The 72,089-nt window shown below is 38.7% G+C and overlaps 1 protein-coding gene across 1 annotated transcript; it reads left to right on the top strand.

The window, feature by feature from the left end:
- The first annotated feature begins 20,489 nt into the window (after window positions 1-20,489).
- CARD10 (caspase recruitment domain family member 10) lies at window positions 20,490-67,409 on the top strand. The gene is made up of 22 exons (XM_032220704.1): window positions 20,490-20,663; window positions 23,393-23,526; window positions 28,490-28,708; window positions 29,657-29,794; window positions 30,972-31,297; window positions 37,210-37,389; window positions 41,394-41,549; window positions 42,164-42,289; window positions 42,957-43,154; window positions 44,232-44,369; window positions 45,965-46,080; window positions 47,427-47,467; window positions 48,744-48,867; window positions 50,123-50,303; window positions 55,110-55,233; window positions 55,462-55,702; window positions 56,909-56,966; window positions 58,117-58,198; window positions 59,750-59,902; window positions 62,312-62,433; window positions 63,697-63,812; window positions 67,012-67,409. Exons 2-22 carry the CDS (start codon window positions 23,472-23,474, stop codon window positions 67,217-67,219), a joined length of 3,102 nt encoding a protein of 1,033 aa, XP_032076595.1. The 5' UTR covers window positions 20,490-20,663; window positions 23,393-23,471; the 3' UTR covers window positions 67,220-67,409.
- The last annotated feature ends 4,680 nt before the right edge of the window (window positions 67,410-72,089 follow it).

Here is a 72,089-nt window from a genome sequence, read left to right as displayed (position 1 = left end):
TTGGTATACAGATGACTTAATCTCTGGAAACAAATACTGTGGGGGTAAGACACCACTAAAACCCCACTGGGTGTGTGTTCTGTTAAGATACAGCCTGTTGTGCCTTAAAATGTCCTCTACTGTGCTGGCGTAAAATGGTTTCTACTGTGCAGCACAATGAAGATGCCATGGTAATGGTTTCACAGTACTCTACAAGGGGTCTCCCTCTGGTAAGGGGGAAAATTCAACATTAAAAATTATGTTTGGTCTGGACATTTCCCCCCCTACAAATAAATACCTGGGCAATGCTGGGTTATTGGCTAGTTAAAAATAAAAGTAGACATAGTGTAGGCTTCCCAGAAAGCTGATACTGATAGTTGAACATATAAGGATTAGAAAGGATTACTTGCTCTTCAAAGCCTTTTCTTTAAATTTTGTAACTTTCTATTGTCACTTCCTATAGGGCAGAGAGGCATGAAGGTAAAACCAGAACACCTGTTCTTATCTTTGTGGAAGTCACTGGAGAAAGGGTTGAAAGCACTCTAGCTGAAAATCTACTTGGCATCTTTGAAAAGACAAGTAGAAATCCAACAGATTAATATATTTTATTGACCTTAATGATTGTTTGGGATACAGTTGTTAAAAAGCCCATCATGAATAAGTATGAAAGAGTGTGGCATATGGAGAGATATAGAAGTCAACCCTCATTTGATTATAGAGTTCTGCAGATCTGTCACAAACTCTTAACCAAAGTTTTGTAAAAAACAGGCCCTTTTGTGCAGTGCCTTGAGATCCCCAAGGAAAGTTATGAAAACATTAAAAGGGTAAAGGTTCCCCTCGCACATATGTGCTAGTCATTCCCGACTCTAGGGGGCAGGGCTCATAGTTTCAAAGCCAAAGAACCAGCACTGTTCGAAGACGTCGACGCGTTCCTGTGGCTGGCATGACTAAAAGCCGAAGGCACATGGAATGCTGTTACTTTCCCACCAAGGGTGGTTCCTATTTTTGTACTTGCATTTTTTACATGCTTTTAAACTGCTAGGTTGGCAAAGCTGGGACAAGTAATGGGAGCTAATTCCATTACGTGGTGCTAGGGATTTGAATTGCCAAACTGCCGACCTTTCTGATCTACAAGCTCAGTGTCTTAGCCACTGAGCCACTGTGTCCCTATGGAAACATTACAATATTAAAGTAAATGAATAAAAAGGAAATGAGCAACATCAATAATTCAAACCAGTATCATGTACTTCTCTATCCACAACGTTTTCTCCGGTCTTTATCTTTTGCTGGAGCCCGAGACTGTCATTTTAAAACTTTGTCAGGAAAATAGAATTAAGGTAAACAAAGTAAAAATGGGGGAGTAGTTGAGTTTACATTTAATTACTATTTAAATGGAGAAAAAAAATCAATCCACCTGCAAAGGTTTCAGGCTGTATTTTTGTGTCTTTGAAGCCACTCCCAAAGGCTGGGAACAAACAGTTTTGATGCAGATGATGTTTTCCCACCCCCTCATGGCTAAATGTGATGTGCAAATTTAGCCATTTTGGCTTATAAACTAGGCTTGAATTGTCTGGTACATGAACTTTATCAACTGGGGATTAATCAAACTACAGTATGCCATATTATGATAAGAGAATCCAGGTGTAACTCTAAAGGACTCACCAGAGAACTAAGCCCAGCTAGATGGAACACTGATCAAACTAGTTTGATGTTTCTTTTTTTGAAGTTTAATTGCAAGGTTTTTCCCTTTGGAAATAGGAAACAGAATCCCATTGGAAACATAGTAAAAAAATATGTAAGTTTTGAGTTCTCTACTATTCCTCCTCAAGCAAAAAGGTGAGCTTTTTAATGATAATTTATAAACGATTTAAGGCTAATTAAAAGTAAGAAGAGAAGGAGAAAACAAAAGTGCTTGACACTGAAACATAGAGTGGGTAGTCATATTCCATTGGCTATATGCAGCTCTTGAGCTCTACCCGTCTATCTCACTATCACAATGACAAAATTCCGTAGTGAAATGGCCAATTTTCCATGTTCTATTTTTTCTAGAAATTAAAAGGGCAAGGAGGCTTCTAGAAGGAAGAGTAACTCAATTTCTACCCTTAAGAACTTGGACAAATTGTCAAAAAAAAAAAATAAAGATGGACTACCAAAATTTAGTAATTTTACCAATGATTCTGAGCTGCATAATTTGTAGCCAAGGACCTTTGGAAGGTTAAGATTGAAAATGAGTGAATTTGCTTTCCAGAGATTTCTACTTCTATTTCCTCTTGAAAAAGGGGGACAACCCCAAAGGGCCAAAAGCTCACTCACACAGTACAGTACTCCTTGGCTATGCAATGGGAAGTGCTTTTGAGCTCTAGGAAAATAGGATACAAATATTCTAATTAAGCATAACCAGGGCTGACATGTTTTTTGTTGATGAAATCTTTCCTTGTATGACACAATGAATAATAGAACCATAGAATTTGTTAAGTTGGGAGTTGAATGAAGAGGCAGGACAAGCATAGGGATTTCAGCTCTTTATTGAGTAGATCGGCTCTCCGACAGCTCCCTCTTTCAAAGGGAGCTCTCAGGCCAGCCACTGAGGTTTCTTCATTTTCCCGCCGATCAGTTTGATCAATGGGCTCACAGTACATTAATTTCTCTTTAAGAGCCGGATCGGAGTGAAGCCTCTGCCCAAGGCTTCACACTCTTTATTTACACATGTAACAGAATTATTTACCTAAGTCCAATCCATTGCTCCATTTAGGAATTCAGATTTTAACATCCATGACGGATGACAGTCAAAATTGCATGTAAACATGCTTAATCAAAGGCAACCTTTTTGCTGGTGATCGTTGAACTCCCAGGAATGTTCTCTAACAACAGAGAAAACCTATAGCTAAAATTTGTTATTTGTTCTGCCTTCTGAAATTATAGAGTACACACAGTTGCCTTTTTTCAGTGTGACACCCTTTTTGATATTTGAAGAGCACTATCATATTCTTCTGTCAGTCTTCTCATGGTTAACATCTTTTAGTCTCTGTTTCAGTTACTAATGAAAAGTTTTTCCCAATAACTTTTTACAGGTACCATTGTCAAGCCAGGTGTCCCTTTTCCTATAGCCCTACATTTTTACTTCTGTTTCCTAATTGATGAACTTAGCATTTTTTCATTGTTAAAATTCATTCTTGTTTTTCCTCCACCCATGTTTCATAACATTTTTGGGTTGCTTTTTGCATTTATCACAAGCCTTGAGAGCCAGTTTGGTCTACTGGTTAAGGCGCCAGCCAGAAACCAGTTACTGTCTCTCAGCCCATGAAATCAGGTTCAGCTGATTGGTCAATTCCCCTGTCCCAATGAAATGGATCAACACTTGGTTGATCCAGAGGAGGAAGGGAAGCAGACCTGGTTCTTGCAGGAAAAAGGTAAATAAAAAAAAATTGGAAACCTCACTTCATCCTAAGTCTTACATTCCTGACTTCATACTTGCAGATTTAGGCTGTTTCCTCATATATTTTTTCTGTTACAGTAAATAAGCCTCTTTCCAGTTTTTAAACTTGTCCTTGACAAATGGTAATGTGGGCCAAAGAATCCTCCAGAAGTGCTCTGTTTTAATCAACTTCTGGAAGTGAAAAGGCCAGTCCTATTACCAGAAGGAAATTATTCCATAGTGTTACTGACATAAATAAAAAATAAAGTGATTTTCTTTTCTCAGACTCCTCACTTTATAACAAAGTTGGACATCACCAGCACATGGAGGATTGACTTAAACAAATTGAGACTGATTGGAGAAGGTAGTCCTGTGAGAAGTCAGTGCCAGCCCTACAGGACTTTGCTAAGCAAAACTACCACTTTGAATTGCACCTGGAAATCTATTGGCATCCACCAGGCTCCTTGTGACGAATGCCACACAAGAAGCAGGCGGCTGCATTTTGGATAACTTGCGGTTTCCAGATAGACTTCAAATGGGGCTCCTTGATCCTCGTAGAAGACCAAAAGAGTGGTATTAAGAGCATGAGTCCTGGTAGTCAGTTCTTCCCACTCAAGGTAGAGCCTTGAGGAATCCACCACAACCTGGTGATGGACAAGGAGCTTGGGAAGTAAGTTTTGCTGGGCACAATGGTTGTACATCGGCAAAACTATCGATTGTCCTTGACAGTCAATTTCATATATAGGGCAACACATTTAGCCACCATCAAATTATCATAGATTGTCGCATGCACTATTTCTTCCTATAAGAAACCATAGTTCTAGTCATGCCTTAATCACACAGCCAGCCGGGTAGGTGGTTTGGGCCAGTCATTCTGTATCTCTTAGCCGTAAGAAGAAGGCAATGACAAACACGTGCAAAATGCTGCCAAGAAAACTGCATGGATGTGTCCATATCATCACTAGAAGTTGAGAATGGCTTGAAGGCATAAAAAGAAAAAAAAAACACTTCTCCTGCCCTAACCTGCTCTGCAAACTTGATGTCAAAGCTGTAAACCACCTGTCACAAATTGGGCAAATCTTGGACAGAGAAACAGTCCATCTTTGTTCAGCGAGGTTTTGTTGCCAAGTGCCAGGCCTGTTACCTTCTCCAGTATTAAGTCACAGAGGATCAGGATCTTATTACAGATAGAGTTGGGATTTGGTAGAACCACCATAAGTCAAAGATCTTGAATGATCTGGCATTCATAACCCTGTCAGAGACTGAAGGACTGGCAGAGGGAATTGGGATCAAATTTCCCATCTCCCTTTTCCTATACAGACTTGTTCCCTGCACCCCATCATATTTTCCTCAGCTCTTTGCTATTGCAATCCATCCCCTCCCTCCCCAACTCTCTAGCTTCCTGTCAGTCTCTATGACTCCCATGTCCATTTTTGGTACTCATCAGGATAGTCTACAGAGCACTCTCCAGCCTTCCTCCCAGTAGCCCTCCTTTCCCATTCCTTCTCCAGTTATTGGACTCTTCAGGATTTTCAGCCCCCTTGCTGACTTCTGACCTCCTGCTTCTATGTTGTGTCATACCACTAACTTGATTCTATATTTTCATCTCCACCTATAGTCTCGGGGATTCTTCTCAGGCTATAAGCTTCATTTTTCCTGGAATTGGTCCTTCATCTCATCTGCCTAAACTATTTCCAACCAAACAACCCAAGGAAGCACCATCTCCTCCTTATCAGACCCCTTCCTCTCTGTACCCTTCTCAGCATACTCTAGCTCACTGAAACTGCCAATGTAGTGCACAAAAATAAAATTGACTACGTTATTGGTGCAAGGAAGTGTTGTTGTAACAGCAAAGTTATAGTCAGGATCTGATTGTGGAACAGATCAAAAACTACTCATGAATTTCCAAATCAAGCTACAGCAAAAGACCAAAAGACCACTATACGATCTTGTGTATATACTCACCATTTTCAAGAAGAACAAGAATTGTTTTGAAGTTGTGAGCCTTATTGATATGGAACCAGGAGAAAGAAATTCAAGATGTTTCTGGGTTTAGAAAAGGGTTTAGAAAAAGGCCAAAGAATAATATACATTATTGCTGCTGCTTTGTTGTTGTGCTTTATTGAGGGCAGAAAGGTGTTTATTGTGTTGGCCTTGTGAGGCTGTAGAATGCCTTTAGGAAAATAGTGATCCAAAAATGTCTTGCTGTTCTGAGGCATAAATTATATAAGACAGAATATGGTCAAACAATTGGCTCTAGTTCAACAAAGAAGTAATATAAGGCTATATAATTCTTATTTATTAAAGTCAAATGCTAAATACAAATTAAAGGAGGCTGCATTAAAAGGTAAATGTGGTTTTAAAATTGAGTGTGGAAGATACATAAATAACCTGCAATGCGCCCGTGATATGATTCTTGATAGCTGAAAATGTTACATGACCTGCAAGCTCTAATGATGAAAGAAGCACAATGAAAAAAAACCCTGTAAAATATAAAGATCTAAGCAATGACAGCAGGTACTTATTGCTAGCTTTAGAACTGACAAGGAAGATGTTGAAGTTGTGTCTGTCTTTTAGAATTGACTATCAACAATAAAACAACCAGCAGTCAAGGAATACACCACAGATTAGCAGTTGGTAAGGTAGCAATGAAGGCTTTGAAGAAGATATCCAGGTGCTATGACATATCTACTGTGTACCTACAAAAGTCAGAATCCTGCATGAAGTAGTTGTATTTGTGACAGCCGATGGAGACGAAAATAGTCTTTGAAGAAATGGGACAGAAATAGTAGTAATGAACCTTGGTGTTGGAAAAGATTCCTGAGAATACTATGAATAGGCAAGAAGAAAACAAAACAAATGGATCACAAAATAAATCAGTTCGGAATTCATTATATTATCAAATTTTAGAGAAGTTCATAATACTGGGAAGGAAAGAGAAGAAGAAAATGATTAGTAGCAAGGTGGACAAATTCAATCTTGCAATGATATGTGCAGAGAAATTTAACCATCAGAGTGGGGGAAGTTCAATCTGGAGAAGGTCTATTATGTGGTTGCAAAGAATGTACAGTGACTTCATGGCAGAAATCAATTGATATGTAGGAAGAAAAATTCCAGTTCCAGTTCCAAGCCAGGAATAAAATGGAGGCTGATTGGAAAGAAAGTTGATTTATAGATAAAGCAGAACCCTAGCAGCCTGTGGTTCTGGGACAGCTGACAACATGGAGTTGGGAGTGGGTGGGTTTTTATACCTTCTTTGGGCTTTGTCTTTGAGTTTCGTGTTCCTATGCAAGAGCATGTGCTTTAATATTCTGTTGTCAGATTCTTATGGGGTCATGGCTGGCTCTATTGGCAGAAGGAGAAATGCAAATCCTAGGTGTTTGTCTGAGAATCTTGTCAATTGCTAATTGCTTATCTGGAGTTTTTGTCTGGCCCAGTCCTTCTGAATGGATTACCAAATCTGCATTTCTAAAAGATGGCCTCATTAGTTTCTACTTGGAGCAGGGACACTGGTGCAAGTTTCTGCCTCCCTTAAGATTTTTTTTCATTTCTCCCTTAGGGGAAATATTCTATCCTGCCTTTTTAATATTCCCTAATATTTCATTCTCTACGAGATGGGTGGATGCTGACTTTCTACAGATAAAAGCCACTTCTTTTTTCTTCTTCAATGCAATCTCTTTCCGCATCCATTTGGCAGTGCAGGAAGTAATTGTGTATGCAGATCTCCTGTCCAGGCAAGTGAGGCCAGGGGTGAAATCCACTTACCTTTGCTACCAGTTTGGTAGCAATGTAAGAGAAGGGGTGAAATCCAGCAGGTTCTGACAGGTTCTGGAGGACCAGTAGTAGAAATTTTCAGTAGTTCAGAGAACTGCCAAATGCCACCTCTGGTTGGCCCCCGATTGGGGTTGAAATGGAGATTTTTTTTTTTTTTTTTAACAGAACTTTTTTATTTTTCTTTAAAAAAAAACACAAATATGTCATCATTTGTCAATCATTAAGACATTGAAGTACAATTTTTTTTGTTGTGTGTACCCCTCCCTCCCTCCACCCCCCCCTCCTCCTTCCCCCCCCCGACTTCCCAGAACCCGTACACGGTATGGATTTTTAACTAACACAGTCTAAAATCTATTGAGAAAAAAGAAATAAAGAAATTAATGACATTCTAGATTGACCTTAGCTTCTTCTTACTGAACTGACTTTTAACAGTTTAAATCATTTCTGATCTTAAGCATAGGCTAACTGGAATTTCTTAGTCCCATATTTATTTTGTATATAGTCAATCCATTTTTTCCAGTCTCGTTTATATCTCTCATTTGAATGATCTTTGAGATATGCCGATATTTTAGCCATTTCAGCTAAGTTTGTTACTTTCAATGTCCATTCTTGAATTGTAGGCAAGTCTTCCTTCTTCCAATATTGCGCCACCAACAGTCTTGCTGCAGTTATCAGGTGCAGAGTCAAATTGGTCTCTACCACTGTAAAGTCAGTACATATACCTAGTAAAAATAACTGAGGACTAAACTTTATCCTTCTTTTAAAAACATTTTGCATGACCCACCATATTTTTTATCCAAATGCCTTAACCTTTTGGCAGGTCCACCATATATGATAATATGTAGCATCGAGAGAACCACACCTCCAACATTTAGGCTGTACATTCGGATACATAGAAGCCAACTTTTTAGGATCTAAATGCCATCTATAGAACATCTTGTAAAAATTTTCTCTCAGATTTTGAGCTTGTGTAAATTTCACATTTCTTACCCAGATTCTTTCCCATGTATCCAACATTATTGGTTCCTCAATATTTTGAGCCCATTTTATCATACAATCTTTAACTAATTCTGTTTCCGAATCCATCTGTATTAATACATTATATATCCTCTTTATATGCATTAAGCTTTGATCTCTTATTTGTTTAAACAGATTATCCTCAACTTGAATAAAACCAATTTTTTGATCTATTTTCCACCTAGCCTGTAATTGCCCATACTGGAACCATGTTTGAACTACCTTCTCCTCTTTTAATACCTCTAAAGATTTTAATTGTAATACCCCCCTTTCCGAGGTAAGAAGCTGTCTGTAGGTAATTCTGTCCTGTTTTTGTGCTGTATTCATATTTTCAATTGCGTGTCTAGGAATTGCCCACATGGGTATCTTGTCATTTAATTTATATTGGTATTTCTTCCAGACCCGCAATAAAGCATTTCTTAAAATATGACTTTTAAAGTTCTTATCCAATTTTTTGTTGAATAACAGGTAAGCATGCCAACCAAATACCAGATCGTGTCCCTCAATGTTCAATATTCTATCATTGGTTAAGTGAATCCAATCACTAATTACAGATAATGCCACTGCATCATAATATATTTTTAAATTAGGTAGTTTCAATCCTCCTCTCTCACGTACATCTTGCATTATTTTCATCTTTACCCTCGGCTTCTTTCCTGCCCACACAAATTTGTTGATACCCTTCTGCCATTCTAAAAGGTTCGCATCTTTTTTAAGTATAGGTAAAATTTGGAAGAGAAATAAAAATTTTGGTAAAATGTTCATTTTCACTGCCGCTATCCTACCCAGCAAAGATAAGTGCAATTTCTCCCATTTTTTCATCTCTGTCTGTATGCTATGCCAAAGTGGTTCATAATTATGCTTATATAATTTCCCATTTGAAGTTAAAATGTTAACTCCAAGATATTTGACTTTTTTAACTACCTCACATCCTAGCATCACTCCTAATTCTTCCTTTTGTTTAATATTCATATTTATAGCTAATATTTTGGTTTTTCCTAAGTTTATTTTAAAGCCCGACACTTGACCATATTGATTAATCATATTCATTAAAACCATACTAGATTCCTGCGGTTGTTCCAATATTATGACCAAATCATCCGCAAAAGCACGGACTCTATATTCTTGCTGCCTAATCTTGATCCCTTTTAAACCATCCAAGCCCCGTATTTTATTCAACAATACTTCCAAAGTTATAATAAACAATAATGGGGACAAAGGACAGCCCTGTCTTGTACCTTTTCCAATTTGAAAAGAGTCTGTTAGACTTCCATTGACTATGATTTGTGCTGTTTGCTGTTGGTATATTGCTTTAATTGACTGTAAAAAATTATCTCCTATCTGCATTTTTTGCAGTATCTTCAACAGAAATTGCCAGTTAAACTCGATCAAAGGCCTTCTCAGCATCCAAAAATATAAACGCAGCAGGGATCTGGTTGTTCTTTCCCAAATATTCTAATGCATTAATAATTAATCTAACATTACTTTTCATCTGTCTCCCTTGTATAAAACCTGTTTGGTCCGTATGTATCAATTGTTGAGTGACCAACATTAACCTATTTGCTAATATTTTAGTAAAAATTTTATAATCTACATTCAGTAATGAAATAGGTCTATAATTTTTGGGTTGAGTAGTATCTTGATCTTCTTTGGGTATCAAAGATATAAACGCTGTCTTCCAAGATGGAGGGACTTTACCTTCCGTTTGAATCATATTAAATAATTCTCTAAGAGGTTCTACCATTTCTAACTGTAAGTTTTTATAGTAAACCGCTGTCAAGCCATCTGTACCTGGTGCTTTCCCTGACTTTAATTGCTTAATTACCTGCAGGATTTCCCCCGAGGTTATTGGTTGATTCAATTTTTGCCTGTGTTCTTCTCTAACTGAAGGTATTTTCTCTTTGTCTAAATATTTGTCTATGTCTAAACCATTAATTTTATCCCCTTTATACAGTTCTGTAAAAAATTCCCAGAAAGCCTTTGAATCTCTTCCTGTTGAAACACCTCCTTCCCTCTGTAAATCAGTTTAGATATATTTCGAGTTTTCCTTTTTTTCCTAATCTGATAAGCTAACCATCTGCCAGGTTTGTTTGCATTACAAAAGTATTGTGTTTTGCATATAATAGATTAGTAGCTACCTGGTCAGAGATCAACATGTCAAATTGAGATTTTAATATGTTAATAGCTTCCTTAACCTTTGTATCGTCTGGGTTCATTGTTAACTCCAGCTCTTTTCTCTTAATTTCCTCTTCCAGTTCTGTTCGTTTTAACCCTTGCTTATTTCTATGTGTTTTATTTATATTCATCAAAACTCCTCTCATGTACGCTTTGCTTGCGTCCCATACAAATTCCATAGATGTACCCTTATTCATATTCAAAACAAAATATTCAGATAGTAATTTTTTACAATCATTAATATACTTTTCATATCTAAATAAGTTTTCATTCAATCTCCAAGACCTTCTTGCCTGCACTACCCTTCCCAACTCCATCCAAACTGGGTTATGGTCCGAAAGGATCCTAGCTGCAATCTTTGTTTTCTTGACCCTAGAAAGCAAATCATTAGTGGTTAGAATAAAATCAATCCTTGAGAGGGATTGATGCCTGTCCGAGAAGAAAGTGAAGTCACATTCCTCTGCATTTCTTTCTCGCCAAATATCTCTCAATTCAAAATCATCCATAATGTCAAAGAAAGATTTGGGTAACTTTGCTCGCATCTTGGTATTTAGGCGGGAAATCTTCTTATCTCTCTTAGTGTCTATCACTCCATTCCAGTCACCCAATAGTATACAGGAACTATAGTCCCACTGTACTAATTTAGCATGAAGATTTCTATAGAATCTATCTTGCTGTTGATTGGGAGCATAAATTCCCAAAGTAATGTCTTTTTCCCTTCTAAGATTAAATCTAAAGCAATATATCTTCCGAAGGGATCTGCTTCTATTAATTCAGCTTTCATATCTTTTCTTAAGTATACAACTATGCCATTCTTCTTTTCCATAGCAGAAGCTGCAAAATGTTGACCAAGTTTTGAGTTGATCAGATATTTTTGATCAGTTGACTTGATATGAGTTTCTTGCAAACAAATTACATCGTTCTTAAACTGTTTGAGATAATGAAATATTTCTTCCTCTTCTGTGGAGAGTTCAGTCCGTTGACATTCCATGTTAAAATCTTAGTTGTCATCTTTGGTTGGTTGAAGCATTTTTAGAGCTTCCTGCATGGCCTGTTTAACCTTAGGTCTAGCTCCTCCCATTGCTTCCAGATTTGTTGTTGTAGATCCTTGATCGATGGCCGATGATTGTTGATGCTGTTGCTTTTTAGCTTGTTTCTCCATACGTCTAGTAGTCATGCGGCTAGGTCTTGGTTCGATAGCACCTTGCACTTCTAGAGAAGAAAGATGCTCCATCTTGTCTGGTGGTTGTGTAGTTTGCTGTCTATCCTGTCCTTCTTGTGGTCTTTCTCTAGGTCCAGATGATGCAGGGTGTCCGGCCTTCAATATATTATAATAAAAATCTCGGGCTTTCCATACAGAGTTGAGGCGGTACCTTTGCTTATCAAATGTAAATATGATGCCAAATGGTGCATCCCATCTATACTGTATCTGACGATTTCTGAGTTCTTCGACCAAAAAAGCGTAGTCTCTCCTGGCTCTTAACATTGGAGGTGGTATCTCTTTCAAAACAACCAGGTCTTGACCGAGAAACAGGAGAACCTGAAACAGATCCTATCGGAAGCTTTTGACCGCCTGATGGGAAGACCAGGGACCAATCAAGACTGGCAAATTGACAAAGCTTACCACGTTAACTCCTGGCTGGCAAAGCAGAAGCAGCTTCCTCGAGACATCGTTATATATTTTACTACAAGAGAGTTTAGAAATATGGTACTGCAAGCATCTTATAACACTAAACTTCAAATTGAAATGGAGATTTTGTAGTATCCTTCCACTGCCCCGCCCACCAAGCCACACCCACAAGCCACACCCACAAGCCACACCACGCCCACCACACCACGTCCACCGAACCAGTAGTAAAAAAAAAAAAAGAATTTCATCCACTGTGTGAGAGCGTGCGTGTGAGCAAAACTCATGCGCGCCAACTCTGCACATGTGCAGAGGGTCAAAAATGGACGTGATGACATCCGGATGGGTGGGCAGAGCGCGCCTGCAAAGGTAAGCAAACAGCAAAGGGGGATGGTGGAAATCCGCTATGCCATGCGATTTAGATTAGCTAGAAAGCAGGAATCCTGCTTTCTGCTAATATAAATCATGCAGGACAGCTGATTGTTAGAAAATCATTTTTTTTTTCTACCGGTTTGGGTGAACCAGTAGCATTTTTACTACAGTAGCATTTTCACCCCTAAGTGGGGCCGTTTTACTCAGAAGTATGAAGTATGAAGACTCGAGGTGCTGGTGGAGCTGGAACAAAAGTTAGAGCTGATGATAAAATGTGCTCTCTGTTCTAAGTCCTGCTCCTGATCTAGGCTCAGTATTGAACTCAATCTTGAGTGGGTGCTGTGGCCAGGTGACGCTAATATCCTGGCAAATGAGGCCCTTCTTACTCTGGCCTAAAGGCAGCTGGAGCTGCTAGTGTTGTAGATCTGGAAATTCATATTCCCCCCCACCAACAGCTTGTCTTTTCCCCCACTTCATGTACATTTTGTGAGGGAAAACTCATATATTATTTGCTCCTCATTGATAACAGCAGCTGCTACCCTTTATTTTAAAGAGTAAACAACACCTATTTCTAGTATCAAGCTGTACATTTCAGAAAGCTGGCTTCAAGGAAAATATCTCCAACTTTACCAATCATAGCTTTTCAAATATGGTAACCTTAATCAACTGTACCTCAGCTGTTGAACTAGTTACCTACTTCTACAAGAGAACATTTCTCAGTGTTTCAAACACTCAAAATTGTGCAGCTTTCAAAGCTGCATAATATTAACCCAAGGGCCAATCTGCAGAGAAGACTTGTTTAAACCATCAAAATATGTTATTACAAAAGAGAGCAACTATTAGCATGACTGCTATAACTTTCCCCCTACAGTTTAATTACAAAAAACAGTGTGGTTAATTAGGAATGACAAAGAAATGATAGAGAAATACATGAAATAGAACTCATTTCTTTATGCTATTTTGTACTAAACCTGAGGGGATGTCTAAATTACTTGAATTATATGCAGTTTATGCAAGGAAATATTATGAATGGCTTTGAAAGTTCACAATTATTTTATCTATTTAGTTGTTTAGGACAATCTTTTCATATAGTGCTCAGAATATTCTTAGCAATCAATGAGAAAGGTAGGAATTAAACATGCAGTAACTTAACTATAATACCTATTACTTGTATTTGGAACTGTAGATCTTTGTGCCCACTTCCCTTTCAACACCTTATTAAACATCAACTGATTTGTCCTAAAATCTTTCCATTTTTTGATTTTTCATAACCATAGGATTTGCATCCTCCAGGAAATGCACCACAATCATTTTCTTTTCTTTTTTTTTTACTAGAAATTCTGTGTAGAGTATGATAACATGTGAATTTAGCTTTATCTTTTCTCAAAATAAAGAAAGGAACTGGATGTTTTAAAGAAGGGAGAAGAAGAAGAAGCTGGCTGAAGAGAAGGCAGTAAATTCTTGCAATGTAAGATAGGAGGGGGGGGAGAGGGGTAGATAAGACAGAAAAGTCAGTGCCTGTCTAAGCATACACATGTATTCTGAATCGGTTGGTGGTATCCATTTTGCTCTCCAAATTCATGCAGACCTACCCCTAAATGGATTTCACCCTAGTGGGATATTCCCATGTATTTTTCCAGGAAACATAGATAAGGCAAGCTCGGAAATTCAGTGCCTTCCAAAGCACACCCATATGCTCTGAATCTGTTGGCAATGTTCAAACAAACATAGAAACAAAATAAATAAAACAGAAATAAAGAAATGAGGAACTTAAAATATATAGGTACAAATTTCCATCTGAAAAATGTCTTCACCTTTCTCACTTGAAAATTTGCACATTCAGATAATTCCTTTCTGCAGGAATTGTCCACTGTAAGCACCATGAGCAGATAATTTTTTTAAAGGTCAGGTTGGAATACATATTGCATAAAATCACTATAGTATGATTTGCTGAAATAACCCCAAATGCCTGGTCATAGATTAGATAAACCATAAATTATAGTATATAATCTCAATAGCATGGAACTTGCTAAAAGCATAGAAAATAAAACACAATATGGCTTACATTATTACATGACCTGATAGATACTCAAATATCTATAGCATGTCCAGGGGTGGGTTTCAATTTTTTTTACTACCGGTTCGGTGGGCATGGCTGGGGTGGGCATGGCCAACTTGATGTCAGGCACACTCAGTCACATGACACCCCCACCAAGCCACGACCACTGAAACGATGGTGAAAATGGGGGGGGGGGGCGCAAGGCTGGGGCTCTTCGCTGTCTCCCGGATGGCGCTGGGGGTGAGTTGGTTGGGCATTTTATTCAGCAAATGAGAGCAATCAACCCAAAAGGATTCCATACAATATGCCAGACTGAAGTCTACATTTACTTGCCTGAAAATAATGACAGAAATTCTTTATAAACTTCTATTAGTATTTCACTGCAGAACACAATGTATATACAGTATTAATTTGATATATCTAAGATAAACAATAATGACATCCATTTATAGAGGCTAACATTTCCAATGCCTCTTTGTATATTTGGATGAAGGCTGGATAAAGGGCCAGTCTCTGCAATCTTACGTGGCGGGCAGAAGAAATTAGATTTTACATCTAATACAATATATTGTTGATTTTGCTGTAAAGCATTCTGTTATTCTGATACTTTTTTAATGAAAACGTTTATGAAGAGTCATACTATTTATGGGATTATTTTATCCAGTTATATTTGAAGTTTAATTTTACTTTTCTTTACTAATGATGTAATTCGTATTTTATAAATGCCAGTATGGTAAAGCGATTAAGGTAAGTTGTAGTCCTTCCTTAGACACAGAAGCTGTCAGGATGATTTTGAAGCAGACTGGGAATTTTAAAAAAAAACATCTCTACCAATTTGTACTGGATTGGGAGTGATAAATTGCATCCCATAATGTATGGAATTTATATTCCATAATTAGTGAAGAAGCCCTCATCTTGTAGTAGATTGATTCAGTATGATAAAAATAATAAAAATAAGATTTATATCTTGGCTTTATTTTGTATAAATCAAAGTGGTGTATATACTGCTTTCACTTCTTACTTTCTCTACAATCACAACCATGTAAATGCATTAGGGCGAGGGAAAGTGAATGGCCCAAAGTCGCCCAACCAGCTTTCATGCCTTTCATTCATTTCACATTTCTCTCTCATTCTCTGTCTAAGTTCAAGAAAATCTTTACTATAATTTGTACATGCCAAGCATACACAACGCTGTCAGCCATCGCTTCACCTTGATTTAATGCTTTATTATGGTATCTTCTGTAGATGCTGATGACTGATTAGATGTAACTATTAATTCCCCAACCTGGAAGAATGTTACTGCTTTTCATTCCCAGAGATTGCAGAGAGGGGATTCGTTTCTTAACTGGGGAAATTGCAGGCACCCTAGTTAAAAGAAGAAACTCTAAGACAGGCAGCCCAAAATTCACTTTAACCATGAATTGCTTAGAACGGGAGTAAACCTGATTCACATAATTCACTAAGCCAAAATAAATCAATCCATGTGATGGCTTAGTATCAAGTTCCCCAATGTAGTAATGGGAGGTACCAATGTGCTTACTTCATTTTTTTACATGTTAATAATATTTTAATTTTGAAAGCAAGAAATGGGAATTGGGCATTCTAGAAAGCACCAGTCTCCATCAACACCTTTATTTTCAAGAATGCTTCAAGGCCTTCAATGGATTCCAGAAGAATGATTAGAAAATAAACATGGTAGGTGACTGTAGCACAGGGTTTTATTAGGAAATGGGAATAGTTGCCCAAAGAAAGGACAAAGGAAAGCAAGGATGGTAGGAAAGTTCTGCAGGAGAGGATAGCAAGAAGCAGCATGATAAATGAATCTTGTAGCTGGTTATACTTATGTAGCACATGTGACACTCATAAAGAACAAGGGACGCTTCTGTTGTACCCTTATGGGTACCATGTGGGCTTTTTAGACCATAGCCCAGGTGAAATTCAGCAGGTTCTGACAGGTTCTGGAGAACTGGTAGCGGAAATTTTGAGTAGTTTGGAGAACCGGCAAATACCACCTCTGGCTGGCTCCAGAGTGGGGTGGGAATGGAGATTTTGCAGTATCCTTCCCCTGCCACGCACAAAGAACCGGTAGTAAAATAATTTGAATTTCACCACTGCCACGACCCTAGCCACGCACAAAGAACCGGTAGTAAAATAATTTGAATTATTTGAACCAAGCCACGCACAAAGAACCGTAGTAAAATAATTTGAATTTCACCACTGCCACGGCCCTATAACCACTTGGTTTTACTGAATACCCTGAGACTCCAGATTTAGCCTCGCTTGCAACGCAAGGCTAATACTGCTCAGTCTTACAGCAATTTTGTATAAATTACTAAAGTTATTTGATGAAAGATTTAGGAAGCAATATAAAAACTAGTTTTTAGTATTATTCAGATCAGCTGCATGACAAGTAATTTCAAATACAAGAAAAGGTAAATAAACCATGAGTTTAGATGAAGTAAAATAAAGACAGAATATTACATCATTTCAAACTCAAACTAGTGCCTAATAGAATCTATTAAGGAGAAAGGAATATATACTATATTATATATATTATAATATATATATATAATATATTATATGAATATAATATGATATATATATATATCTAATATATATATATATATAAATATATGATATATATATATGAATATATATATAGAATATATATGAATATAATAGAATATCTATATATGAATATATATATATATACATACATACATACATACACATACACACACACACACACACACACACACACATATATCCAAGGGCAGCATTTGTCAACTTCAAGGCCCATTTTCAAAACAAGAACTCCATTTCTTGTGTTTGATGTCTCTCAGCTTCACACACACTTCCATTTTCTGCAATTGCCCGTCTCCTGCAAGCTTACTAGATTTCATTTTGGAGCTTATTTAAACTTTAAATATTTTTCTCTCCTCTATGTATTTTTAATAGTTAATTTTGTGGTTTTCTTGTGTTCTAGTTTTGAACATTATGCATAGTTAATGCTACTGGGTGGCTTTATTGTTTCCATTGTCCTTTTAATATTTTAAATATTTTAATTGGCTTTGTTGCTTTGATGTTTTTTTTCTTTCTTTTTAAGGGCTGCCTTGAATGTTAACCAGAATGCAATTTAAAAAAAAACATAATGAGTAGCACTTTTTCACGCCTGCTGTGACCAATTTTCCCATTTGCTGGAATGAGGTGTCCCATTTTATAGATCAGATTTGGAAGATGAGGTCGTTGCACTATTAAATACAACAAAAGATTAGTTTAATAAAATATAGGTGTTTTTTTTTTTAAAAAAGCCTTAGGATACATACCAATTTTATTTTTTTGCCTTGGGGAACTGGATGCATGGACTGCTATTGCGGCATATTGATATGTAAGTGTTCCCTAGAAACCACTGTAGATTTCTTTTCTTTTCCCCACTTATGTACCACAAGGGAGGCATTTGTCTTCCTTGTGTATTTCCTAATAGCTGCAGACTCAGAAGCTCTTTAAATTCTTTATTTGTTATTGCATAGGAAAAAGATTACGCCAACACTAACAAGTACCTATGCTAACCATTAAAATGTATAATATCAGAAAAAATAAAATATTGATTCCATTGGGTTTAGTCTGATTTGTTTTCCGGTTAGGCAGCTTGGGGGTGATTGTGCTAGAGAAAAACTAATTCATTTGTGCTTGAGTCCAAGATGGACCAATTCTAGGATGATCACAATTAATCCCATTTAAAAAAAAGAAAGAAAGATAAAGAAATAAGCAAAGAATCTTTGCTCAAGATTCGAGAAGAGCCTCCGACAGTCAGAATAGAGACTAGCGTGGACTACACAGCATATAGTTCAAAATCTGTCTGTAATACTTCACTTTGCATAGAGAAGAATCTCAGGTTGTCTTTTGCAAATTCTCTTTTCTCAAAATGTATATATCATGATAATAATCAATGGAAGACATGGTTTGGAGTACAGTTTCAAGATTTTATTTTCCAGGGCAGGAATAGAGAACAGTGCTTGTCCAAAGGCTAATCAGGCCAGAGAATCAAGGACAAGATTTCAAGCTGAACTCAAGTTTGTGTTAGATAGCACAATGTTCTGGATGGAGGGATGTAACAAAAAATAGACCTTTCTTTATTATTGTAAACTGGGAACCTTAATTCACTTTTGCAATTTAGATAGGAGCCACCTAGAAATCTTTGGTTAAGTTAGATGGAGTTAAATAGGTTTTAATGGCATTGTCTTTCAAGTCACTGGAGGCATTTCCCTACTTTTGTTACTGACTGCAACACTGGCACATATACAGCAGTGGCGTTCTGCATTGCAAGTGGTACCCAGATATGGAAGTGGATAACAAGGAGGCAATCAAGGCACACCCAAGTCTTCACATTGTTGTATTCACTTTGTGCATTAAGAGAAGCAGGGAGACATGCTGGCCACTGTCAGGAGAGTGGGAAAAAATTCTGCCATACAACAGATAAGGACAAGAGGAGGAAGTGGAGGTGTTTACTATGGTTTGGCTTCAGAAGGAAAAAAGTAATGGCAGATATTATCAAAGCTGCTAAGAAGAGCTGCTAAGTAATGCTTAAACATTTGCCCTGAACTGAAACCTCTCCCTGCCAGTTGACCTTTGAAAACCCAATGGCATGGAGGAATATGCAAGGGTGGCATTGATCTATATTGGGCATGATTCGTGCATCATGAAACTATGCTGAAGTTATTGGGTTACTCTGCTCTGTGTTTATATTGTGGCTTACTTAAAAAACAATGATAATAGCGAATTCTTCTGGAACCCTAGTTCTTCTTTGATAGTCCCTGTGGCTTACTTGTCAAAAAGCACTGGCAGGTAGTCCGTGACTTACAACAGTTCATTTAGTTCAGAGTTACAACGGCATTGAAAAAAGTGACTTATAACCATTTTTCAGAATTACAAATTTTGTAGCAGTCCCCCAATCAAAATCCAGATGCTTTGGCAACTGTTCATACTTATGACCATTGCTGTGTCCCACGGTCATGTGATTCCCCCTTTGCAATTTTTTTGACAAGCAGCATCAATGGAGAAGCCAGCTTCACTTAACAACCGGATTACTATTTATCAATGGCAGTGATGATTCATCGTAACTGTGGCAAGAGAAAAGTCGTAAAATGGGCCAAAGCTCACTTACAAATGTCTCACTTAACAAATAATTTTGGGGCTCAATTATCAGAAGTAGAGGACTACTGTATTTTGCTTCAGAAATATGTTACATTTGAGAACTAAACCATATTAAAAGGAGCATCATAACTGTGTACAGCCTCAGGCAGCTAAAGTACTTTTTAAAGAATGCAAAACAGGTGGGGCCAAGGGGGAGAGGGGGTGGTATCATAACATCGCAAAACTTCTTCACTTCTGCCCCATCACTTGTTTGCGTTTCAGATGGCGAGATGCGCTATGCCGTAGGTGCCTGGGCCTCTGCACACAAATTCCTCCCGTGGAATCCACGCAGCCAGCGAGGGCAAAATTTAACCATAGTTTATTAAACTAAGCACAACCGGCTAGGTTATACAACCCACGAAGCCACCAAACAAGGCTGTTAAATCACAAGGGGGATTCCCTCCAGGCGTGAAATCAAAGCCACTGCCTTGTGACTTGAGCGCGGCTTCCAGCTCAGCCACAAACCCTCACGCGAAGCTCCTTTGCTTTGCTAGCGACCACAACCGCCGACCGCTGCTAACCTGTTGAGGCTAAAGGTGTACGCAAGGAACACGTGAAAAGCGCTGGAGGTACAATAAAATAAATAATCCCGCCTAGCCACCCCGCCCTTGCTACAAACAGAGTTAGGCTGAGGGTGGCTGAGTCCGCTTAGAGCTGGCGGCCGACTGGCCTCCCCCGAGTTGTTTTCGGCTTTTATTTGCCATCCCCGCCGGCGGGGGTGAGTTTCTCTCCCTCTGGGAATGGAATCCAGCCGCGCGCATTCCTGATCCGGCCGAGGGCTGCCGGGACTTGTTTGGGCTCAAGGCCACCCGAATGCTTCATCCAGTTGCCAGTCTGCCTCTGCCTGCCTTTCCGCCCACCTCTCTGGCCCGGGAGGAAGCGGCTGTTGACTGCGGCCGTCAGGTGTGCGCCTCGGCTACAGGCGGGCAGAATGAGTGGGCGAGGGAGTAAGTGAGGAGAAGGCAAGCTGGCAAGACGCGAAGAAAAAGGAGCCCTTCAACTCGGGAGTTTGCTACCTCTGCAATTTAGCCCGTCGGATGAGAAGTTTTAAGGTAACGCCAGCCCTCGGGGTCCAAGTAGGGAGGAAAAAAAGGGGGAAAAAACATTGCGTCTTTTCCCGATGCTGGCTGCGCCTTAGGGGTCTTTTGTTTCTGCTGAGCAGACATCCACAAATCCTGCAGCAACTAAGGCCAAGGTTGTAAAGCTGAGGTGATGGCATATTTGGCTTTTATTTTCTCTTTCTTCTCGCTTTGTCCCACTTCTTTGCAAAAAGAGCCGTGGATTTCAATGGTGCTATTTCAGTGTTGATAGGCAACAACTTTGAATAAGCACACGCTATATGATATTTTTCAACTGGCTTAGACATGAGGCCCAAGATAGTTTGGGAAAGCTTGCTCTACCTTTGTCTCGAAGTCAGGAAGTTTGCAGAATCCAGCTATTGTGATTTTTCAACAAATAATGGCTGAAAGTAATATTTCCCCCCTCCCCCAATGAAGATGGAGATATTTGTCTGCAGTTATTGCTGTGAAGGAGGCCTCCTGTTCCTAGGAGAGTTGTCTCCTCATTTTAATGCTCTCACACCTGCAGGTCTGCGTTGTGGCATTAGGTCTTGGTTCTGGGGATTACCCTTAGGTGGTTTAATTTAAACCCAACTGTGATTTCAGATTTTTTAAACTGCCCGCACAGTGTTGTAATTAGATCATCGTTATATTTGACAAACAAAGTCATTTAAGGTTGGGTGAAGTTTTATTATCCATAACCTTTCTCTTAGAATTGATTTATAATAATATGTGAACAAAGTGCAAGCTACGTGTACTTTTAAATATTCAAGTTTCAGGAGAGAGAGAGAGAGAGAAAGGTGTGGCAAGGGAAGGAAGGAAGGAAGGATATTTAACTACATAGAGATGAAAAGAAGCATCAGCATTTAGCAAATCAGTTAAAAAGCAAGTATTGTAATATTGAGACCAGATTTTGTGCTTTTTCAAACTAACTTGGGATACTCCAAATTCCCTTAAAATATGATGGACAAAAGATGTTTATTCTGGCACTGAGAAGAATGTGTAAACTTAAAAGGTTTTCAAAAGAAAACTTGGTTTAGTACTATTTGGCTCTCTGTGACACGTCAAATAAGATAATATGGACAATGTGGTGGTTATTACTGGCTATTTAAAATAATAATTTAAATGTAGTAATAATTTAAATCTTAATGGCTATTTTAAATGTTTTAGTTTTATATGCATGTGTGATTTTGAATCTGTTACTTTCTACCCTCAAGGAATAGATATATAGTTTTTTCGGATATAGGATTTATGCAGTTTAGTAATGCAGAAACTACATAGCCTCAAGGAAACTATTCGTATGTGATGAGATCTGTGCGCTATGAATCAGCAACATGCTTGCATGTCTGGGATTGATGATTCAAAACATTTTTTTAGAATTCTGGTCCTTTTCTCTTAATCTTAGTAGACTTGGGAGAATTAAAGACCTGAACTTGCTCATATTTAGCTCATTTTCACTGCTCTTAAGTTTGGCATAAATGTTTTTTTCCAATCTGAAGATTTGGTAAATAGCAGCCAACAGTTGTTAAAGTTCCAAGAACCCAATTGTGTTTTGGTGTAACTAGCTCATAGATCATGCCATGAATACTTCTACACAAATATGCCATTGTGCATTCTAATTGTTTTGAAGGTAATCTGCAATTGACTTCAGTTCTGCATAGCTTGAAACATGAAAACTATTGTGACAGAAAGGGAAGTAGTAGGTGAAAGAGAGCTAGGAGATAGGAAAAGATGCTTTTTTATTAGTGACAGTGAAAACTCCTGATAAATGCTGCCATTTCAGCAAAACATCAGTTGAGCCATCTGTAGATTTTGTGCCAGGATGCAGCAAACATTATGAGATTGGATAAATTGTGACCTTAATATGAACTAGCACAAAGATTTCACATGGAAATGAGTAATTCACAATGTGTAGTATATTGTGAATTCCCAGTCATCATGGACTTTGTAGCTGATTAAGCAAACCATAGCAAGATTGAACATATATTAATATGATGTGCAAGTCCAGACTATCTCTGTGGCATCGCTATATTTACCGTATTTTTGGGAGTATAAGATGCACCGGAGTATAAGACGCACCAAGATTTTGAAGAGGCAAATTAAAAAAAAAGTTTTTGCACTCTGCAAACCTCCCAGAAACGGTCCATTTTTCATGAAAGCGGGCCCATTTTTTGTCAAAAGGGGTATGAATAGCCTTTAGGAGGCTTATAGAGTGCTCCTTGGGGCTGGGGGGCAAAAATGAGCAAAAATGGCCCATTTTTTGCTCGTTTTTGCCCTTCCCAGCCCCCAGTAGCACAGCCATTTTTGCAAAGGGGGCGGGATTTCGAGAGGCCAAAAATGCTATATTCAGTGTATAAGACGCACCCAGATTTCATCCTTTTTTTGAGGGAAAAAGATGTATCTTATACTCTGAAAAATACGGTATATAATTTGTTAAACAAGCCATAATGAACTAGCTTACAATAAAGCATGATGGGAAAGTTCAGTCATTATAGTAAGCCAAAAACAATCCATAATGAAATCCATAAACCATTCTGAGTATGATGGATAAATACAGGAAAGGTATCATTTGATAGGTACCTAGCAATTTTTGTTTTTGGCCCTTTATTTACCATGTAGTACCTTACTGGGAACCATTGTTATGCCAGACATACTAAGGGATACTCTTTCAATTTTAACCTATGAAGCTTTCTTATGTTGTATCATATACTTGATTTTTTTAGCCTACTTCCATTTTCTGGTCGCTCTCAAGCATTTCCACTACTCAGAATTGAAGTTGGTTTATCCCAAGAATTCCAAGCTATGGATTCTCCCCAGAGATGGAACATCTCAGTTACTTCGGACACAGGACAAACTGGTCTGTATACTTTGAATGTATCTTTTTAGCTGTCTTGCCTTTTAGCTTGTGTGACATGAACAGAGTAGACCATATTATTTTATCTTCAATCCGTTGCTTCTGTTTACCAAAAAAATATGCTATAGCAAGATTTGGATGAACAAAACTGCCATAGAAATGGAAGCAAAATACACTGCTATAGAATTAAACTTTGTATGATCCAATTTTTCCCCAATCTGAAGTTCTCCAAATATGTTAAACCAAAGAGTTCCTATAAATCTCTCACCATGAGTGACAGCCAATTTGGAAAGCTGTTGCAAAACTAAGACTCCAGGAAAAGCATTTTTTTCATTTAAATGTAGCTTAAGATCTCTGCTTGTTGGTGGTAATTTGAAATTTTTGCAATATTTCCTTATTCTGATTGGAGTTTTTAGGCTTGAAATTTTGTGAAGATTAGTGGCATCTAAACTAGTAAACTTTACTCTGAGAATTACAGTATGCATTCTCACCTTGAGCTAAGGCAAAAAGTGGTTAATTGGGTTTTGCATCTGTGATGTGAACCTAGCAGTTATGGGTTATTCAGAAAGTTGTTCTGAATTACAGGCTTCTTGGTAATTTGCTTGAGTTTTCAGTAAACTTGTCAAATTCCAATTCCTTTTGTTAAGGGAACAAGGCAGTTAAAGTTAGATTTCAGAATTAAATAATGACCCTTGTTTCCACATTTATGTAATGTATCCATTTCTGCAGGCTATCACTGAAATTGCTAAAATGGTTTTGGTAGAAAAGCAACTATTTGGATCTGTATCTTTGAAGACTTTGGATATGCTAATCTTCTATTTCACTGTTCAGTACTTCAGAGAAGACTGTGGAAACTCCTTGAAGAGAGAATAGAAGAACAGCAGGAAGTCCTGCTCAGGCAACCAAATAGCTTATCTTGCTGCTTGGAAGTTCTTATAAGCTTTGCTCCTTTTGAGGGAGTGACTTCATGCATTCCTAGTAATTTTGTCCCCTGGAGTAAGTCTAAGGTGTTTTTTTTTTTTAGTGCAGATAATTGCAGTTTGCTTAATATTAGGGATGGTGGTTTATATTGGGGGGGGAAGGGCAGAGGGAATTTATAGCTCCCAACATGGTTGTCTTTATTGACTGCGATAGTTAGGACTTGGGGATTGTAGTTTAGCAATATTTGAAGAGCCACAAGTTGCCTACATCTGTTTGAATAATTAGAATAGAATACAAATAAGAATTAGAATAGAATGTTTAGAGCTAGCCTAGCAAAGAGGAGTTAAAGCTCAAATGAAAGAGGATATTAACTTTTTTAAAGTTTATTTTAGAATATTTTTGTTAAAAGATTTATACCCTGTATGGTTCTTGGAAGTCGGGGTGGGGGGGGTGGGGGTGGGGGAAGGTTGGAGGGGGTTTGGGTGGGGAGGGGAGGGGGAGGGAAGTAAACATTTGTAAAAGTTTTTTTTTCAAAATTTTCAATAAAAAGAAGAATTAGAATAGAATAGAATTCTTTATTGGCCACGTCTGATTGGACACACAATGAATTTGTCTTTGATGCTTAAAGGTGTGCATAAAAAAAAGATACATTCATCATGAATCATAAGGTGCAACAATTGATGATAGTCATAGGGTACAAATAAGCAATTGAATCATACTAGGAAACAATATAAATCGTAATGATACATGCAACAAAGTTACAGTCATAAGTGGGAGGAGATGGGTGATATTAATCTTAGAGAAGATTAATAGTAATAGTAATGCAGACTTAGTGAATAGTTTGACTGTGTTGAGGAAATTATTTGTTTAGCTGAGTGGTGGGCGTTTGGAAAAAAATGTCCTTGTGTCTAGTTGTTCTGGTGTGCAGTGCCCTATAGCTTCGTTTTGAGGGTAGGAGTTGAAACAATTTATGTCCAGGATATGAGGGTCTGTAAATATTTTCACCAGCCCTCTTTTGATTCGTGTAGTATACAGGTCCTAATTAGAATACTGTTGTTTGCTTATTGAAGCCTTCTTCACATTATTGAGTAGCTGAATTTTCCTTCTGTGTCGAGCTGTATAGATTCTTAAATGCCCCCCCATTCTGTTTGGTTTGGCCAAATAAAGACGGTCTCTAATAAGTATGTATTAGGTCAGTGTTTCTCAATCATGGTCACTTTAGGCGTCTGGGTTCAATTCCCAGAATTCTGCTTTATCTTGGGGTTGGGAGGATTTTGTAAATGGCTACTATCAAAGTCAATCAAGGCTACAGTCAATCAGAGTCAGATCTGAAAACACATTCTGGCATTGCAGCATTGTCAGAGTGTATGGCTATTTTCTTTCTGTATGCCACTTTGGCCTTTGCTTCTACTGTTGTTGTGCAATGTGTTAAATGTGGTGTAGCAAATTGTATGAAGGCTACCATTGTAGTTTGTCCAGCAAATCATGGCTTGGTGCAAGAAAGAAGTGAGTAAGATTAGATTTGGAGACTTGAATGATAGTGAGAGTTTCACACATTAAGACTGAGGGATCAAAATTGCATGTATCACTTGAGCCAAAAAATGCATTTAGATGATTCCATATTTAAGACAGAAATAAGAACTAAAGGTTCCACCATGAAGATAGTTTTTGAAATAGATTAAAAATAGAAAAAAATAGTGTCAAAATTTAGATGTTTGGTCAGGGACTTCCAAGACTTCATATATCTCGTAATTCTAATAGATGCCTTCAATTAAACTGTCATAATCTCCAGTTTACACAGCCATCTGAAATGCATTATAATTTGGAATTCTTTTTACTGTATGTCCTTGTCATCCTAGTTGATAGTATTTATTTACAAGTAATTATTTTCTCTTTAAGCAGGAGTTCATAACCTGCAGACTGTGCTAGTTATGGTCTCTTGACTTCCCTTTTTACAATCCTTGGAGCTATTCTGATTTTAGTAGTTCTTGTCATTTTGATATGGAAAACATAGGGAAATTATTATGCATTATGTATTATTATTATTATGCTGTGCAGAGATTTGCATTTGAAAGGCAAATTGTGATTTAGAGATTTTATAGGTAGACAGATAGCACATGCTTTGAACACGTTAAAACTGTTGCATCTTTTCTTGAGCTTGTGTATGGTCCCTATTATTTTGTGTGCCTTAAAATAAGAATATTATAGTATTAAAAAACAAGGAAACTCCCCAAGACTCCCCTCCCAAATTTAATTCCGTGTTCATACAGAATGTAGGTCTTAGCATGGGGTTATTTGAAGGACCTTGCCCCAACTTCATATGAATGCTCCAACACTGGAAGCTTTTAAGAAGAGATTGGACAGCCAATCTGAAGTGGTATATGGCCGTGATGGCAAACCTATGGCACATGTGCCACAAGTGGCACATGGAGTCAATTGTTAAGGCACGCAAGGTGTTGCCTGTCTGCTCCAGCGTGCATGTGTGCACTCGCCAGCTGACTTTGGCCTTCTTTTGAGGCCGTTTTTTGCCCTCTGAAGGCTTCCCTGAAGATTTGCTCGTAGTGCCGTTTTTCATCCTCCGGAGCCTTCAGGAGGCTTCCCTGAAGGCTCCGGAGGATGAAAAATGGCACTACAGCTAACCAGAAGCCCGGTTGCTTGTAGGGCCATTTTTCACGCTCCGGAGCCTTCAGGGAAGCCTCCTGAAGGTGAAAAACAGTTCTATGGCCAAACCGGAAGTCCGTTCCTGAATTTCTGGTTTGCCCATAGGGCCGTTTTTTTTACACTCCAGAGGCTTCAGAGAAGCTCCTGAAGCCTCTGGAGCGCCTACGGGGGTGGGGGAAGGCTGTTTCCCCCCTCCCCAGGCTCCTCAAAAGCCTCTGGAGCCTGGGGAGGGTGAAAAAAGCATGGCAAAAGCAGGGGGGGGAGAAGTGCTGGTTGTGCACGGATGCCTGCTAGGTATTGTGCATAGCATTATGGGCATGGCAAGCCCACGCACAACTCCCCTGCGCTCCCCCCGCTTTTGGCACGTGAGCCAAAAATGGTTCGCTATCACTGGTATAGTGTTTCCTGCCTAAGCAGGGGGTTGGACTATAAGACCTCCAAGGTCCTTTCAACACTTTTATTCTGATTCTGATTCATATGCTCATCTCACCAGATTCAGCAGAGAGGGCATTGTTACAGTTTCTGTAGTCTAGGGAGTTACATTTAATAGACCTTATGCAGTGGGCCTTCTCTGCAGCAGCCCTCACATTCTGGAATCTTCTGCCCCCTGAGATGAGGTTGGCCTCATCTTTTCTGAGCTTCTGAGGGTTTCTCAAGATTTGGTTATGTCAGCAGGCCTGGGAACTCCAGGGATTGGTGAGCTAGTAAGGTGCTTCTGCTATTATTAACATTCCTTCATCTGCTTTTTTTTTTTTACTTTAGCTTAATTTCTATAGTTTTGATGTTTTGATTGTTACTAATTATGATTTTAATGTGTTTATTGAATATTGTAAACTGCCCAAAGTCTAAATATAAATATACTTTGTGCTGCTCAGTCTCCAATAAAGAACAGCCCTAGACTGGTTCCATTTTCTGTGTAGAAGTTGAAATCCCCATTTTAATCTTCAGTATACATTATAGGGACATGGTGGCTCAGTGGCTAAGATGCTGAGCTTGTCAATCAGAAAGGTCGGCAGTTCGAATCTCTAGCACCATGTAACAGAGTGAGCTCCCATTACTTGTCCCAGTTCTAAAGCATGTAAAAATACAAGTAGAAAAATAGGAACTATCTTTGGTGGGAAGGTAACAGTGTTTCATGTGCCTTTGGAGTTTAGTCATGCCAGCCACATGACCACGGAGACGTCTTTGGATAGTGCTGGCTCTTCGGCTTTGAAACAGAGATGAGCACCGCCCCTTAGATTCGGGAACAACTAGCACGTATATGTGAGGGGAACCTTTACCTTTATACATTAAAATGATGTGAAAAATCCAATTCCAAACTGTTTAAAAGCACCCGAGGAAATTAATGTCCTTAATTTCAGTATTACTCAATATGTATTCATAGGGCTTGAAGATGGTATCAACCACGCCCAAAGTCTTTCTGAAGAAGAGGAAGAAGAGGAAGCTTTGTGGGAGAAGATTGAGAGTGTGCGACACCAACTAACTCGCTCTTTGAATCCAGAAAAGCTGACACCCTACTTGCGCCAATGTCGTGTCATAGATGAGCAGGATGAAGAGGAGGTGCTGAGTGCCTATCGGTTCCCATGTAGGAGTAACCGAACAGGTGAGAGATATTTGGAAATTGCACGGAGGAGAAATCAGTGAAAAGTCTCTCTTTTTTTGTTTAAAGTACAATACAGAGAGTTAGTTGGTTCTTGCATGAAAGGAAGGGCCTGTTCAAGTGATTCTATGGTACCTTAAAACAGCCATGCTACAACAGGCCAAAGCTCCATGTAACCCAGTACTTTCTTTACCTTAAGGCTTTATGGAACTGAAGTCTAACTTGGAGGTTCTCAAAGCCCAGCGAAAAGAAAAACAAAATCCACCTATATTTTTAATTTCTGTTTAATTTATATTATTGATATTTTGGATTTCCTTTTGCTGTTGATGGAGCATGTTAATGGTATAGTATTGTATAACTTTATTGATTAGTCAGTTGACCATAGCAAGAGTATGCTAATGTGGTCATTGACTTAAATCTACAATTGGTTGTCACATATTGTGATCATTAAGTGAATTTACAATGTTATTTTTAGCTGTATCATTAAGTAAATAACCACATTTACTGCTAGTTTTCTGCAAAATTACATCCATAATAAACCATTGCTGGGCAGACTCCATTTGGGTCATAACTTGAGAATTACCTGTATTTTTAGAGAATAGATTATGATTCTTTTTTGCTTAAACTTACATAAGACCTAAGGAATTTCCCTAAATCCTGCTGTCTTGACTTGGCTTTAAAAGGCCATTGTTGTTCTTGTAAAGGTTAGTCCAAGTGATATTTTTACAATTTTCAGCTTTATATTTCTAGAATGGGAATAGGCTACTGTATTAAATCCTAATTTAATGTGATTGTAAACCTAGCTAATTGTTATTTATTCAATCATGGTTTATTTAATGAGCCAAAATTAAGCACAAGATGGCATCATGTGATATGCAGTCACCAAAACTAGGATTCTGTTTCTAATCACTTGTATCCTATCTGTGTGATTTTAAAAAAAAATCTCTACAGGACTCCTGATGGATATGCTTCGAAGGCGAGGGAAGCGAGGCTATGAGGCATTCTTAGAGTCCTTGGAGTTCTATTATCCTGACCATTTCACCCGACTAACAGGAAAACAGCCTGTTCAGCGTTGCTCTATCATCTTGGGTAAGAGATTGTAAGCAACACGATATTCAGTCAGATTTAGAGAAGGTTGATTTTACTTTGGAAGAAGGAGGGCCTTCAAAGCTCTTGATATATAGTTTGTATATATGCACAAATGGATGCTTTATTGAGGTTTCTGCTGGTATGGAGAATTTTATGTGAGATTGCTTGGCCCGTATTGTACTGAAATTTCTACATTTGTCATTTTTAATTTTGTTTTGAATGCCTTCCTAACATAAAGTGGTTGTCATTTAGAAGATGAGATACTCTAGAACTGGCCTTTTATTGGTCATCAAAACAATCTTCTTTTGAGATTTGAAGATATAAAAATAGCCACATGGATATTTTTTAGAACTGCCTTAGCAGGAAAATAGCAGGAAGCTTAAATTTGTCTGTTTGTCTTTGGTTTTATCATCTATTCAGGACAATACTATAGAATTCTTCATGATACCAAGATTATGTTTTTGTATATTGGTTAACTGTTTTGCCTTTTCTCTGCCGCTTCCACTGATATATCTTTTGCCACTGTACGTGAATAGACTCCTATATTATCATAACACTGTTATCTATGAACAAATGTTATTTTTATTTGAACAGCTCTCTTGCCAAAATAAAAGCAAAATATACAGTTTGAATTCACTCATTCTTAAAATAATCTACCCTGCTTGCATTTTTATAAATTGCCATGTGATTATATAGTTTGGGTTTTCTGAGTGCAAAATATGTACATAATAGGTATGCATTAGAGAAACATCTCCATATTAGAAAAAGGTTTGTAACAATAAATAAGCCTCATGGAGAATCTGGTGCAATTCTCAGGAAATACAAGTTGAGATGCATTTACATTCATATGGATTTGAGCAAAGGAATTTTGTTTGCCAGAAGTGCCAGATACTTAAGACTTTCTTATAGAACAGTTTTATCACGAATAAGCAATACTTTGCACCTTATGCAGCTAAGTGTCTTACTGTGTGCTTGCAGTGATGATTGCCACAAATTTTAAGCATACATGCATGTTTATAAACATGATATTTCACATATTAAGTGCTTGCAAATTAAGAAGATGTTTGACAAGTTGGCTTATTGTTTGAATTATGCATGAGGTGTTCTGACTGATGACTCCTAGCATTTTGTCTACTCGTGGCAGTAATTTAATGATCATCCTCTGTCCCATTTCCAGATGAGGAAGGTCCTGAAGGCCTGACTCAGTTCCTGATGATGGAGGTGAAGAAGGTGAGGGCCCAACGAAAGGAACATCTGGCCAAAGAACACCAGCTCCAAATAAAAAACCAAGGCTTAGAAAAGGAATGTAGCCAGTTGAAGCAACAGCTCCAGGGATTACAGAAAGTGCAAGAACGTTGCCAGAGGTTCCAAGAAGATTGGGACACCAATAGCCTGGAGCTGCTGAGGCTGAAGGATGAAAATTATTTGCTGGCCATGCGCTATGCACAACTATGTGAAGAGAAGAACACTGCTGTCTTAAGGAGTAGGGACCTGCAACTTGGGGTATGGTGAGCAATTCAGAACAGTGGAATTATGTCCAAATTAAAGCAATTCTTGATGGAAGGTTATTATGTTACTAATATATTTGGTAAATGTAATCCAAGTAAAAAAGGATTATGAAAAAAGTATCAGAAAATCAGTTCATTTTGCTTCCAGTGTCTTGGCACTTTTTGCTATGTCTGGTATAAAATTGCTTCTCTTGTCCCTTAGTTGTTCGTTACATTGCTCATTTGGAGGCATTCTCACAGTCACCTGTCCCTTTGCAATTCTGTTCTCTGCTGAGTTTACTGCTGTCCCTTCCTATCTGCCCTAGGTTTTTTCTCCTAAGTGTGCCCAAATGCACTTAATCTACTCTTAGCTCCCGTGTAACTCATGACCCAAATCATATTCTTAAATGCCAACCCCCACTTCCATGGATTTGCGAAATGCCAACTGTTAATTTTGAAATTTGAAAATTGGACACTGTTTGTGCCAGGTCCTATTCAACATGACTTTCCTTTATGTCTGTGACCCTCTTAGGAAATTCCTAGTTTGACATTGCTGGTGTCTTTTTTTAAAATAGAGAAAATAGATTTATAGTTTTAGATTTAAACAGAATCTTGGAAAATCAGTGACTGAACAAATATGTTTGGCACCTGTGTTTATGAATCTTTATGTTAGAGATGTTGGTAACAAAATCAATATTTATAAATGTATTTTAAAATTTACTCTGTACTAAGTTTTTTTTTAAATTGTGCACTTCTGCTAGATCTGTTGTATGATCAGCAGGCATTCATGCAATTTCAAAATACCTACCATATTTTTCGGAGTACAAGACGCAGCTTTCTCCCTCAAAAAAGAGGCTGAAAATCTGGGTGCGTCTTATACACTGAATACAGCATTTTTTGCCTCCTGAAACCCCTCCCCCTTAGTGCATAGTCTCTAGGAAGCTTTCAGAGTGCTCCTGGGCTGGGGAGAGAAGAAATGAGCAAAAAAACCAATTTTACTGCCCCTCAGCCCCCAGGAGCATTCTATAAGCTTCCTAAAGGCAATCCATGCCCTTTTTTTTGATAAAAAACAGGCCTGTTTTTGTGAAAAACGGGTCATTTTTTGCTCATTTTTGCCCCCTCCCACCCCCCAGGAGCACTCTACAAGTCTCCTAAAGGGTATTCATGCCCTTTTTTTGACAAAAAAACGGGCCAGTTTTTGGGAGGTTTGCAGAGTGCAAAACGTTTTTTTTAAAAATTTGCCTCTTCAAAACCTTGGTGTGTCTTATACTCTGAAAAATACTGTAATCACCTTAGACAGAAATCTAATTTCCCAGGGTAATCTTTGTCCCTTGGTGATGGAATTCCCAAGATACCATTTATGTCTCTAAAACATTTTTGCTACTCTTTAGCAAAACTGTCTCCCAAAATCACTTTCAAACCTCTGTTACCAATAGTCTGTTTAAAAAACAAGTCACACAAAGACAACAGATGGGGAGAGATGAGAAAGAATAAGATTAAAATACTTATTAATGTTATGATAGTGGCTTTAGTTGGCGAACATCATAAGTGTAGACTCAGTCCAATTGGTTACTGGACGGAGTAAACCCAGTCTGGCTGCTGTCTCCACTTCAACAGAGAATGAGTGTATCAGGTAAGAACCAACGCTCAGTCTCAGACACTGATAGTCTCAACAATCTGTGCTACTGAATTGCGGTTCTGGGGATAAAACTAGGAGATATTTTCCCCCATTCTTTATGCTCATGTAAATTCTGATAGGAAAGATGTAATATCTATGGAGATTCTCAGTCATCCAGGTCATGGTTGTCTGAAAGGTGCGTTTTCAAAAGGCGACAGGACTTTGTTTTCCCTCGAAAATGTTTTGCTTCTCATCTAAGAAGCTTCTTCAGTTCTGGGATTGACCCTGCCCCACTATATCCGTCTTCCCAATAGTATAGCCAGGGATGAGAATTCTGCGAATTTCTTACCTGGGAGTTGTGGTCCAGGATGGGCAAGATTGTTCTAAATAGCAAGTGCAATTTATGTATAGGTCCATAGGAGCATATCTACATTTATTTATTGATTTGATTTTTAGAACTGTCCAAATCACACATCAGAACTTTGGGCAGCTAAACATAGGATTAAAGCCAAAACCAGAACCAACAAGTTAACAAATAACAAAGAAGAGGACATAGAAGAAACCAAACCAACCCAGAATACTGTTATGCAATATTTCAGATGTTATTCATGTGCAGTTTTAAAATAAAACCCAGGCACATTCCTTGCCGGTTTAATCTGAGCCTGCCTAACCATTTTGAAGGGCATCCTTTGATTCCTTGAAGTATTACTGAGTCTTGTTGCAAACTCTCATTCTAATCTTTGTAGATGGAATACAGGTAATTCTCGACCTACGACCACAATTGAGCCAAATTTTATGTTGTTAAGTGAAACATTTGTTAAGTGAGTTTTGTCTCATTTCCCTTTCTTGCCACAGTTGCTAAGTGAATCACTGCAGTTGATAGGTTAGTAACCTGGTTGTTAAGTGAATCTGCCTTCCCCATTGACTTTGGTTGTCAGAAGGTCGCAAAAGGTGGTAACATGACCTTGGGACCCAACAACGGTTATAAATATGAGTCAGTTGCCAAGTGTCTGAATTTTGATCACATGATCATAGGGATGCTGCAAAGGTCGTAACTGTGAAGAATGCCCATAAGTCACATTTCAAGTGCCGTTGTAACTGAATGGTCACTAAATGAACTGTTGTAAGTCAAAGACTACTTTCAAGTCACCAGTTCTTGCAGAGTTGGAAGACTAGGCCCAGTTCTTGGTCCCAATGTAAGATTCTTTCTTACTGTAGACTCTGGCAATTCTTTGTAACTCATATAATACTAGAATTATGACAAACGCAATGAATGGGAGGGAGCAAAGTGTCTCCTATAAAAATGCTAAGCCTCAGATGATCCTTTCGACTAAGTCAAAAAAGTCTTTGTGAAAAAGGCCAAAACAACCCAAGATTATGGCTATGCTGTGTGGGAATTGGATTGTGCTTTTATTGTTCTTTTGCAACAGTGAGACTCAATGAAAATCAAATAGTAGCTTCATGCCTAACAAATAGTGTTCTTTTAATGTATCCCCAGGAAAAATGTGGTTTGGTTTGGAACATAAGTTGTTTTCCACTATCAGATTATTAATTTACTTAACCAGGAAGATCTGCTGGATTTTCATTGCATAGCTGATATTTAGGTGATATGTAGGTGTCAGAATTAAATTTGGGATGTGTTGCATACAAAGAATTTAATCAGGAAGATCTGCTGGATTCTAGGTCAGGCTATTGATCTATTTAGTTCATTATTGCCTATTCTGATTGGCAGTAGTTGTCAGGGGTCTGAGGCAGGGGTTTTGCGTATCTCTTGGGTCTTGATCTTTTTAAGTGGATATATCACATTGCATGCAAGGCAAGCCCCTTACAAGTAGCCTATGAACTCCAGGTATGGCAGCAATTCTAGATGCCATTCAGTTTTTCCTTGCCTTCCTAACACATCATAAAATTCTGAGCCTTTTGTTTGTCTCTTTTGCTTGGTCTTATGTTGACCCTCCAGATTATAATTTATCTAAGGATATGTGTAAATTATAATTGCATTTAATAATATGGTGTCAGATATTTATTATATCCCCCCTTTTCCCAATTATATTATGTCTCTGAAGAATAAAGCCACTACCTGCTATTTTACTGTTCAAAGCCCTGTGCATATTGATGATGCTGTAAAAATGATAGATGGTGGCAGTCTTGGCCTTTTTTAGTTAGATCTGAGCTTGAAGTGGATTTTGTATTTGCTCTGGGAAGCCATTATTTTATAGGCCATGGCTGAACTATTCCTAATTTCTTTTGAGCAATTTAAACAAATTAAACAAGTTATAATTGTGGTGGGGCATCTTTTCATGTTAACTGTATCTCCCTGATAAATAGGTTGAATTGTGAGAGTGCATTTATATGTACTTATCTTCTATGAAATACTGCATATACATTATTCTGGTTATTTCAAGATTTGCTATAGATTTTGATTATTTCAGCATTTATCTTTCTTTGTGTTTAAAGCATAACCTTACCAATGTAATAGTATGATACCAATTTATTTGCATATAGTAGTTGAATTCACAGTCATCTTCATTACTTTATCTCAAAAATCTTTAAAATCATCAGATAAATTTGTACTATATTGCAGATGAAAGTTATTGATTTTATGGTAAAGTCAAAATTTGAAATATATGTTTCATGGTTCTTCACAATTCTACATGTAGCTGACTGTTACCTCGTACTATGAGATAAGTGGCATATAAATTAGATAAATAAATTACCTTGAACAACTCAGGCTAAGATAGAATAGAGCTATGGTTAATGAAAGACAGACTCATTCTTATATATTCATTAATTCCTTTAGTGTGTGACTATTTATAGCAATAGCAGTAGACTTATATACCGCTTCATAGGCCTTTCAGGCCTCTCTAAGCGGTTTACAGAGAGTCAGCATATTGCCCCCAACAATCTGGGTCCTCATTTTACCCACCTCGGAAGGATGGAAGGCTGAGTCAACCCTGAGCCGGTGAGATTTGAACCGCTGACCTGCTGATCTAGCAGTAGCCTGCAGTGCTGCATTTAACCACTGCGCCACCTTGGCTCTATTTATAAAAGAAAGAAAGAAAAATTTAAGAATCTCATCTTATAGCATCAATCACTTTATCATGATGGAGTATTGTGTGCTGCAGTTTCAGTGTGATGTATGTTTTCCATTTGTGTAGGAATGCTTGATTGTTAAATGCTTGATTGGTTAAAACATATATTGGTAGTACTTTTTAAAAAATTGTAGCTCCTAAAATCATTTTGATCACACTGTTGAATTTTCCAAAATTGGAAGCATGAATTTTTTGCCATTTTTAATGGGAAAGACTTGAAAGCATAAACCCTAAGATAACAGTGTTAAAAAAGCATAATTCCCACTCAAGCAGGAAAGAGAAAAAAATTCAACCCTGCCTATGTGTGTGATGCAACCCATCAATTTTACTTTAGTATGGCTTTTCTACCACTTTCTTACTACCAAACATTGTCCATGGTAGTCTAAGATGTGGGTTTAACTAGATTACCCTTGTGTCTTTCTTTTAGCTGCTTTCAGCAGTCTTAAAATTGTTCCAAATTAAATGCAACCATGGGATTCATCTGAAGTGCCAATCACTAGAATTTGTTCTGGAGTTTGGTAGATTCTTCAGTTGAATCCCAGGTTAGATTACTTTTGAAGCTATTGAAAAGCAGGTAGAGGTATAAAATAGATGTCAAGTTCCAATTTTAAATAATGTTTTTACTCCAGATACTTGACAGAATTTATTAGACAACCCCTTGGTTACTTGAATTTCATTTTGAGCATTAGGCATGCCTATTTCATCTGTATGCTGGAAACTTTAACTTTAAATCTATATATGTGTTTAGATTAGAAATTTTCTGAAACCATTATTCTGTCTTCCTCAAACTAGTTGTTACCAATCATGTTGGATAACAATGTCCAACATCCTGTGTCAGTGAACCTGGTTGGATGTGTTGGCCAGAAATGATGAGAGTTGAACTGGAGGAAATAAAATTGGAAAAGGCATGTCTGATCTTCTGGATGTTTTTTACCTATTATTTTAAATGTTTTTGAACATGTGTCCATTCCACAAATCCATCATTACATTCAGAAATAGGGCATATCTTATGAAGAGAACTCACCTATACTCCAGTTTACGCCTTTCTTTTTACTACAATATTTATTGACTATGAACCGTTCAAAAGTTTTATGTAGGACTTAATTTTGATTAACTTCCAGATCAAAATGAAGCCCTATATAAATGTAACCCACTTGTTTCGCTAGTGGTATAATCAATGTAGTGCTATAATAGTCTTTAATCTGTTCCAAATTTCAGCTAGATCAGTTGAAGTGCAAGATCACTGGTATGGAGGAAGAATGTTCCTTATTGAAGAAACAAACATTAATGGCTCCTCAGCGGGAGGTGGAGGATCATGGATTTACTGACATTTCTGATTTGCAAACTGAGAACCAGAGGTTAATTGCTTCACTTCAGGAGTTGCAGAACGTAATGCAGGTACATTTTGGAAAGTGTGGATTTGAGAGGAATCAATAGAAGCATTCTCTACTCTGAACCTTCTTCTGTATGGGGTCATTTTTGTATTTAAACTGGGATAGCTTCTGAAAGAGCAGCCTTGATCTATAAAAAATATTTGGTTGCAGAGAAACCCAGATATTGTAATTCATAGCAGCATGTGCCATTATACCCTCATTATTTGATGGTCTGCCCTGAGACTCCAGCTATGGACCTTCCAAGGTTCTTTGTTGCATAGTCCAGATTTCCTACTTGGTGCCTTTGAGAAGTTTTGGACTTCACATAATTCTTCAAGTAACAAAGTTAAATAGGCTTGGGGTAATTTGTGCATTGATTTATGTGTTTGGAACTCAGATGTCAGGGAATGCTGCTGAGGACCTTAAAGGAAACCCATTTAATCTGCATATAATTAAAACTTCTGTTTTAGAATTTCATTCTGGGCCTGTGACTTGGTTGCTACTTCACACTAAGTCTATTTGTTTTAGATGTAGTTTGCTTAATCAACAAGTAAACAATTGATTCATATATCTCATGTAAGTCATAAACAAGACTTGGCAAGCCATAGTGTTTACACAATAAGCTGCATCCAAATAAAACAAATCATTTTGGTGTGATATATGAATCCAGTCTGTTGGTGCATCTTGCAATGGCTAGGCAATGGCTAAAATGATAATGATGATTTTTCTACTAGTATTATACTTCTAGTACTGTTGTTCCAGTTCCAATTTAAGCATACAGATGGTAGTTGAATATATTTTAAGGGAATCTGATTGACAAACACTAAACTAGTTATATGTGTGATTTTACATGTAGACCTTAAACAATTAAAAGAATAAATGCCAACAAGGCTGTTCTTTCCTTTCCCACAATGCCTTGTAATTTTGTAAATCACAGTCTTTGTTCCCTTTTAAATTACCTCATCACAACATTGACAAACATTTCTTCTTGAGTGGCTTCAGTACAAAGTAGTCTTTTATAATAAGTGTAAGACTTGCCACCCAGATAAACATACTACGTATTGCATGAGAGTTGTGTTCATTCTTGCACTAGTGCTGGGTCATAACCTGAGTCGGTAGAGTGCTAAAAATAAAAAATATTTTAAAAAGAGGGCCTCTAGCACTGGCTTAGATGTTTCTATAATATCAGTGGGTGGTATGAGCAGCTGTGATTCTCAGCTGTTTGAGAGATGTAAACAACCTGTTATATCTGGGTTACCAAATAACCCCTATTTTTACTCTGGAATATATGAATGAATATATATAGTTTTGAAGTTTTTCTTGAATTTATGATTTAAAACTATCCTGTATTATAGAGTCCAATTATTTGGTTATTTACATAGGTTAGCTCATGATGCGTAACTTATTCTAATTTGTTTTAGTTTTGGTGAATGTTACTTCAGTACAGTATATTTGGGTTTAAAATTCTTCCTTTTCCCCAAATCCTTTTAATGTTTTAACCATATAGTTTTTCCAGTCAACATTTTTTATTGAATTATATGATAATGATAATATACAATTTACAAAGTAAATAGAAAAAGCAGAAGGGGGGGGAAGAGAGGTGAGGAAAGATAAGAAAAGAAAAAGAAGCATTGAATTATATAATGATAAAATACAATTTACAAAGTAAATAGAAAAAGCAGAAGGGGAGTAGAAAAGGAGAGGTGAGGAAAGATAAGAAAAGAAAAAGAAGCATTGACTCCCATAAGGCATTAACATCAAATCATAACTTTTTGCTTTTTCATAATATGAACAAGCCATTTATATAAAGATCTATCAGTCTGATCGGTAAAATTTTCATTCCTTTCCACATTAAGCACAAAGTTCAGAAGCGGTCTCCATATGAAAACAAAAATACTTATGTTCTTTTCTTTAGTCAATTTTGCCATTTCAGCCAACTCCATCATCTTCTGCAACTATTCGTCCATAGTAGGAATCAAAGTTTCCTATTTTTGTGCATACAATAGTCTCGCTTAGATCAATATATAACAAAGTTCCAATTCCCCTCCAATTCTTTTTTCATTAAACCCAAGAGCAAAAGTTCTGGTTTCATTTTTATCTCCATTTTCAAACTTTTTTTGTAGTAAAATATGAATCATACTCCAATTATTTTTGCTTTATCACATGTTCCATCATAGATGGTAAAAAGTTCCCTCTTTACTTTTACACTTCCAACATTCATTTGACATACCTTTATACATCTCAGATAACGTATCTGATGTTAAATACCAATGATGATCATCTTATAGAAATTTTCTTTTAGATTATAATTTAATGTAACCTTTCAAACCTTTGTCTACATGTTTTCCCATTGTTCAAGCATCACATTATATCCAAAGTTCCTTGCCCACTGAATCAAACAATGTTTTACATGTTCATTTTCCAAATTCAATTTCAATAACATTTTATAGACCTTATATGTTTATCATTTACCATATTATGAAATTTCCAATTCATTTTTAACAAAGTCAAATCCATAACATTTTTTATCCAGTTTAAACCTTTCTTTCAGTTGTTTATAGGTAAATCAATAGCAAACATAACCTTCTGATTCAAGTTATTTTCTCATCTTTAGTATTGGGTCATCAGAGTTAAAAGATTAAATTTTACCATAAGTCAACCAGTCTGGCTTTGCCACCATTTCTTTTCTAGAAAAGGCTTCCTGTGGTGACATCCAAAGAGGTAACTTCGTAAAGAGCCTTGTTTTATATTTATTCCAAACTCTTAGTATGGCACGTCTAACAAAATGGTTATTAAAATCCACATTAACTTTACTTTTATCATACCATAAGTAGCCATGCCATCCAAATCTTAATTCGTGGTCCTCTAGTTCAAGTAACCATATAGTTTTTAAGAAAAGTGTTCATGAGGAAGAAGCATAGGGATACAATCAGTTATATAAATCTATTACATACTCAGCAAAATATTGCCATTTCCATTATACTTGGTAATTTTTATCTAGAGTAGTTTAAGAACTCGTCCCAGAAAGCATGAAATTGTAAGGTTCTTATCTTGGAAGATGTGAGCCCATCTGCCCATGTTCATAATCATCCATAAAACATTGCTTAGCTATGATGTTTTGGTTATACGGTTTCAATCTGACACAGCTTGTCTCTTTAGCGTAAGTATTTTTCACTGCTTAGATCCCCTCATATCATTCATCTAAATATAATCAAAACTAGAGCTTTGCCTGTACATTATTGGCTTCGACAGCTACTGTGGCTTACTGGTTTAATGCAGAATCAGTCTATGGAAGCGCCATCAGGGCTGACAATACTATTAGAGATACTGAGACAAGCATCTTAGGCTTCAAAAGGAAGCCTGCGTATAATTGTGGAATATATTTCTCTACTGACAAGGAAGAGAGAGATCTGCTTGTGTGGTTTTCTGTTTTAGAAGACAGTAACTTGATTGACCTTAGAATCAATGTATCTTGATTTTTGCAACCAGTCATTGCTCTATCTCGGGCAGCAGAATACCCCAGGCTACTCTTGATGGGAATGAAAAGGCTGTTAAACTGCATCAATCTTATAGTCTCAAATAGATTTAACAGTCATTCTTTGCTTAGAAACTAAGGGGCAGGCTTGCTAATTGGCAGTTTTCAGAATCCCTGCTAGACTAGAGGACTCAGAATTATTTTAAAGCAGCCATGAAATTAAAAATGGTGCGACACTGCTATGAAGTTTGTTGCACAAATGCACCCTTCTCTTTTGTTGGTGGTGAAGATACTGCATATAGATATTGAATCTTTTAAAAAAAAGATCACTCCAGTGTTAACTGAGGGTGAAGGGTGTTAAACACATCTGGAGGTTGTCAAGTAAACAAAGAGAAGAATAGATAGAGAACTCTACTCTGGAGTTGCTGGTGGAGATATTTTAAAATATTCCCTAGGCAAGGATGCTGATTTCTCTTAACACCCCCCCACCCCCAAAAGGCCTTAATTATCATTAGGTCCTAGCAGATGGGTAACTTTGCTTCTTTACTGCTTAGAAAGCAAGGGAAGATAAGGCTCCAGGCTCTGAAAGGGTTCTTCTAGACATTCTGGAACATGATTGGAAGGAAGCACAAGCTGACCGACAGGAACTGTGTCAGAAGATCAACTCCTTACAAAACGAGCTGCAGTGTGCCGAACAGCTGAGAGATAAGGTGAGATGCTGTAATACTAACCCCAGACATTTAAGCTTGGGGATGCATTGGAACCGTCATGAAATCTAGACATTAGTGAGCAGGGAATGTCTGTGCCATGGGCTAAAGGCAGTCAAAGTATTTTTGGACTCTAATCCCTGATAGTCCTTAATTTGTTCTACCCTTTTGAAAAAAGCCAGCAAAACCTATGGAAGGAATCATTTGCCAATTGAGACAGATAATTCCACTTCCACCCCTGAAAACAGGTATAAAAAAAGGAAAATAAGATTCTAATACTATTCATTTCTGGATCTCACTACTGTTAGAATGAACACCTTCATAGAGGTTAAGGCAATTTGGACCTCAGCAGGAAAAACCTCCTCCATCCTTCTTCCAATGTCTTTTAAACATTAGATACATGCTTTCTAGTCTGGAAATTCTAAATTTAGTCCCTTTGTCCTAAGCTATGCATGATAATTGAAAATGGGGAGGGTAAGCGCTGCAAAACAGATGATGTACCCTTTCTTCTTTCTGAACCCTGGCATTTGAAAAGAGATTGAAAACCCCCAACTGCCTTTGCTTAAGATCTGAACATTTACTTGGAAAATAATCCATCTTTGGAATTTCTTTCTCAGTATCTGCAAGAAATGGAGGATTTACAATTGAAATTCCATACTCTGCAGAAGAACTGTGATCTATATAAGCACAGAATGAACACTGTGCTGGCTCAGCTAGAGGAGATTGAGAAGGAAAGAGATCAGGTAAATTGCTTCTCCTCTGAAATATTTCCTTGGTTTATAATTATGGTATGCAGTTAAGATTAAACCATAAGATTAAACAACGTTCTTGCTACCCTATTTCATGCTACTCAAAAGTAACAGAAAAATACAGAAACCATCTAAGAATGATAAGATGGAAGAATGGTGCTTGTTTCCAATCCATCCTGTTTTTCAGTGTGGTTCTTCATAGAAACTTGTGTAATATGATCTCAGATCCTAGATCAAATAGAAACATCTAGAAGTGAATCAGGATTGTTTATTTATACCAGTTCTCGGTTATTTGTGTTATTTTTATTGAATGTGCTCTGTTCCATTGCTATTGCTCTAAAAGTAATTTTATACTGATTGAATTATATGTCAATGCATTCTCATTTCTCTATATTTCAAAGAGCTATCTTACTGTAATTTTACTTTCAATCAGGAAGTTCTTTGTTTAGAGCGGCCTGGTAAATACCAGAAGAGAGCTGAAAAGAACTTTAATAAACCATGGCATTTTATCTTTTTGATTATGGATACTCAAACAGCAGAAATGTGCAAAATTGGATATAACTTATTTAAAATGCGATTTGGAGAAAAGAAGAGCATATGCTATGCACAGTTCTGCCTATAATCTCACCCATCAGTTCCCCTTATTCACTGTTTCCTTTAGGCCATTCAGAGCCGAGATGATATTCAGTTCCAGTATTCCCAAAGCCTCATTGAGAAAGACCAGTATCGTAAACGTGTTCGGACCTTGGAGGAAGACAGGGATGACTTGCTGAGCAAACTCACACAGGCTGAGGGCAAGATCATCACCCTAGAGGGACAGTTGCAGCGATGCTCGTGTAACAGGGGCCTTGCCAAGAAGGTATGTTTGGAGGAAAGGAGAAAGACAATAGAAAATAATATTTGTAAATCAGGGTTGAAATGAGAGGTCCTTGGTGTTCTCTGAGCTTGGTTGTTTTCTTGCAGACGTTTCATTACCTAAACTAGGTAACACCACACACTGGCACTGATGATGTTGCTTAGTTTGAGTAGTGAATTGTCTGGAAAAAAACAAACTTAGAGAGTATCAAGGATCCTTGAAAAGAAAGACAAGAAGGCCAATGTCTTGTTGGGAAGGGAAACTAGAATTGAAGGGAATTTGTCAGGCACAAAAGACAGGACTACACAATTCAATTAACACATTAATTGCTAAAAACCTATGCACAGGAATCTTCTCAACTAAAGTTCAGCACCTGTTTAGAATTAGATGAGGGCCAACAGCACTCAAGGTGGGGAGGGATTGGATTTAATTCTCTTATGGCTACATAGGGATTTTAGGCTGATTCCCCCTTTCACTCTGCCCCCCCACAGGTTCTGCCATTCCTTCTACAGGAATTCAGTTAAGCTTGCTAGAGAGGAAAAGGGCATATGCGAGTGGTAATATAAGCTATCCTCCATGCCTTCATCTTCTAGATAATTGCAAGAGTGTGAAATCAGAACACAAGGAGCCCGTTTAAAAAATAGCCCTACCCTCTGTCCATCAAGAAGGCAAAAAGGACAGCTAGATATTCTAATTTTAAACTACATTAAAGTCTGTAGGATTAAACTGTCCCAAATTCTTCTTCAAGCCTTTGATATTTTATCAAAATGAAACAAAAACAAATCCCATGGCATTCATAGGATTTTAGCTTGATATTTTAAAAAAATCAAACACATTCTGGTACTGCAAAAGTGAAATTTCCTTCTGAAATGATTGAGTCAGTCTGGATGACTTTTAAAATCAGAAAAGGAATGGTCTTTTTACTCTCCATAGAATCAATGCAGTAAATGAAGTAATGCAAAGACTTCGTGTCTGCAAATTAAATGTGTGTCTGTGTAGGAATGAACCTTAAGGGATGAGTTACTTTATTGAAGTATCTTGCATTCATTCTCTCTTTTTTCTCTCCCTCTGGCCCCCAAGATATGTTCCTCTTCTCATTCACTCTACAGCAGCAGTTGGAGCATAATAGAGAAGCCCTTGTCCCCGGAGGATGGGATTGTAGAGTCACCAGACATCCTGGACATTGTGTTCCCAAGAGACTCTGTAGGGCCAGATATGGTAAGAAGAGATTGTATAAGCCATGAACTAAAAAGGCAAATTCTTAAATGCTGGAGGACCTCAGTTAATTACAAAGAATTAGGTGGCAGAGAATAGTCTGTCCTGACTTACTGAGATATAATTTTCAAAATCTGTCTGATAGTGAGAGATGCTGAAAGCTGTAGTTCAGCAAAATGAGGAGGACTATCTTGTGGCGGCTATTAAGGAAGAAAGACAATTGATGCTTTTTGAAGGAAAGAGCTGATCTGGTATAAGATAATTTTATATGTTTTTGGAAACTTGCTTTTTTTCTGTTTAGGTGGCAAACACTGATATCTGAAGCTGAAAATATACTTAGTAAGGGCAAAGTTGAGGCTATAAGTCAGGTTCCTATAACTAACTAACTAGGTTGTATTGAGAATCTTGTTATGATCCCAAAACATCTAGAGAGTTTTAAATTGGGGATTCCAATCCCAGCATATCTGTGGGAACTTGCTCTTTTATGTTTTTTGACGAGAACATATGACAGCTCTGTTCTAGAACCATCAAAATTATATAACATTCTGCACTGTGTTCAGCAGGTAGGCAAGACTGTCACAGCCACTACTATTGGCCTATTATGTACTGGACTCCTACATTAGGTAAATACTTTATTGCAGGAAGGCATACTCATCAGTTAATGAGAGAGTGCAGCGAATCTGAATCAACAAAATTCAGCTGATTTGAAAATTAGGTGGAGTATAATGACCGAACCATTAGTTCTCAATACCACTTCTTTAGGAGACACTAGCATCTAATTTTGAGTTTGCTAACCTAACCCATTTACTTCCTGAAGTTGTCTCCTTCCTCTCAGGATGGATTTTGATTGGGATGTTTTTAATCTTCTATGATGTTGCTAGTGATGATATAAATATAAATAGAACTTGAACCATCCCTTGTATTCTGTCTTAAATATTATGCAAACTGGATATATTAGCTTCTGATTAGAGTTCTGGTACTTGGGCTAATCTTCACCAATATGAAATCTTTTAGAAGTGTTGGGTTTATAGTCCACTGGATCCCCACCCATTATGACCACTCAGAATTCTGGAAAATGCCACCCCTAAGCCTTAAGAGGTTATCAGGTTAGAGAATAGGGCCAGTAGTTGAGGTACCAGGCTAGAAACTGGAAGAATGCATTCTAGTCCCAAAAGCCACCAGCGTGACATTGTTTCAGTCATTCCCTCTCAGCCCAACTTACCTCATAGGGTTGTTGTGGGGAAAATAAGAGGAAGGAGGTGTGCTGGATATTTTCTCCACTTTGAGTTATTTGTAAAAATATAAAGATGGGTTAGAAATAATTAAACAAAAATATACTACCCCACTTCTGTCAATGGTACCTCAATGCCTCAGTTAGATGATAACCTGCCTGACATTATGAAACCACATCAGGAAAAAAAGTTTTGTCTACAGAATTTTTGTTTATATGTATGCGCCTTTTGTTGAGTAATTTGTGATTAAAATTAATCACAAGCGGGTGATATCAAGCCTAGCTAAAGAATGATTGAGACAAGGGGATGTGGGATGGAGAGGTAAGAACTGGTCTAAATTCAACATACGTTTTCTGCTTTCCTTAGGAAGTGACTCCAGACAGAGAGAAAGAAATAAACCGGCTCTCCATCTTTCCCTTTCCACCATGTGCAGGTTCCATACTCCGACGGCAGCGTGAAGATGGGCCAATGCCTTTCAAGAGGTATCAGTTAGAATAGGCTGTAAAGGAGTTTCTCTTGGTTACCTTCCTGAACTTGGACTTGTTACTCTCATGAACTTGGACTTGTTCATTCAGAAGAATATTTCCTTCTGTGGAACACACTTCAACATGAATGCATTTTTTCCTCAACCTTTGCAATTTTAAGGTATATATGTGGACTTCAATTCCCGAAACTGGCTGGGGAATTCTAGGAGTCAAAGTCCACACATCTTTAAGTTGTCCAAGTTGAGAAACAATGCATTAGTGTATGACTGGTGGAGGAATATATTACCTCAGACATGTAGAACTGCAGTGTTACCGTGAATTCTGGATTGATTCCCTTTGACTTTATTTAATTCAGATTGCCAAATGTTTGGTAGAAACATATGAGATATTCTTTCAGTGCTGAATTTGAACAATCCAGGGTCCTCTTTCTCAAGGTTTTCTCTGTCAGTTTTCTGTATGAGAAATAAAACATTTTATCTTCTGGAAAGGGAATGAAGTCATGGCAGAGAACAAAAATAGGCCAGGCAAGAGACAGGGGGACTTTCAATTCTAACCTGCTCCCCAGAGATTTTAACTGTTCCAAATAAGAGATTTTACCTGGGAAGGAAAGCTATGGCAAACCTAGACAGCATATTAAAAAGCAGAGACAATACTCTGCCAATGAAAGTGCGTATAGTCAAGGCTGTGGTTTTCCCAGTTGCAATGTATGGCTGTGAAAGTTGGACCATAAGAAAGGCTGAGTGCCAAATAATTGAGACCTTTGAGCTATGGTGCTGGAGAAGACTCCTGTGAGTTTCTTGGAGATCAACTCTGACTGCTCTTTAGAAGGCCAGATCCTGAAGATGAAGCTCAAATCCTTTGACCACCTAATGAGAAGGAAGGAGTCACTGGAGAAGAGCTAATGCTGGGAAAGATTGAGGGCAAAAGAAGAAAGGAACAACAGAGAATGAGGTTTTGGGGTGGAGTTACCAAAGAGTCGGCGTTAGCTTAAATGGACTCCGGAGAATGGTAGAGGATAAGAAGGCCTGGAGGAATGTTGTCCATGGGGTCGCAATGGGTCGGACACAACTTCGCAACTAACAATGACAAAACTCTAGGATTAATGAGACAGACAAAGTGATAATGAAATTACCCTGCTCAGGATACAATTTTTTTATCAATATAGATAATATGATAACATGATGATTAATGAATGCTGGAAATGATCTTCCCACTATTTTATATGTCCTATGAATTATTTGAAGAAATGAAAGAATATTAATATAAGAGATTTGATTTTGATTTTTTTTTTGTAAAAAGTAATGTTTTTCCTCATTGTGTTCTGTATTTTTTTCTGTCTTCAGTTGGTCTTATGGGTCCTTTGGTAGCATGGAAGACTTAACAGGTATTGCTAGTCATGGTTTCCTATAAAACATTTTCATCTTGAAAACTACAAAAGGGATTATTGGGGCAAGCAGAGAAGAGCTTTCCCTCTTACAAAATCACCTGCATGGATATGCATCCACATGGGGGCACACTTGCCCCATGCTTCAGTTGCTAGCTGTGGGTTAATTATCCAGGGGCTCACTGGTGTCCTGCATGCATGCTTGACTAAAGTTATTCCTGTTTGGCGTACTTAATTTATTGGGGAGGGGGAGTGGTTAGACAATGAATGTGATTCAGATTCAGAAGAGTAGAAACTGGAAAAGATGAATGTTTCAGCTTCTGGCTGTTATTGGTTATCGGTGACAGGTTGTAAATCTCTAGAGCCTGCCTCACTGTATATCCTGAGATCAGATAGTTTTGTGGCATTCACTACTAAGGCATCCAACAGGAAGATTGGTATTTAGCCTGATCCTCTTGGGATTTTTGCATTTAGATGTTAAGTATGCCAAAGGTGTGCCCAAAACCCAATCGTTCAATGCCTAAATTCAATTCAAGCTTCTCTGTTGATTCCACAGCCCTGATTTTAATGTAATATGGGGGTTCTTTAAAGAGCCCATATTTACTCCATGACTTGCTATCTTTGGGGGACAGGTGTCACCCAAGTGTCAGGGTTCCAATGTTAGGGTTCCAAATAGCATCCAAAAGTAAATCAGAGTCCAAGGCAAAGTATTGCTCAAAGTTCCAATTGATTAAGAGAGCCACGTTGGCACATCTGGGAAAACCCGAATCTGAAAGTTTCCCAGTTTTCCCCACCTAGTTGAAAGTTCAAGATCTTGCCCCCACACCCACAAGTCCATCACATGGTCTAATCTTCCACTGACATGCTGGCAGTTCCACCCATCCAATTCCGGTCAGGTGCAGAGATGCAAAGACCATGGATGACCTTGGCTTTCTAGAAAGAATTTTGTTATGACTACATCCCCTCTCCCATTTTTCCACAATAGAAAATGCACAGTAGAATAATAGAAAGTGTGGCAGGCCAAAGATCAAAAGAAAAGATGGCTGCAGGCATGACACAAAGCTTTTGACCCAAGTGACCCAAGCTTGTAGGTGTGTAGGTCCTTTACTGAGTTCCACCCATGCAATGGCACAGTAGACTTGCAAAGGAAAGAGCCCTTCCATTGGGATTTGGTTCCCATATTTATGTCAGTGTTTCTCTTCCCCTGAACCTCCCCAGCTCTATATGCAACATAAGAATGAATAATAACGAACTTGCTCTCCATCTTTCTCCCCAGCAGGAAGCACCAGCACCACAGCCTCTTCTGCCAGGTCACCTTCGTCTTCCAGCAGTGCACACACCAGAGCAAAATCAGAAGCCTGCCTGTCTGATGATGGTGATCAACAAAACTTTGCCAGAAGGTCTGTTTGGCTTCCTCCATGGTTTCTAGAGACAGCATTATTGACAAAAGTGTCATAGATAATAAGATTGTCCTCTACCATCAAAGCTCAGCCCCAGTGGTGGGATTCAATTTTTTTTACTACCAGTTCTGTGGTGTGGCTCGGTGGGCATAGCATGGCTTGGTGGGTGTGGCAGGGGAAGGATACTGTAAAATCTCCATTCCCTCCCACTCCAGGGGGAGGATACTGCAAAATCCCTGAGTCATTCGAGACTCGGGAGTTGAGAATAGATGGAGGCGGTGCCAGTCAGAGTTGGTATTTACCAGTTCTCCAAACTACTCAAAATTTCCGCTACCAGTTCCCTAGAACTGGTCAGAACCTGCTGAATACCACCTCTGCTCAGCCCCCTGACGCTGCAACCTATAGGCAATATTTACGATGCTACCACCTTCTACTTCTTTGCCAGTTCAGATGAGTAGGCACCAACATCATGAGAATGGCTCACCCTAGTATTAGAATATAGTATTTTCTTTTTAGGAAATGGAATCCAGATTTGCAATCATCTTTCATATTTTCAGTTATTTTCTTGCCGCTCTGCAATATACTTCTCCAGGGCCGTTCACCTTAAAAAAGAAAGAAAATGCACCCCCCCACCCCCAATTAACATGGAAATTATATTAGATCCAAAACAAAGCAAACCTTGTTGACAGGTAAAATATAACTTTTATTAATCTGGCATATTCCAAATGCAGTCTAACATGAGCACTGCAACTCTCATATTTGCCAGTAGGCCTAGTAGCTGGGGGTGATGGGAATAGTGGTACATTATATCCTAATATCAGCTTGTTAAAAGCTGGAAAATTTCCAGCTTAAAATCGGGCAACAATCTTTCTTGCACAAGAAATGGAGGCTGTTGCCCAAGATGTTGCTGTAGCTGAGATTTTGTAGATCTATTAAAAAAAAGGTACTATTGTGTCACGACAAAAATTTAAGTTTGGGATTCGTGTGTCCTTAGGCTGTACAATAAAAATATATTGCCTCCCTAGGACCTAGCAGTGCCATGAATTTAGTTATTGCACAGCTCTTCAGATGAAAACTCCACAGTAGTTGTAAAAAATCCAGCCTTTCATGATTGTATGATTGATGCCTGATGTAAACTAGAACGTTTTACTGGATGTGCCTCTATTGTTTTTTGTAAAACAGAAGTCATATCCATCTCTCCATTTATGCAGAGACCAGAATCTAAATCCCTCTCGTTGTTTGCTTTCCCTTTTAGATCGGTTATGGTGCATTTGCCCAACACAGGTTCCCTGAGTGTTCCAGGACCCCAGAGCAGGGGGCTGACTGGAGACATTTCCATCCTTGGGGGAAACAGAACTGGGATTTATATCCAGTGGGTGAAACCGGGCTCAGAAGCTGAGAAAGCAGGACTCCGAGAGGGATGTCGGCTCCTAGAAGTATGAATAGAACTCAGTTCGGCAAAATTATGGCTAATTTCTATAAAGGAAGAATTGGATAAGAAAGGGAGAAACACTTTAGTTTGGGACATTAATATTTGAAGCATTTATTTCAGTTCCAATTTTCAACATATGTCTGCCGTCCCCATACACAACTTTAAAATACTCTTTCTAACGTTCTCTTTCACTTAACATTTTTAGTTAATCTCAAATCATTTTATCACTTTTATTTTTAACTAGCTGATAACCCGGTGTTGCCCGGGTATTTATTTATAGGGGGAAAATGTCTGGACCAAACGTAATTTCTAATGTTGGATTTTCCCCCTTACCAGAGGGAGCCCCCTTGTGGAGTACTGTGAAGCTGTTACCATGGCAACTCTATGGTACTGTGCTGTACAGTAGAAGCCATTTTAAGGCACAACAGGCTGTATCTTAACAGAACACACACCCCGAGGAGTGTTAGGGATGTCTTATCCCTCACAGTATTTTTTCCAGGGAGTAAGTCATCAGTGTACCAAGTTTGGTTGAAATTGCTCAAGGTGTTCCATGGTTACACTGGAAAACACACACACACACACACACACACACACCACACACACATTTCATTCACCAATGAGGCTCCTTGTCTTGATTTTCTGCCCCATTCCAGAATTTTTTAAAAAAAATCCATCAAAATTGCTCTGTGTTTTCTTCATAACGATTCCTTTTCTTTTATTACACTATTTGCCATAAATACTTCTATTCTCATTTTTGCTGCAGCAATCATTTTCTTATATGGATTCCTCCCCCCACCCCTGTCCACAAACTCTTTCAGGTTATCATTCAACCAGGTGTCCATTCTAAACTTCCCATTAAATGTATCTTTACCTACTTTTATGGTCCTTAGTAACATAATTCTCTGCTTCAGGCATCTTCTATATCCTCTTAACTTATATCTACTTTCGATTCATTCTCTTGGAAGATTAATCTATCGTCTAATACTTTTTTTCATGTAGGGCTCATACTTTCTTTTCCACCAGACTTTATAACTTCAGACTTACATCTTTCATGGCTTTCTTTTTTATTCCATGACAATTTTACTCTCAAGATTTACTCCTGACAGCAAAAATAAATCTGTCCCATATTCAGAGTTGCTCATTGCTCTTATAACCTTCACTAATTCTCATCATAAAAGATCAAAATAATCATGAATTTAGATTTGTATTAATACCTTTGGTACATGTACATGAAGGGACTTACCGTATTTTTCCGAGTATAAGACGCTCCAGAGTACACGACGCACTTTAGTTTTTGGGGAGGAAAATAATAAGAAAAAAAACCTGCCTCTGCCTACCAGCATCCATGGTATTCAGCTGGTTAGCTTCCTGATTTGGACCACATGGTAACAAGATCAGCCAATGAATATGAATAGCAACTAAGTCAGCCAATGAGGGCTATTTGGACTCTGAAATAGTATTTGCTGTGTGAGCAACACGGAGACCAGAAGGAGCCTGGCTTAGCTGAGAATTGAAAGTGAAACTGCTTGTATTTACTGCTACCTTGGAAAGCCTGCTTTTGGTATTGTATTGTATATTATTATTATTATTTTGAATTCTGCTGAATCAGTTACTTGTGTGTGCTTTCTGAATGTGATTGCTGCTGCAAACTGACCAGCCAGGTCAGCTTCAGCACTTATTGCAGCCTAATTCAACACAGCTGATTGGCGGGTGAATCGGACTGCCGGAATACCCACAACCAGCTGTTCTAGGCTGCAGGGATTGCCACAGACCATCACTGCCTCCATGTCTCATGTTTCTGGCCTCTGGTGGGGGTGGCTGGTGCTACATTTGTTGTATAAGTCACACCTAAATTTTCACCCTCTTTTTTGGGGGGGAAAGGTGTGTCTTATACTCTGAAAAATACGGTATGTTTAAATCACATTTTTTAAACAGACCATTTCCTAAGCAGGTGCTCAACATATAGTCACCGTTCTTAATTTTCAATTTCTGGAAGATCCAGTCTCTTTTTCTGTATTCTTTCCTCTTGCTCTCGTCTATCCATTCAGGAAACCTAACAGTAATTTTTATCATGCATCATACTCATTCAGAATATTGCACAATTTCCACCAAAGTCTTTTTCTTCTGCTTTTCTCACATTAACACAATTCATTAAAATTATTAACAATCTATGGACTCCAAACTTCCTATACACACATAGCAACCTACTGTAGATGAAATCAATTCATACTTTCTGATATAAATGTTAATGCTTATTTTTTATATATTCTAATTCATAGTCTTTTATGTGCTGTGGTTATCGCAAAGTTGCCCAAATATACTAACCTCCATCACACATCATAGATTTGGTTAATTTGGGCTTTTACTGAATATTGTTTAGTAATCTAAAGAAATTTAGATGAAGTTGCTAGCCTTTTCTATGTCACATGTAGCTTTCCTTGCTAATGATAAGAACAATCAGTTTTGCACATTTTGGCCAATATGCTATAAGTACAACAGATCTATTTTACCGCAAACATAATCACACTACGTGGCACGATAAAATAGCGGTGATTAAACCGCGTCGCTAAAGCCGCAACGTCATCACCGCGCGTCATCACCGCCGCGACAACAGCATGGCGACAGAAGGGCGTTCTACATGCTTCGTTCTTTGCCTCCAAAGGTAGCCCTCCTCCTCCAGCTGACAGCGGCAGCGGGCACGGGGCAAAGTGGGCTGCCCAGCAGCAGCAGCCTGCGGGAAGGGTCCAGCTCAGCCGCGGGGGGCAGCAGGAAGCCCGCGGGGGGCCCGGCAGCGGTGGCGGCTGAGGCTCTCCCGGGGCTGGCGAAGCGGGCTTGCCCGGCGGAGGCAGGCCACCCTCTTCTTCCTCAACAAGGGAGAACAGAAGAGGGCGGCCTGCCTCCGCCGGGCAAGCCCGCTTGGCCGGCCCCGGGAGAGCCTCAGCCGCCGCCGCTGCTGCGTCCTCCTCCACCGCCGGCGCCTCCCCCGAGGAAGAGGCAGGGCGGGTGGCGTCGGCGGCCCCGCTCGCCCCCCCGCGGGCTTCCTGCTGCCCCCCGCGACTGAGCTGGACCCTTCCCGCGGGCTGCTGCTGCTGGGCAGCCCGCTTTGCCCCGTGCCCACTGCCGCTGTCAGCTGGAGGAGGAGGGCTACCTTTGGAGGCAAAGAACGAAGCATGTAGAACGCCCTTCTGTCGCCGCGCTGTTGTCGCGGCGGTAGGGTCGTGTTTTTCTTAGCGCTTTGGACGCCGCGGATTTGCCTCCGCACTTATGTCGGCGCGGATAAGGGCTTCGCAGTTTTGTGGTGGAACCATCACACTATTCTATGGTAGTTAGCAACCTCAGTCTAGTGATTACTTTGGAAACCAGCATATTATTCCTGCATTCTATAACTTAGAGGCATAACTCCTTAATACTTTAAAGCAACATTGAATTGAATGAAGCATATATAAGCTTATTGGTTGCTCAACATCATCTATTTGACTATTACAAAATATGAATGCTACATTTTTGGTCTATCCAACACAACTGTTGTTATGTTTTTAAAGCACTAAAACAAGCAAAATCTATTAGATAGGTTTTTATCCCCAAAGTGAAAACAGAATTCTGGGAACAAAACTTCTCCAAGTTCCTTTCCAAGTTCTATCTTTTGATTCTGATCATTGGACTATACCAAACATAATGGAGTTGCTTATGTTTCTTACTGATTGACCTTCTCTTTGAGTATCAGATTAAAAGTTATGTCTCTCAGCAACCGATTGATTTTCAGTGTATGTTATACTAGCTTGAGGAATTCCTAGCGCAGTTAGTAATTTTTGATTTTGAACTAAATTATCTCCCCTTCTCTCTCCCTCGGGATGGTAATACATATCATTTCATTCATTTAAAAACAGCAAGTCAATTCTACAATATTTGAGTACCTTCTGTTGAGCAAAGTTTTGGATTGTTGTTCTGAAAGAATGCCCTGATGGTGGCAAGCCCTTTGAGACAGACAAATTCAGAAAAAGATAATTACTTGAATTTCTGGAACAAACTTTATTTAGTTCTAGTAGGATAATGTAGCAGAATCTTGAAAACCTGCCAAAGCAATTCTTCAGCTCAATTAATACCCAGCATAATTGAGATGGGATTACTCTGGGTCTGTTTCTTATATTTCCCCCTCCCCTAAATCTTTAACAGCCCTGCTGGGTATTTTTAAAATCTTTAATCTTTCTCCTATAATAGTCTTTCTTCCTCCTCCTCCTATATTTCCAAGGTCTGTTAGATATTCCATCACAATAAGAGAATAATAAAAGTGGAATTGTTTATGATGTTAGATTATTCCATGTGTCTGATTTAGTCACTGCTGTTCATCAATTTTATTTACAGCCAAAAGGTTTTTAAAACGTTTTTAAAAACATTTTGGACCTTTTGATCATAAATAAAATTGCTGCTAATGTAGCCTGCATACACAAGTTTCTCCTGCGTGTAGTTTTCTCATATAATGACATTGGGCAGAAATAACCAAGCACGGAGCATACATCCACCAGTAAACAACAGCTTGTAGCCTGTTTGATAAAACTTTGGAGGAGTTGTTTGTTTTAAGAGCTTACAAGACTTTCATTCCTTGTTTAAAGGAAGATCTAAGAACCCAGCAACAGCTTATTTCAAAGATCTGTTAAGGAAACCTATCTAGCTTGTATTCATCAATCTTCTCTTGATTTCTTGTACAGTTTACAGTTACAAAAAAAGGTAAAACATTTATTTTAAGCCCAGAAATGTTATTCTGAAGCTAATGAATCTTCTCTCTCTCTCTCCCTCCCTCCCTCCCTCCCAGCTTAGGGAGACACAGGTGAATGGAGAGGGGCTCTCTTTGGAGAACTGCACACTGGAGGTTGCTCACTTAAGCTTGTTGCAATGGAAGGAACCATCTGCTCTTCTATTCTTACATGACATCAAAGGTAAGTAGCGAAGCATATGGTGTTGTGTTGTGCTTATTCATCTTTGATCCATATGGACACAGACTTGAATATATTCTGTATCTGTGTTGACCACATTAAAATATATAGAAATGAACACCTGATTATTTATTTTTCACCTCTAAAGAGCATCTAATTTTCTGGTAGGATGCTGGTCTATACGGACCCTTAAAAACTCCTTCCTTTCTTGTACTCTCTTCTCTTTGTTAGGTTATCAGCCTCTCAAAGAAGCATTTGATTCCAGAAAGAAAATTCTTGGTGACTCATTTTATGTGCGTACTAACCTGAGCCTCCTGGAGCTCTCAAACCCTTATGCTCTATGTGTGAAGTGTCGAGAGATCCTTCATGTTACTGACACCTTGTATAAGGGGCAGTTGGAATGGTACTGTGCTCGGGTGGACCCTTTCACACTTCGAGACTTGGACAAAGGCACAATACCCAACTACAACAGGTAATCATCCTGGGGCATGTGCCCCTTGTTCACGCATTACAATTATTATTTTGTGCTGCAAAAGGGGGAAAATAACAGACCACACCCCTTCCCCCCCCTTTATCATTGTTGTTTGCTCCTCAGAATTGTGTACCACAGGATGGGCAACTGTATAATTTTTTTAAACAAACAAACAGGAAATTGGTCAATTCATACATTTGGGTGGGATCCAGGTTAAGTTAAATTGTATAGCTACTTCATTCTGCCACCATTGTGAGGGAAAAACATGGTCCATTAAACTGAGCATACCAGAAATAGGCAGCTGATCATCTGACTTCATATTACTCCGAGATTAATGTAGTGATTTCTCTACTACGGTAGTCATTCGGTTGCTCCTGGTTCGGCCCGGATCAGGCAAAATGGTAGTGGCACGAGTGAACCACTAGCGCCGGGATTCGCAACCCACCTCTGATTCGGTGGGAAGAAATCAATGTAGCCCTGTCATACTTCCCATTCTGTCAAGGCATAGATTAAAAAATGGTGATTTGCCAGCAAATTTTATGCTTCTGTAGTGTATAATACAAGATGGAATTGCTCTCAGATGCCTTTTGTTGGTAACTGTCTTACTCCAATCCCATTTGGGATTTTGTTTCTTTATCTTAGTGTAGTGTTACATTGTATTATGGGAAAACATAAAATTCAGCTTTTCACCTGAAGGGTAGATCTATGCAAATAGAGGCAGCCTTGATTCTCAATGGTTTCCATTGTGATCTAAAGGACAAAAGAGAAAGGCTGGCAAAAGACCAGGACTTCCAGCTTTGTGACATGCATGGCAGCATTTTAAGGATGGAGGGGAGGGCCGATGAAACTATTTTGCTGTCTTCTATATAATGTTTTGAAAATGAAAATTTAAGGTACCCTGTTGTGGAATACTATTACATGGAAGACACAAGATAGCTCTTTATTAAGAGGCATTTCCCCAGGAGGTATAATAGGAACTAGCACATCATTCTGAGAAATGGGGGTTGGAGTTAGTAACAACCTCCTGTTCTGGTGTTCTATAAAATGGAGAGCTATAGTCATAGCTTTTAGTCACCAAATGATTATAAAAATGACAGCTTTTTGGCGTTGGTATGTTTTGGGATATCTCTAGAGAGTACTTGGCATTTGTTCTGTTTCATTTTAGGCTGCCAAGGGTCTGATTTTCAACTGATGTCATTCTTTCAGGGCTTACCAGCTCTTGAAGATACAGGTAGCAATGTGGCAGAAAAGCTGCAGGAATAAGGTGAGCTGGAAGTGAGAGACTGGGGACGATGGATGGGTTACCTAGAAAGAACTAATAGTTCATCATTGATTGGAATTGCCATCCAGCATATCTGGAGGCCACCAAGGTGGAGAAGGTTAATTTTACTCATCTATATTCTGCATCACCAACAATGAAAGGTGACTGCAAATATTGCTCTTCTTTCCACTAACCCAGATAAATGTAGCTTGAATACTGAACAGCGAGAGAAGAGTATTTTATACAAGTTCAGAAGGACTTTTTTTCTTATTATTACATCATATTATTAGGGTACAAATCCTTATTGTTGTTAGCCATAATTGAATCTGTTCTTTCATCTAAGGGTCTCAACCTGGCATAAACCTGGCATAAATTATCCAAATTTATTCTGCCCTGTGAAATGGGCTAAACTGAGCTAAAGATTGAATGGCACAAGGTCATCAAAGGAACTATTTAACTGTGGGTGATTTGACCCCATTTTCTTTATTCTAAGTTCTGCATTCTATCTATTACATCATAACACATGAAGTCCCAGTTGAACTAAAGTCAGAATTATTACTTTGTCTTTATTCTATATAAATAAACTCATTTTCATCCTCAGTCGAGTGCAGGGGCCAATTTGTTAGAATCTGATAAATAATCTGTTATTCATATTCCACTGTTTTCCTATTTGCTTCCTATTTTATATTTTATTTTATCTTATAATTCAATAAAAATATTAATAACAAGAATTGGATTAATAATCAATGTTAAAAATAAAGAAGTAAGGAACCGGAAAGCTGATTTCCTACCATATTGGTAAAGTAAAAATACTTTATGAGGTAGTAAGAACTCTGTATGGTAGTACATTAGTGGTAGTTATTTCTGTGGTGTGTTTTCTTTCTGGAGCTGAAAAAATATGAATTTTTCTATTTTATTTATTTACCCTTTGTATTTCTTAACTTGCCCATCTTCCTTAGAGACTGACATTTTTTTTCCTTTAGATTCCTCTAAAACTAGTGCTATGCCCTACCTTTCTCAGCGAGCTGCATCACGACAGTCTACTTAGCTTCCAATAATAAATATGTGGGTGTAATTTTTGCTGGCATCTGAATAAAGCATTCTTTGTGTTTCTTCTTTTTCCTTTCTTCTCCCTTTCTCTTGGTTCTTTTAGCTGAAGAAACGGACCTTGAAACAGCTTCGCCTGGTGAAATTCAAGAAACAGGATGAGAACCCTTGGTTGGACTCTTGCCCAGGTGAACTGTGATTTTTCTTATGTCCGTTCACAGATAGATGGAAGAAGCTTAAAGTTGTACTTCCATTTTAGATTAGTAACTTCTCAGGGACAGTTCTCCTACCAGGAGGTGTACTCTACATTTTGGGACATTAAACCTTCGCACGTTCATAAGAAGTTAAAAATCGATGCTTTATTAAGATTCTTAGCCTGCCTTTGAATCATGCCATCAGGACAGTTTACAATAAAATATTAAAAGCCTGGTAAATAATTAACATACGCAAATAAATGTAAAACCAGGGAGTCTTCTAAAATCAGCATACAAATAATGCACTGTATCAAACATCCTAAAATAAGTTAAAGGGGTAATAGAAAGAAAAATCAGCAGGCACCAGAAAGACATTGGATTAGGTGGCAGGTGAATCTTCCCGGGAAAGTATTTTCAGTGCCATTATAGCTCAGTTGATGAAGAATTCTTTCTCCTTATAACTATCACAAATGACTGGGGAGAAGAGGCTCTGATGAAGATCCAAAATAAGAATATGTTGTAAATCCAGTGTGTATAGTACCTTTGTCTGTGAGTGTGCATGTATGGGGAGATAATAATGGAAACGTAGACTACTATGTGTAATTGAGAGTTTAGGATCTTTCTTGCAATACACTATTTCTCAGTGGAACAATTTACATTGTCTTTATATGCATGTACATATTCAGAGGTTTCTCCAATCTAGTGCTTTCCAAATATACTATTCTGAAAATCCTGTTACTCTCGACCTGCTGCCTGGGCACAATAGATATGTACTTCAGTATATCAAGTGGCTACCAGAGTGTAGATCTTTGCTTCATGGTACCACACATTCCTTCATGTATGTTGAACAGGGTGCTGCTTATTTGTTTTTAATCTTGGAACATGGCTGCTTTAATTTGTAGCATTTAGACAGTAGTGATTGAAGTAATGCATGACCCAAACAGCTCCACCCCTTCTTTGCAAATAGATATACAACTAGAAGTAGTGTTCGACTTAATGACCATAATTGAGCCCAAGGTTTCTATTGCTAAGCAAAGCAGTTGTTAAGTGAGCTTTGCCCCATCTTACAAGCTTTTTTTGGCGACAGTTGTTAAGCAAATCATTGCAGTTGTTAAGTAAATCATGCAGTCATTAAGTGAATCTGGATTCCCCCATTAACTTTGCTTGTTGAAAGCCAGCTGAGAAGGTTACAAATGATAATTATAGTGCCATAAATACTTGCCAGTTACCAAGCATTTGAAGTTTGATCACGTAACCATGGGAATAGTTCCCTAGAGCTGGGAACGACTAGCACATATGTGCAAGGGGAACCTTTACCTTTAAACATGGAAATACTGCAATGGCCATAAGTGTGGAAACTGGTCATCAGTCATTTTTTTTCAGTGACTTTGCAACTTTGAACAATCACTAAACAAATAGTTGTAAGTCAAGGACTACCTATATTAGAAACACAAGAATCCTCCTTATATGGTATCACGATTCTTCCCTGGCTAAACTTGTATATAGAAAACGTCTCTCCCATCAATCATTGCCTTCTACCTACAGTTGGAGTTGAAAAGCCATACAGTCTGGTCCATCCTGTGGTGGTTCAGAACCGTCGCCCCGTCATGCTTTCCCCTGGATGCTTAGCCCCTCTGCTCCTAAGGAACCTTCTGGGCCTCCCTTCTTCAAGCCATGATTTCTGCCTCAGCCCAGCAGGTAAGCTAACATACGGAGTGTCCTAGATCGGGATTATCCTTCACTTAGTCCTCCAGGGAAAGTTTGAAGGCAAATGAGTTTCCAGGCAGAAGAAGAACATCATGGCTTCAAAATCTAAGGGACTGGTTTGGACAAAACTCAGCAGCATTTTTTCATGTGGCTGTTGACAAAAATAGGATGGCCAACGTGATTGCCAACATCCTATGATGGATATGGCACAACAACAACAACAAGAAGATCAGGATTTCTAACTCAGAGTCACTCCAGGATGTGAACTTCTGAGTGGAATGTGGGTAGCCCCTGACTTACGACCACAACTGAGTCCAACATTTCTGTCACTAAGTGAGGCATTTGTTAAGTGAGTTTTGCCTCATTTTATGACCTTTCTTGCCATAGCTGATAAGCGAATCACTGCGGCTGTTTTGTTAGTGACATAGTTGTTAAGTGAATCTGGCTTGCTCATTGACTTGTCTTGTCAGAAGGCTGCAGAAAGTGATCCCATGACTCCAGGACACTCCAACTGTCATAAATATGAGTCAGTTGCCAAGTGTCTGAATTTTGATCATGTGGCCAAACAAGTCGTAAGTGTGGAAAAAAGTCATCAGTCACTTTTTGCAATGCCGTTGTAACTTTGAACGGTCACTAAGCAAAACTGTTGCAAGTCAAGGACTATCTGTAATTTCCCTTTCTTATTAGGAAGCACATGAGCAGTTTGTTTGTTTCCGAGAGTGGCTCCCCATTCTGCATCTTGAAGAGAAGCAGAACATACTTTCAAAGGAGGCCTCTTGTATTTCAGCCCATGCTTGCTGTTTCCACAGTGCAAAAAGTTAACCATCTGGGCCCGAAAAATCAAATTCTGAGACACTGCATTCATTTATAGAAAATAGAAACCACATCAGCCCATTTGAATGCCCTGCGAGATTGGCAACAAAAAGGTCTTCTTTTCCTAAGAGCTTCATCTGCTAATGCTACATTTTCTTATCTAGGCTTCCTTAAAAAGCATGAAGCAGAGTCTTGGTCCCCGCAAAACCTCTTTTATTTACGTGACAGTGAATTCTTTTCATTCACAATTCAGCAAGGTTTATAAACATGAACACTATCTCACTTGGCAAGCTGCCAGATAACTAGTTTCCAAATGCAGGGCAAGGCAACACTTGGCACAGAGTCTATTATAGTCACAAACAAAACTTTCCACTCTTGAAACAACCAAAGGAACAAATTGTTTCCTGCAAATGCCCACTCCCTGTTTGTTCCCCTTTTGTTTCCTATGGGATAGGCTAATAACCTCCAAGGTGTGGCTTTACTCCCAAGTCAACCCTGCTTTCTTATTTGCTCTTGTCTTCTGGCAGCTCTGCACATGCGCACACTGGAAACAGGCTCCAACTGTTCCTCTGCCTCACTGCTATCTAGCTCACTCTCTGCCTCTGATGCAGAGCCCTCGTCTGAGCTTTCCTCAGCCCCCAGGACTGGCCCATGTTCCTCCCCAACATCCTCACTGTCTGACTCTGCTGCCAGTTTTGCTGGCTGCGGGCAGGCCACAACACAATCATTTGCATGGCAGGTTGAAATCCACCCATAGCTGGGGGGCAATTGAGATAATATTTAGACCATATGCACAATAGAACACATAGGAAACTCCTTCTGAGAGCAGAATCCTTGGATAGGTCTTGGATAAGAAAAATGGCTTTCACTTCATAGATCTTCTTACAAAAAACATTGGAAATTACGATGTAGTACAAATTCTTTATCTAGACAACTTTGTCTTCTATTAATTGTGGTCTTTCTAAGAGCTTTCTTTTATTGCTGCTATCTTTTGCTGTCTTTCTCAACACAAACTTTTTTCCTTCCCTGATGACAATGTGTGAGAATAAAGGGAGTCATCCTTTGGAGGAAAAACTAGAATACTGAATAAACTAATCTGCAGTTTATTTCTTTGCAGTCATAGCAAATGTATTGGTAATGATGCCACCCCCTTAACCATTTCTTCTGAATCTCCATGCTCCTATTATCTTACAGGAATGCTTTGTATGTCATATGATGGGATATTATCCAATCATCCGTGTTGCATATTTTAAGATGTGTCCAATTGACCTTGTGTGGGATGATCCCATTTTGCCTTTTGTTTCAAGACAATAAAAATGTCTTGGGCTAACCCCATTTCACCTCCCCCCCCCAATCCTAGTATTTAGCAGACTCCATTCCAGACTGCAGGATTAGGTTTTAATCCTCTGAATACTTAATGGGAAGTAAATACCATTTATTCTGATTAAAGATGCATAGGAGGATTGAGGGTGACTGTCTTAACTTATAACTTGGAGGCTTTTTGTGGCATTCAGCCCATGCTTCTTAGTGCTATTCTCCCTTCCATATGTTTTACTATCCATCTTTTGTTGTCGCCTCTTTTCACAGATAACCTTGCAAACCAAAGAGCATTCTGTGCTTCTTCCAAGAATGTTGTTAATGCTGAGAAGCTCTCTCAGGCTCAGAGGGACCGTGGGATGATCCACACGATCCAAGAAGCTATTAAAAAGGTAAGGAAACGGGGACTAGCAGTCCCCACTACTGAGAGGTGGGGTGGTGGTGGTGAATTGATTTTATATTTGTTAGATTTATATCCACCCTTTTGTTCAGGAATTCAAGTTAGTGTGTACTCCTCCCATCCACTACAACAAACCTGTGAGGTAGGTTGGGTTGTGAGAGAATGGCTTAGCCCTGCACCCATGCCTTTGTGCATTGGAACCAGTGCAGCATTGGGATCTCAGACTTGATGCGTTGTATGGGCTTGCTTTAGTGTGGGAACTGTATAAATTAAACAAACGGGCTATAATTTGCTATAATACTGCTCGTGTTAAGTGCTAATGTTGCAAATTTAATGTCACGAAGAGACTGATGGCCCATAGGCTCTTTGCTGGTAGATTAAAAATGCAAGATCAGCGAAATAGACAATGGAAGGTATAAAGCAGCCTTCTCAAAGTATGCTTTTCGGATCTGATGACAGTGCACATAATCCACCAGCCATCAGAGGGATGCCAGTTCAGGAAGATTAGTATAAGCTTATCAGAATAGAGAAAAACAAGAGGGACACCCCCCCCCCTGTGTGAATGGGAGAAAAATGTGGTCCAATCTCGGACAACCTTACGGAATTCAGTCAATAAAATAGAATGAAGGTAACAAATAAAAGGATTGGTAACTATTTGTGGCAGGGATCTTATGGTTCTGAGAGCAAGCCAAAATTTATTAAGATGAAGCTATCCCAGCCTTCTGGATGACAATTGAGAACATTTATCCTGCTTAAAATCCTCCTTTTGAGTGGCTGATACATGGAATTACATAAAAAGCATAAGAATGTGGGCAACCACTTTGCAGAAGTTCAATGAATTCCTATTAAGTTGTGCCTGGTTACTGATTTCTGTGTGAGAACCAGCACTGCTCAGATCATGATTTCATCTTGTTAATTTTTTCTTTCTCTGACCTTTGCTGAGCTCATGGGACATATATACAGCATCTGTGGGAATATTTAGTCTTCAGATAACTCAGAAGACACTTTGTCTCTGAAAGAGTCCAAATTTAATGTAGAGATATAATAGACAATACTGTGTCTATTATATCAGTTGGCTCGGCCCTTCAGTTCTTTTTTCTTCCTTGTAAGTTGGTTGTAAATGTCATCTTTTAATGGAATTACTATTGGAAAAGCAATGATTTTTCATACTATGGGATTTGATTTAATATAACTAATCTGAAATAGGTTATTTCTTTTCCATCTGAATCACTAAATCTGTTGGATTTCTTCACAGAACCAACACTGTCTGCTGGAACTGGAGGTCCAGCTGGTAAAGGACCTAATCAAAAGTGAAATATATCCCATCATTATCCATGTTAAAGTCACTGAGAAAAAGATCAAAGGAGTCAGGTATGAATGAAAGCTCTTCTCAGAATTGGAATGTGGGTGGAAAGAGCAACTGTCTTTCCAAATATAAGGCAGAGCTAAAGGGTAGAAGAGAAACTGCTATCAAACAAGTGTCATAGGATGGATGGGCAGAATTTAATCTTGCAGAATCTATTTTATATCTGCTAATACCCTAAGATTCATTAAGAAGATCTTGGAACAAACGATGAATATTAGATGGATGCTAGGAAATAAATCTGCATGCCAAATTCATTATGCCACCTAAATATATAAATACCCAGATCAATCAATACATTGTACATCACCAAAGATCTATTCGTTTTAGATCAATATTCTCTCCACCCCTTCCAAATCTCATCTTGACTAATTTATAGGGCTTATTTGGATGGCGGTTGTATTCGTTGCAGTTGAAGTAATTCTCAATAAATATGATGAATTAAAAATACAGTATAGCATAGTGATAACCATGCTAGTTTTCAACTCAACGTTTTCAACGATATCTTTCATGTTCTGCAGCCAGTACATTTGGAAGTGATCAGAAAAGAAACAGTTCTCAGGATATTCAGTGGTGGACTGGTGAGGGCATCAGGCTAGATATTAGCAGAAGGTGAGTTCTAGATCTGTCTCTAGTCACCTACCCTAAGTTTTAGGAAAGAAGCAATGGCAATCCACTTCTGAAAATCCTTGCCAAGAAAACTGCAGGGACTTCTCAAGGCAGTCTCCATGAATTGAACATAATTAAATACAAGAAGAAAAATTACTACTGAACCCTAAACAGCGATATTTGACTACCAATTATACCCTGGCATTTACAGTTTGTAGTATAGTAAACCTTCAATTTCATGGACTAATGTGGAAAGGTCCTTTAAATAGCAAATGGCATTATGGCATTTTATGCATGAATGAAAAGAGTATAATATGCATGAAATGTACAAAAATGTACAAATAGTGTCTGGAATGATTCATCAAGCAACAGACTTTCAGATGTTCAGGCAGCTTACTGCCAACAGGTTGAATTTTCAATATGTGTTGTGATGGATCCAAACGGCTGGGAACCAAATATTTCTGACAAGGAAAGAGATGTTCTGATATCTGTGTTCAGCACAAAATACGTACAAAAACACTTGGCTTAAGGTTTTAGTTTAATATAAGTGTAAAGCCAGACATGTAGCTTAATTAAGAAATTGTGGTTAAGCAATTGATAAGTTAGCATAAAGAATGAATCTAGCCAATGAGTAAGAGCAGTTAACTTTCCTTGGATGATATATGACTGCCCTTATCTGTTTTGTCCGGAAATTGCCACCTCAACAATATGCATTTGCTATAGTTTATTTACAGTTGCATGGAAGGAGCACTAAGAAACAGTTGGCTTAGCTAGAGATCTGAACGAATTAATATTGACTTTATATAAATATCCCTCACCTATTGCCAGTTCTCCTTGTCATTCTTTCTGTATATGGAAATGTTTTAATCTCTATATTAAAAAAAAACCCACTCCAGATAAGAAGTAAAAATTATTTTTTATTTTAAATTAGACTACTGATCCATCTTGCTTAGTACCGGTATTGGCAACATTTACTAGCACTTTCCCAAAATTTAAATACTCTTGCTTGGGGACATATATTCTATTTAGCCAAGCACCTCCCTCAATATATCATGAATGACCAGGTTCCTTCTGGCTTTTTCAGGACTTGACTTGTCAGAGCAAAAGGCTGCTCTCAGCTATTATTGTTCAATAACAATATTATAATTTGTAATATTGCACTAATATAATTATTGATGCTAATAGCAGCCAAAGAATTTGTACAGTGGCCCATCTGTCAAGCAGTACAAGGATTGCAAATTTAGAATTACTGGGATTTCTGGAAAGATTTTTATTGCTATTAGAGTAATGCAACATAATCCTGAAAGCCTGTCAAAGCAATTTTCCCAATCAACGGTTACCTAGTGTAATTATGGTGGAATTGCTCTGAATGCCCTTTTCCTTCTTTCCTGGCCTAAGGAATTGCTTCTTTAACAGCACTGTTTCCTCCTTAACTTTCTTATGATCTGTTTGACCAGGGGTATCAAACTCAAGGACTGCAGGCTGGATGCTTAGATCTGGCCCGCAGAGCTGGCCTGGAAATAGCAAAGGACTGGCTGCAGTGCCTCGGCTAGCAAAAATGGGGCCGGCACCAGCACTAGTCCCTGCGTCCTCTTGTTATGGCCTGCCAGCAGCCAGCAGAGCTGAAAGCAGATTTGGACAGTAAGGAGGTTGGGGAGGAACATGGGCCAGTCCTGGAATCTGGGGAAGGTTCTGATGAGAGCTCTGTGTCGGAGGCAGAGGGGGCCAGAGCTGTTTGCCAGTTAGCGGCTGCCTTCAGAGGCAGACAACAGTGAGGCAGACGAACAGCTGGAGCCTGTTCCCAGTGTGCACATGCACAGAGTTGCCAGATGAAGGGAACAGCTGAAGAACAGGAGTTGACTTGGGAGTAAGGCCACAGGTTGATGATGAATGGCCCCTCCCAGATGAAATAAAAGAGGAGCAATAGGGGAGTGGGGTTTGCAGGAGACAATTAGTTTGATTAATTGGCTCATGACTCTCCGAGACTCCTTGCCAAGTTTTGCAGATATTGGCCTGGCAGCTCTCTACGACAGATAAGGTCTGTGACTATAAATACTCCCCTGAAAGACTTTGCTCTATGTGAATGAGAAGAATGCACATTAAATTAATAAAAGGGCTTTTTGTTGGGACAAGGAGTTTGCTTCATGCTCTTGGGAAGCCTAGGTCAGAACAACTCTGACTCTGAGATACCTCATGTGCTTTTAATGACCTATGCATTCGATTAACAAATGCATTGGGGAAAGCAGGGGTGATTACATTCATTTAATGTGATTCAATCAAATTTGCAAGCTCTGTTACATTCATAACTCGAGGATTATCTGTATAATGAGAGTGAATGAGGGTCTCAGGCAAGTACTGCCTTAGAACTTAGCTCCCCGATGCACCCACCAAACCTCAAAAGTCAAAACACCCTGATGTGGCCGTCAATGAAATCGAGTTTAACGCCCCCTGTATTAGACATTACATCACACCATCAGTTCTTGGGGTTAGAACATTAGACTTAACATATGCTTTACTAAACCTCCATCAACAAAAATGTCATCAGTCTCTAAAAAGCTACATGATTAATGCTGCATTTCTCTTCTGTGTTCTTTCTAGGAGCCTATTAGGGAAGCCAGGGCCGCGAGAATCTGAGGTGCTGAAGAAATGTCAGAGAGATGAATGGGTTCTCCATACTTTACCCTGTTCATGGGTATGGGTAGATCCTCAATCCTGGAGCAGCGCAGAGGACCTAGTAAAAGTGGTACGGGCTCACATCTTCCAGGAACAAACCAGGATGGTGTGGGTTGAAGAGAATGATATGTGATAGATGACACTGGTGTGTTCACTCACGCAGAAGAATGGCCTCTGCAGGACAGAGGCATAGGCTCTATAACCCACCAACATTGCCTTGTATTTGTCATTTACCTCACATAAAGTGGACATTTGGTATATGCAGCATGTTCATGATCAGGGTTTTTTTTTCTTAAGCCAAAAAATTGGGGGTGAATGAATGAATGAATGGATATAAATAAAAGGAAAACTATGGCTAAAACTATTGGTTTTGATTTTGTGTAGTTTCATATGTTTCAACTATAATTAATTTTTTCCACTTCCATCAATTGATAATTTTAATATGCTTTACAAACATATACATAAACATTTTCCACATATGTTCTTGTTAGACATATTTTTGCTAGTCCTTCTCCACAACATATTTTACATGTGGATTATATACACTTTTGTTAATAGTTTTATTAGGTAATTAAATTGGAGAACCATTTTGAAAAATCTGGAGACATGCAAATTAATACATAATTGTTTTTTTTAATTCTTGCATTGATACAACATGTAGCGGATACTAGCTAATCCTGAATATCTAAGCAGAGATAGATGAAAGAGTACCAGAAAATCCTGAGGCTATAGGCTACTCTGGGAATTCAATTTCTTTTTAAAAAATCCTGAAAGATGGTAATGACAAACCACTTCTGTATTGTTCCCGAAAAAAACACTTGAATATGTCAACGAAATCACCAGCAATAGAGCCAATTCAGGAAGTTTGCGTTATCTTGCATTAAATGTGGCCAATGAAACTTGCATTAATATGGGAACTTAGAATTGTCACTATTATTGTCTGATTAGCAGGGCTGATTCTACCATCAGGCAGAGTAGGGTTACTTTTCTAAAAATCTAGTTTAAGATAATCATGAAATTCTAACAAGCTATATATAAAATTGCAGTCTTCAATTCATTGTTTTGTTTGTTTGTTTGTTTATTGGATTTATATGCCGCTCTTCTCCCAAAGGACTCAGGGCGGCGTACAACATTAAAAAAACACATTACAAAAGTTAAAAAGGAAATTAAATAAAGTATCCAAAAACAAACCCAATTAATAACAATACAATTTTAAAAATTAGATTAAAATTAACAATTAAATTAATTATTTATTTTATTCTGTTCAGGCCAGGCCAGCTTGCTGGAAAAGCCAACTTTTTAGGGTGCGTCGGAAGGACCGGAGGTCGGGGATTATAGGAAGCTCCAGGGGCAGCTCATTCCAGAGGGAAGGCGCTCCCACAGAAAGGCTCTCCCCCTGGGGGTTGCTAGCCGATACTGTTTGGCCGACAGCACCCTGAGGAGGCCAACTCTGTGGGATCTCACTGGGCGATGGGAGGCTACTGGTGGCAGTAGGTGGTCTCGCAGGTACCCTGGGCCTAAGCCATGGAGCGCTTTAAAGGTCATAATTAGTACCTTGAAGCACACCTGGAAAACAACCCGCAACCAGTGCAGGCCACCTAAAAAGGGTGTAACATTGGAGCACCTAGGTACCCCCATGATAACCCGCGCGGCTGCATTCTGGACCAGCTGAAGCCTCCGGGTGCTCTTCAACGGCAGCCCCATGTAGAGAGCATTGAAGTAATCCAGATGAGAAAGGACGAGGGCATGAGTGACTGTGCACAGAGCATCCCGATCCAGAAAGGGGCGCAACTGACATACCAGGCGAACCTGGTAAAAGGCCCCCCTGGTCACGGCCATCAGATGTTCTTCTAAACTAAGCCGCATATCCAGGAGGACTCCCAGATTGCGGGCCCTCTCTGAGGGGGCTAAAATTTCTCTCCCTATCATCAAAGATGGAACAAATTGGGATGACGGAAACTACAGCCACTCAAGTCTTGGAGGGATTGAGCTTGAGCCTGTTCCTCCCCATCCAGATCCGCACAGCCTCCAGGCATCGGGACATCATGTCGAGGGCATCATTTGGGTGGCTTGAGGTAGAGATGAAAAGTTGTGTATCATCAGCATATTGATGATACCGTACCCCAAAACCACGGATAATCTCACCCAGTGGTTTCATATATATGTTGAACAGGAGGAGTAAGAGAACCGACCCCTGGGGCACCCCACAAGTGACGCGCCTCGGGGTCAATCCCTGTCCTCCAGTCAACACGAACTGCAACTGATCTGACAGGTAGGAGGAGAACCACCGTAAAACGGTGCACCCCACTCCCAACCCCCCAAGTCGTTGCAGTAGAATACCATGGTCGATGGTATCAAAAGCCGCTGAGAGGTCTAATAGGACCAGGACAGAGGAGCAGGCCCTGTCCCGGGCCCGCCGGAGATCATCAACCAACATGACCAATGCTGTCTCCGTGCTGTACCCGGGCCTGAAACCCGACTGAAACGGATCCAGGTAGGCAGCTTCAGCCAGGTACTGGGGAAGCTGATGTGCTACCACACTCTCGACAACCTTCGCTTTTGCTCTTGAGATCAGCTCGAAATTTTCTCCCCCAAAGTCTAAGAAAAAAAAATCTAGGTCTTGACTATCTTTATGTAGGGAGATCAGGAGATCATTTGTTGCATTATCTCAGCTAACAAAATCTCTTCTAGATTGTGACAGGGATGTTTGCAAGCGGTATATTGGGCCACCTCAATGAACAGTTGAAGCAGAGTTGATCGGCTTTCTTTGGCCGATCTGCCTTGTGAATGAAGGCACTGTTGCCTAGTGAATCAAAGTGACTGTTCCACTGATTAAAACTACTTCAGAGAATATTTCAAAGGGGTGCTGTAGAGCATAAAGAAGATGATCAAGATGCCCTTGATAGAAATATGCAGGTACTGTTAGGCAAATGGGCTGCAACAAACATTCAGAAGCAGCTCAGGCCTGATTCTTACGCAGAAAGACAGCACAGTCAGATTTGCAAATTCTGTTATAATAATCAATCTCAATAAAATTGTTTTAATCTCCCTATGGAAAGGATTTCCTAGTCTGGTTAACCAATGGGGCTGATAACTGCTTTGTTGAGCTCTATTAAAGTGAAACTCCCCTTCCAAGAACTGCAAGTCTTTGGGCTGGCCCTATAGGCTTCTACTCTAACTCCCCCAAGTTTTCTTTTCATCTTCCATGTTCCTTATGATTCTTAACTCTTCCTTTACTTCAAGAGAACAGCATGGTTAGGTGTTTGTGGCATGGTTATCTGGAGGACATGTATATAGGCACTGCATCCACACATTTGAGCAGGCAATGGCCTTCAATTGGTATAAAAATAAGCTTGAGAGAGTCTTTTCATTATGCGCTTTATAGCATGTAAATTATTCATGCTCTCCCTTTTTCTGATGACCTGATGCAAAATAAAATAGCATTTGCAGTGAAAATGAATTGTTCATGGTTGTACAAATTAGGAAAAGCATAGCACCACTAAGATTAAAGGAAGTTAAAGCTGCTCAATATAATCTCTTGGGCAAGAGTTGCATTGCCTGTTTTTCTTTAATTGGTTTCATAGATCCTTCTAGGACTTACTTACTAGAGATGTTGCATTTCTGAGCGGGGTCAACGGCACGATTCTCTGTGCAGAGGGAGGCAGAAGAGAAGTCTCTGAAAAATATTAACTCATTGCTTACTCTGGCCTGCTATAAAATAAAAACAATCATGGCTGCTAAGAATATTTAAGTCTGCAACAGACCAATTGCTGGAAGTACTTTATAGAAATCATGTAAAAAATTGTTTAAAGCACCTTTTGGGTTAAGGAAGTGACTTAAATCGCTTCAAAAGAAATGGGACTCTCCTTGCCCCATTCCAACAAATGAAGGTAAACAAAACAGAGTAAGAATTTAAGCAAAATATAAAATTTGACATTTGGACAGTGCAATTTTTACCTTCAGATTTTACTTTGACAAAGTCATCAGAGCATATGCCAGTGAAGCATAGGGCAAAACCAGCATTTCTTAAATGGGACACTCAAGTTCCTGCCTATCTGTAGGCCATTGTTAAAAATTGAAGCAGTGGTTTTACACACACAAGATAGTATTCCATAGGGCCCTGGATGCAAGACGGCTCAAATGTAGACATCCGGTTAGCATGCAGATTGTTATTTTAAAGGGAATCATGTAGGTTCCTGTTACTCAGAAGACCAAGGAGGCCTTAAATGCTGCTTTTGGCTGGTTAACTATATTGTCTTACAGGTTTACCATGTGAAACAGCTCTAGTTCTTTTTGTCTAAGGAGATCTGTCTGCAGGTGTTCTTTGTATCCATGCATTTTCCCATTTCTAAACCTTTGCACATGCACCGTATTTCATATGTTTTCCCCATATTGACAAATCTATGAGACTAAGAAACCCGAGTCAGCATTTGAGGGCTTGAGGAAGAAATCCTTCAGGTCCTTCTCGGCTGAAAGCAAAAACAGGTAAAGGAAGATTAACCATCCACACTCCAGAATGCATAATTGATTATATAGCAGCTGAAATAAGAGTTTAGTGTCATTTAATAAAAGTCATTAAAGATAACATGAAAAAAATGTCTTCCATGGTTAGGCAAGCATCTTCATTAATAGCAAAAATAAAATCTTTCAGTTGATTTCTCTCTCTTGTCCCTTCCTCTTCCATGAGATGCTTCGTTTTCCACGTTCTAGAAATAGTTTAATGGTATTAATCCTGGCTGTGTTTTTTGCCTGAAATTTTGCCAACATTTGAAGAATTCAGGGTCAGAATGCATAAGGACTCATCAGAATTCATTCCAGGTGGGGACTTTGCAATTTGAACTTTGCTTAGGTATATTTACCATGCTGTTTTGGATGATGGGAGTTCTAATTGATCAGATCTATTGATCAGTCATGGGTTTTGAATGAGGTAGCCTCTTGTGGTTCTAACTGTAATTCTGCTGTTGAATGTTAAGTTATGTAAAGTAATGTAAAGTTACTGTAGG

This window comes from Thamnophis elegans, chromosome 7 (assembly GCF_009769535.1).
Source record: "Thamnophis elegans isolate rThaEle1 chromosome 7, rThaEle1.pri, whole genome shotgun sequence".
NCBI classification, from domain to species: domain Eukaryota; kingdom Metazoa; phylum Chordata; class Lepidosauria; order Squamata; family Colubridae; genus Thamnophis; species Thamnophis elegans.
This window is presented reverse-complemented; position numbering and strand designations above follow the sequence as displayed.

Excerpts from the sequence above, each read along its gene's own strand:
- CARD10 (XM_032220704.1), top strand. The coding sequence starts at position 23,472 with ATGGATTCTCCCCAGAGATGGAACATCTCAGTTACTTCGGACACAGGA. Across the intron at positions 47,468-48,743 it reads TAGCATGGAAGACTTAACAG|CAGGAAGCACCAGCACCACA; the intron begins GTATTGCTAGTC and ends CTTTCTCCCCAG. Across the intron at positions 48,868-50,122 it reads CAACAAAACTTTGCCAGAAG|ATCGGTTATGGTGCATTTGC; the intron begins GTCTGTTTGGCT and ends TTTCCCTTTTAG.